The sequence below is a fragment of the Manis javanica genome, chromosome 7 (genome assembly GCF_040802235.1).
Source record: "Manis javanica isolate MJ-LG chromosome 7, MJ_LKY, whole genome shotgun sequence".
NCBI lineage: Eukaryota > Metazoa > Chordata > Mammalia > Pholidota > Manidae > Manis > Manis javanica.
In genome coordinates, this window is record NC_133162.1 from 106,453,225 (window position 1) to 106,518,923 (window position 65,699).

At 40.8% G+C, this 65,699-nt stretch overlaps 1 long non-coding RNA gene across 1 annotated transcript; it reads right to left on the minus strand.

Annotated features, from left to right (window-relative positions):
* Positions 1-33,040: 33,040 nt before the first annotated feature.
* On the minus strand, positions 33,041-41,562 carry LOC140850475 (uncharacterized). The gene is made up of 2 exons (XR_012133371.1): positions 41,280-41,562; positions 33,041-35,695 (listed from the first exon to the last, which is right to left on the minus strand). It is a non-coding gene; the product is annotated as an uncharacterized lncRNA (long non-coding RNA).
* Positions 41,563-65,699: the final 24,137 nt, after the last annotated feature.

Below are 65,699 nucleotides of genomic sequence, written 5' to 3' on the forward strand. Positions count from 1 at the left end.
CTCTCTGTCCTCCACAAATGGCTGGAATCTCAGTCTCTCCAAGTGTTCCACCTGTCTTAGTTTTTCAACCCCACTGATCTCCAAAGCACCATACAATGTAGGTTTGTGCTCCCAAAGCAGACCTCCAGGTCTAGGTGTTCACCAGTCCTAGGCTTTCACTCCCTCCCTGCTCCATTTCTCTCCCTCTCACTGGTGAGCTGGGGTGGGAGAAGGGCTTGGGCCCCTCCGGATCAAGGCTTTTATTTGTTATCCTGTTTCGTGAGGTCTGCTCTGTTATCCAGGTGTATGCAGTCTGGTGCAGCCTTCTTTCCTGTTGCTCTTTTAGGATTAGTTGTGTTAACTATGTTTTCATATTATATGTGGTTTTGGGAGGAGTTCTCTGTCTCACCTTTCATGCCACCATCTTTGATCTCCCCTAGAGCCCACTGGTTTTTGATGCCACACATTACTATCTGCTCTGTCTTTAATGAATAATGTCAATACTGCTAAACAAGCAAGCACTGGCCCAGGAGCTGGGTCTGTGTTCCAGCCATCAGGAGGGGACCAAGTGAGTGGGCGGGGGGGGAATAAGAAGAATGTGTGCCAGTGGCTCAATATGGGCCTTTGCACAGCTCTGTGTGCTTATCTTCATCTAGCCTGCAAGCCAGGTGAGCTTGTTCTCAAGGCATGCAGGGAACTGGGCCACAAGGTAGACCCCAGGGAAAATTATGCTTTGTCTTAACAAGTGTTAGGGAGTCTAGAAGAAAACTAAGACTGAAATACAGTGTGCTACTGAAATGCACACACTGGGTTTTACTGAGGAGCAGTATGATACAGAGGTTAAGGGAACAGACTTTGGATTCAGACTTCCTAGTTTCCAACCTATGCCTCAGTTTCCTTAATGATAAATGGGGATCTTAATCTTACCTCCCTCTTACAGTTGATGTGCAGGTTAAATGAGTGATACATGTAGAGAGCTTAGATATGGCCTGTGACAGCATAACCAGACTTTGTTTCCATTGGTGTCTGGCCCTTTAGCACAGTCTGGCCTAAATTCAACCCACTGGCATTCAGAACCACTCACTGAATGGCTCATAGGTGCCAGATCCTGGCCAGACACTAGAAACACAGTGATGAATATAACACTTTCTACCTCAAAGAAACTGAAGTCTAGTAGAGGAGACAGACATGCAAATGGTGATTCAATTCTTTGTGATGAATGGAATAATAGAGGCAGATATAAAGTTCCAGAGGTAGTAGAGTGGAGGGAGGCTTGGTTCTCATTTAGGAGGTTGTCGGAGATTCCAACTAGTGTTTTGGGTTTTGAGGTGTGCCTGGGAGCTGGATTGTCAGGTTGAGTGATGAAGGTTAGAGAGGAAGAGAGTTAAGGAAAGCAGGTATTGCATAAATAATAAGGGAATAAAAAGATGCTGTGTCCTTCATCTTTTCTGTTTCTTTAATTTGGCCATGAGATTTATAGTTCTGGAGTATTACCAGTTCTTGATCTAAGTTTGGAAAGAGCTGCATGCCTAATAGAAGCATCAAATTTGAGAATTCCCTCCTATTCTGGGAACTGGCATGCTGGTGTCCAGCTGCATATGCACTACCATTTATAGGCCACTGGCTTCCCTCCAAAGATAGAGTCTAGGCTTGGTGCATTATTGTGCTTCCGAGATGATCTGGCCAAACCAAATCAAGAAACTGCATTTCAAGTCCAAATTCTTAGTTCTGTTTGGGGCTTTATTCTTTTAGGAGAGATGGGATGGCAAAATTTGGAGGCACTATATGGATTTCAAAATATAACCATCTCTTTTGTGGGAGCGAGGCTGGAGGATGGGAGTAACAATTCTCGGTCACCTCTGTTTCTTCTGCCCTTTGTCCCTTGCCTGTCTTTCAACATACTATCCCAGTGAGAAATGGATTAAAAACACCACAGTTTCCAATTCATTAAAGTTAAATGTGTCACATCTTACAAGTGAAAATACAATTTTCAGATGGAAAATGAAAACATTTTCCCCCTATTTTGTCATTATTGTCCATGTAGTCTCAGAGTTGACAGTTCTAACTTAAAAAGGCGGTTTCACACCGATATGCACAGAATTGCTATTGGGAGCATCAGGGGGTGGGCAAGCGGGGAGACACACAGGGTCGTGTTGAGGGAGCTGAGGGTGTTGTTGCAAAGGACCTCTGAACTGACCCTGAGAACCACACCCTTTGTCTGGTGGTCTTACCTGGCTGAAGATCAGATCATTTATTTAAGCCACATCAACTGGTAACCAGGACATTCATAGATCCTTTTCCCAATGCTTTATATTTATAAAATGATGTGAATTGTTTCTAGGCTGGTCTTGTCCATGCTTCTACCTACTGGCAGAAGGAGAAACACAGAACTATCCATTTTCCTCCCTAAGTGTCCTCCTTTTCTTAGATTTCTAGTCTTAATGATGCCACCATCTTCTCTTGTGAGAAATCTGGGAGTCAGCTCAAAGTTCTCCTGTCTTACTGCCTTTCATCTCGTGAGTGAATTGGTCACTGTTATTTCCATCTCAGCTTTCTTTCCCCCCATCTCTCCCTTTCTTGTTCTCTTTGTGGTTGTGTGCCTAGATGGAGACCCTTAATCCAGAAAAAGCACCAGTTTTACATCCTGTTTCAAAACACCACTCATCTGGACTTCTGCCTATGTTTGGTCTCCTACTTCTGTCCCAGATTAAAACTGATCATGTTTTTACATTAGTGACTCTAAGACCAACTCTAAACTTTTAAGCATGGCACAGGAGGCCTTCTGTCATCTGGCCCCTTACTCCTTTCCAGTTTTCTGTTCTCTCACACACATCCTATGCATCAGGCCTACTTCACTATGAGTAAGTCATCGAACACACCTTCCTGTTTCTGTTCCTGCCTTTTCATATGTTCTTCCTGCTACTTGATTCCCCATTTCCTCTAATCTCCCTGTCAAACCCCTTCAACTCATCTCTCTGTGAATTCTTTCTGGAATCATCTGTGTCAGTCATCTTCTGGCAGGAAATAGCTCATTCAAAGCGGGCAGTTGAGGAGAGTTTAATAAAGAGAATATTTACAAGGATGCAGACAGTATGTGGGGGAATCACATAAGACAGAGTAGTAAGTTCCCTGAGGCTAACACAATGGCTGTCACCTGCCCCTCCTGGGGTGAGGGAGGTGTTACCTGAACCCAGAGGCAAAGCAATGGCGCCATCCCATAGTCTTCCTTTGCAGGAAGGGTGGTCAGGGAACAGATATCCTGACCTTACCCTTCCTCATTGCCCCACTTGGGTCTCCTGCCAGCAGTCCATCGGCTGAAACCAACAGGAGCAGGACAAGAGAGGGTGAGGGAACCTTTGACACAGATCATATTGGTTGGCCTCCTTGGGCACAGGGCAGGATGAAGACTGAGGAGTGGATCTGAAAAGACAAATGGAAGCTATCGGGCAGCCCACCCAAGTGAAAGTTGTCACTTTGTGGCACAAAGACCCGGTTCACACTTCTCCTATTGCTATTACAATGTCACTTTGCAATTACTTGTTTGCTATTTCTCCCCCCTACCCTATTACAGCCTTTCAGATAACAGGAGACAAGTGGTGGTTGGTTTTTGTTTTAAATCTTTGTGTTCCTGCTGCTTACCACAGTGCCTGGCATGCAGTAGCCACGCAGTAAACTTTTACCTAAATGGAACTAGCTTATCCAGAGAACTATGAAGAAAATGTAGCCCTGGAGGGGGCATGTGATGATAAAATTGAGGAGAGAAAGGAAAGATGCAATAAATCTCCAGTGCAGGTGTTCTAGCCTGGGAAGGGTGTTCTTGCTCTCTATCTCCTGTTCTTTTCCTGTGAGATACCTTCATGTATTTTATTGCAATTCTTTGTTTAATGTTGGTCTCTTCCACTAAACTATAAACCTAAGAGGGCAGGGACTTTGTCCTATTCATAACCTTAGAACTCAGTGCAGTGTCTGACCTGCAGTAGATGCTCAGTGATTGCTTGTGTGAAATAATGAATTCATACTATTTAAGAACATCTTTGTTCCAGTGGGAAGCTATTACTTTGTTTAATATTTGGAACCAAGTCTGTTGTGCTGGGTGTGCAGTGTGGCCATGGGAGGGAAGGTTCTTAAATTTCTTCTGACTTTCATGGAGGGATGGATAAGTATGCAAATTATTTTTGAATACCTGTATAAGAAGACCCAGGCAGATGAGATGATTATGTTGTCATCCACTTATTATGATTTGAAGGCTCTTGTGGTCTCAAAGTATCACCCCTTACTACATGGATTAGTCATTATCAACCTCTATCAGAATGAAAATGTGTATCATAGAGTAAAAGCATGGTGATCCATCAGAAGCTATGGACTCATTAATTCTAATATCAGATCAGCTGGAATAAAATGTGGTCCTGCGACACAGGATGGTTATGTTTGATAAAGGTGAGAGAGAAAGGAGAACCTTTATATATTGGTTCTCAGTGTAGGTTGAGTATAAAGAAAGGCAACTATGTGGGGACTGGAACCACGTGAGCCAGCCCCCTGAGTGGGCTGTCATGGCAGAGCAGGCCTGGGTGGAACATTTCAGGCCAACCACCTGGATAGCCAGGAGAAATCAGAATGTGGGGACATGTCTGCAAATATTTCATATTTTACCTGGCACTCTGCTGGGACGTTTATAAGACGGCCTAGACTATCTGGGTCTGCCTTTGACATTAGTGGTCCTAAAAACACACAGGCCCCACATAAACCCACATGGAAAACTGAGGCAAAAGCAAGCCTGTTGGCCAAAAAGGATTCAGTACAATTCAAAGTGATCATGAGCTCCTATTAAATATCTGCAAGACTATTTTGGATGATTGTGGGGCATACACAAGGCATGTAAGACACCATCCTTTCCCCCAGAGATCTCACACTATAGTTTTAAAGGCTTCATAACAGAATATCAAACCAAACACTTCTTTGCCTTGTATTTAAAACATATCAATCTTTGCTCAATCAATAACATAGACATCTGCCTTCCAGGCTCTTGTCAAAGAAAATAGCTCCAATTATCAGCAATCTGGCCCTTATCAGAGTCCAGTGTGAGTGAAGAGATATTTAAGGTAGATCATTTCTAAGGAGTGGTTTTCAAACTTTTTTTGGGCAATAGGTCTTTTACTGCAATTGATATCATTCCTAGAATCTCAGCATGGGAATTAGAGGAAAGTGGTGGTGCTCTGATAGAAGAGGGTGGGAAGCCCCTGAAAAACCTCAGCCCCTCTTTGCTCCCTGATGCCCTGCACATGGCCCAACTACCCCTAAGGAGTGTGGTTTGGAAGCCTTGGGTCTAGGAGAAATGTAAGATCTTTACCCTTCACAAATTCTGCCCTTCTAAACACACAGTATAGGATTCAGTTAAGCACATGCATAGCTGCCTTCTCTGAGTTATGCCCTTTGTCCACCCTAACATAAAGAGCAAATATGATCTTTGTATTTTTTTCTCTGCATATTTTTGAATTGACAGAACAGAATAATAAAGAAAGTGTGTTGCTTTTGTAGTTTAATAAAAGGCAAAAGAGAAAAGGATGTTGTGATAAAAACGGTACCTTAGGAAGTTGGATCTGGTAGTGAACTTAAAATAGGTTGAAAATACTAGAGACTAAGCAGAGAGAAGAGGTGGAAAGCTAGTGTTTTCAGCCAGGAATGACTCTATGTGGTGGGTGGTGGCAGGCACAAGGTGGAAATTGTTTGAGAACTCTTTACTGTGAGGGTAGATGGACAAGGGAATGCCAGACACAGCAGGAGAACTGACGGACAGAGGGGCCATGGCAAATGGCAGAGGGTGCCTGAAGGGAAATCCTGAGGGATTTGATCCATGGAGTTTGTGCTTTAGAAGTTGGTATCAGAGACAGCCACAATTAGAAGAATATGTTCCCTTGTGTCATGAGGGCAATAGTGGTGAAGGGGATGAGAATGTTTGCATAGTGATAGGATCAAATACCCACTAAGTATACTGGTTACTGACATAAGGTGTTTGCTGCTAAAACCCCTTCTGAGTTAGAGAGTTGCCTACCTCGAGATCCTTTTTGAATAATGCAGTTTAACCAGATCCTAGTGATTCAATAGAAATAATAATCATTTACATTCATGTACATTGTGGATGATGCATTTCTCCGAATGGACTTTGCATACATCCTCTTGTGTAGTCTTTTCAACAACTCTGTGAGTGAAGGAGAGCTAACAGTGCCTTGATTTTATGGAAAGAGATATAGACAGAAAGTTAAGTAACTCACTTGCAGGTAAGTGAAGAGTCAAGCCTGGAACCTGGTTTTGACTTGCAGCACTGAATGTGGTCTGCCCATCACACACGCTCGCCAGTAGGACTCTGCAACCCTCTCTGTCTACAGGTATGCAGCAAGAAGCATTCTTAATATCATTCTAAGTTTCTGCTCTGTTTGGTAGTCTGCACACATCACCTTTCCAAACTTTTCTGAATCAGATATTGATATTAGCCACTTGGCTCGAAGGGCCGTGTTTCATTTTTCTAATGTCTCAATTTTATTCATTTAGCTGGTATCTGGTCTCTCCTTATCCATATTTTATCTACATTAGCACCATCTCATGTGTCTAAGCTTTCATTTAATATGCACAGGCAGGTGTGGTCTGCATGTAGATGCCTTTGAAGATGTCTTCCTTGAAGCTTCCTGTCCTTCTTGTCTGGATTTTTTTGCCGGTCTTGTGGCCTGTCATTGGTTCTTGTCAGTAGGCTTAAAGAGATGTTCTATATACTTTGTATAAATGTAACCTTTGCAAGGTTGTGAAATTGGCCTCTTTTACACATATAATGCATGTATATAAGTGTGTATTGTGTACATGTGTATATATATTTACATACATGCATCTATTATTTATACAGTGTATATTTATGTGTGTGTATATATGTATGCATGTGTCTATCTACCTATCCGCACATACACACATATGTATATCACATCATATTTGGGACTGGGTCCTGAAGTCTAGCTGTGAGACAGCTCTAAGAGTGACCTTGGCTATGATGTGTCTGTGGAAGAACATGGTCAGTTTGGTTTGTTCAGTCCCCTGAAGGGGTTATTTATACAAAGAAGAACCTTAATTAGAAGCACTGAATTTTGGATATAGAAGTGATCTTAGAGGACATCAAGTTCAAACTCTCATTTTGAAGTTAAGAAGGTAAAAATGATGGAATTAGTTTAAAGTCACCCAACTCACTGACTCAGCTGGGATTAGAGCCTAGGAATTTCCTATCCCCATTTTAATTCCTGCCCTATTCCCCTTCATCTCTTCCCTACATGTATGTTTATCTCATGAAATATCATATTTTAGGAGAGAAATTAAAAATAGTTTAATGTTTTTCATGCCATAACCCTCTATTGTGGGTGTTGTTATGAATGACCCAAAATTCTTCTGGGACCACAGAGGGACCTAGAAAAGAGGCAAAGAATTAAGAGCCTTATAGGTGAAAAGGAAAATTTCTGGTGTGGTAAGCATAAATCAGGGGCTTGGGCAGCATCTAATCAGAGGTATCTCTTCCCTGGCCTTTGGTGAAGGGAAGACACACCATCACCTTCTCTCACCTTTCTATTTTTCCATCCCCCCTGCGTACTCTAGTCAGCCAGCAGTGGGCAGACACAGGCCACTCTGCCTCACATGTGTGTATAATCGCTTAAGGGTCTCTGGTCCCACCACCCTGAGGCTGTTTTTTTGTTGCCATCCCAGGTCAAGAGGAGGTTTTGATATTGGGTAGTTAGGTTTGCCTGATGTTGAAACAACACTTAACTTATGCAGTTTGGTCGGGCAACTGATTAAATCACTGACTAAAAGCCACTGACTATGAGCCTGGTTCCAGGCTCATAATTACTCAGTGTTTGAAACATCTGGCCATTTGAATCAGAACCCTCACACTGGCAGTTTGGGGCTGATAATATACATGCAGGGCACCAAACCAAGTATTGCCCTCATACAGTTTAGATGAAGTAATAAAGCCTATGTACAGACACCTGCGTAGACATTTTATAAGAGGATTCTTTCTAAATAAGCTTGCTGGAGGGGTTTTTCTACTCTAGAGAGGGAAAGTTGAGAGAGGAAATCTGTGTTGGGGCCAGGCCAGCATGGTGCTACCTATGCGCCTGGCTAGGGGTAAGGTAGGTGAGGGTCAGGCAGGTGACCCTTCACATGGCCAGCAGAGATTCAGACCATTTAGAACTTCTGACTACATGACCTGGTTCCAGGCTCATAATTACTCAGTGATTCATCAGTCCAGCTAAATGAGATGGACATAAGCATAACCAAGGCCCCCAATTTTTAATGTTTTGTGGACAGAACTGGTATAGATTTTGTTCCTGGCCTATGGCCTTGGGACCTAAAATACTTAAGTTGAAACTGGCATTATGTAAATTCAGTCTAGTTGTCCCTCTGACCAAGCAGCCATAAGGCCTTTAGTCTTTCTGCTTATTAATAATATTTGTTAATTCATGTATTCATTCATTTTTTAACTTTGATTCTGAAATTATTTTAGATTTACAGAAGAGGTATATTTTCTTTCTCCCTCCCTCCTTCAAATACTTCAGCATGCATTTCTTAAAAATAGGGACATTCTCTAACATAACCACAGTATACAATATAAATATCCTGTTTGTCATCAAAGTTTTACCCATTAGTTTTAGTATCCATTAGTGATTTTTGCTTTATTTTTGAATAAACAATTTACTGAATATCTGTTATGTTCCAACTATTGGATAGGACACAGAGATGAATATAACAGTCTCTAACTTCAGTCTGCTAGGATAAAAAGACATGCAAAATTATAGAGTGGCAGGTTCAATGAGAATAGTGAAAGGGTCATTTAGAAGAGCTCAGAATGAACTCTCTCTGGGGAGGGAGGTCAGGAGTACGTCACAGAAGAGGTAATTCCTGTAGGGGATGTCACCAATTAGAGCGGAGAGCATATTCTGGGTCCTATACATTATTATGGGGATATGAAGTCCTAGCGACTCTAAATTTAAGACATTCCTATTATCTGTATTTTTTAATCTCAGTATTTCTCAGTGTTTTCAAGCTTATTTTTTTTAAACTTTTATCCATGGTAAGAAATAGACTTTACATTGTAGCATGTGCGCACACACATATAAACCCACGTACATACACACACATACACACACACATTGACTCACAGAAATATAATCTCCAGGAACAATTCTTAACCTTACTACTTATGATGCATTTTTATATTTTCTATTCTGTTCTACTTTATTCTGGCTTTGAAAAAATGCACAATTGATACATCTAATATGTGGGAATGAAGACACAGAATCTACATTTCTGACAAGTTCTTGGTGTCATTCTGATGCTGACCCAGAGTTTTGGCCTAGGGAAAGGTGGAAGATATTCTAAGACAATGGGGAATGGCCCCAGGTGGTTCTGTTTAATAGATAAGTCAGTGGATCTCAAAACCGATGGAGAAATTCTGCTCTAGTTTACACATTAGCTCTATGTCATCAGAGGGTTTATTTGCTGACTTACAACTACTGGCACAGGGAAGGGAACCATGCCAAGACTTCTTAAAAGCTTGGGTCCATTTAGTTTGTGGGTGGATAGCACAAGCTGATGAGAACTTCAGAAAATATGTGAGAGTTTCCCATGAGAGAATGGGAAGGATGCAGTGGCAAAGTGATTCATTCTATTCTGCTAATGCCTCATCCATCCATATCACACTGTGATAGATGCTTAAATTGCTGTGTTGAAAGGGAGTTGGAACTGAGAAGAAAAGACTGTGCAATCCTAGGGTGCTTAAAAGGGATTTCTTGTGCCTATATAAGATGCTTAAAAATGTGGTCTTTGATCAAGTGTTGGCTTACCTTTGATAGGCAGATACTTTCTCACTCTGTAGCACATATGATCCTGAATAATAATGTCTTCCAAGTTTCTGTAAAGCAGGTTGTCCTTTATTTTAAGGACACAGGGCCCATAGTACCAGGATTACAGGAAAGGGGTAACTGAAGAGTTACACAGAAGTGCACCCAGCAATTAAGGAGGAGGATGAGGTGATCTAGAGAGAGCAGCATGTGAAAAAGGCAAGAGGTGGGGACACCAACTGGTGCTGGAGTTACAAGTTTTGGAAATTGTGACAGGAGGTGTTTCAGGGGATCATGGAGGTGCTTTAAAGTCTTGCCAAAGGTGTATTAAACTTAATCTTGTAGGGAGTATGCAGTTAGTTGAGGGTGTTAAGACAGATGACAGATGTAGTCATTCATTTATTCTTATATGGAAGAGAAGCTTCCAGACCTCCTTCAAAGAAGAAGGTACAAAGATGAAAAGATCAGTTAAGTGGTTGTTTTGGTGGCCTCAGTAGGAGGTGACAAAGAAGAGAAAGTGGGAGTGGCAGTTGGGATGACAGGTCTGTCTTCCAAGCATCTTCCTTCCACCTTTAAGCTACGTGAAGAAAGGGACTTGATTTTTCTCTTTTCTCAGTTTTCAGTGCATAGACAATTCCCTGGCATATAGCAAACAATGAAAATTTATTTAATGAATATCTGTAGAATTTCATCATTTCATTCAAACAGCCAATTAATTACATGGGTGCACATACCATCCAGAATAATCACTTGGCCCAAATTAGAGGTTCTTAATCCTGGCTGCTTATTAAGAATATTTAAGGTGTTCCACCAAAATGGAGTAGCCCATTCCTCCCAGGTTCTTCCCATTACAACTGAAAAATCATAGTAAGTCTCTAAAATATGGAGAAAAGACAAAGCAGTAAATTCCAGTGGTTTCTTTATTGCCTCCCATGAACTGAACTGAACTGCCAATAGGCAAAGGCTAAAAAACGCCAAGAGAAGCCAGGTCCCCAAAACAGCAGCAGACTCACAGACTCCAAGAAGAGACTAGCAGTTACCAAAGGGAAGGGGATGGGGAGGGAGGGAGAAGGAGATTAAGGGGCTGTAATTAGCACTCGCAATGTAGGTAGGACATGGGGAAGACAGCATAACACGGAGAAGACAAGTAATGACTCTATAGCATCGTACTATGCTGATAGATGTATGGGTGACTGTTGAAACCAGAATGTTGCTCCTGTGAAACCCTCATAAGATTGTATATCAATTATACCTTAATTTTTTAAAAAAAGGCCAGTTTCCAGAGCCAAAGAACCAATAGGAGGGGTGGCCTATCCAGAGAAAGTCTTTTTGGTAATGTTGCCTGCTCCATTTGAATATCACTGTTAAAACTGCACTACTACCACCCTTCCATGACTCCACCTGACTTAGGAAGAAGTTGATCTTCCATCCCACCAGTGGAAGCACAGGTGCATTAGATTCCTCCATTGAGTGATATCCCCATGGAACAGAAAACAAATTTTCCCTCCCCACTTGGCAGAAGGAGGCAGTGCTCTGATGTCCCTGCCAGATAGTGGTGGCAGGTTTTAGTCACAGGTTGAGCCTCCACCCAAAACAATGAGCAGAAGGAGGTGGGGAGAAATGGGCCAGCTGACAATCTGCTTCACTCCCCTCTCTATGCCAGAAGGAACCAGTGAGGAGCTGAGCCTCCATTTCCACTCTGTAGCGAAGTAGTGTGAGTCAGTCCTCTGCTTCCTGTCTCCATGGTGTCAGGACCAATTGAGGAGACAGCAGTGAAGTTTGAGTCAATGCCCTACTTTTGCTGGAATAGTGTCACAGGGGCCCAGTCAGAAGCTGAGCATACACACATACCTGTGCCTCAACTATACCTCAACAATGAACCATCTACTAAAAAATATTAAATAGGATCCAGAGTCTCATAATATAATACCTAAAATTTCCAGAATATAACTGAAAATTGTGCATCATGGGAGGAATCAAGAAAATCACAAGAAAGGAAAAAAAGACAACATGTACCAACACAGAGATGAATCAGACGTTGAAATTATCTGAGAAGGATTTTAAAGCAGCTATCATAAAAAATTTCAATAACAATGAAAAATTCTCTTAAAAAACAAACAAAAAACCCAATAGAAACCTGAGCAAAAAATAAAAATTATGAGAAGGAATTAAATGGAAATGATAGGATTGCAGAATTCAATTAAAATAAAAACCTAGCTTGATGGGCTCAGTAGTACAATGAAGATGACAGAGGATAGAATCCATAAACTTGAGGAAACATCAGTAAATTTACCAAATAACAGAGAGAACATATCCTGGAGGAAATAAAGGACAGCATCTTAGGGACCTGCGGGACAAGAATGAAATCACTAATATTTGATTATCAAGGTCCCAGAAGGAAAAGACAAAAATGGTGTGACCAAAAAGTTATTTGGAGAAATAATGGCTGGAAGTGCCTCAAATTTGGCAAAAAATATAAAACTCCAAATTCAAGAAGTCAAGCAAAGCCCAAATAAGATAAACCTAAGGAAATCCCTGTCAAGATACATTACAATTAAATCTTTGAAAACAAAAGACAAGGAAAAATATCTTGAAACTGGCCAGAGAGAAGTGATACACTGTTTACACTATCAGTTGGAATGACTGTGTATTTATCATCTCAAAGCCTAGAGGCCAAAATAAAGTGGGCACAACAGTTTCAAGTACTGAAAGGAAAGAACTGTCAGCTATAAATTCTATATACAACAAGATAGACTTTTGGAATTAAGGGTTTAAAGACATTTTCAGGGGAAGAAAAACTAAGAGAATTACTTGATAGCGTACCTACATTTAAAGAATGGCTCAAGGAAATTCTCTAAAAACAAAGGGAATTACAAGAAAAGCAAGCTTAGGAGAATAAGAATAGGTAAAAGAAGAATATAGGTGTAGGTTTTAAAAAAAAGAGTAGATGTATGTAATAGATCATTCTGTTCCCCATGAGTTTCTTAAATTGTATTTGAATTTTGAAGTAAAAATTGTTAACACCATCAGATGTGATACTCGATATATGTATAGAACATAATTTTGATAATTACATTGAAAAAGTGGGGAGCAAGTAAGATTTCTAGATTTCTACACTCAAGAGAGATAAAATGTTGATAACAGTAAAATGTGACAAATTACAAATGCATATTATAATACCCATAGCAATCTTTAAGAAAATTATATAAAGCTAAATACTAAAAAATTCTATAAGTAAATCAAGATTAATTTTTTTAATTAAAAAAATCCATATAAAGATGGCCAATATGATGAATGAAGAGAATATTACCACAGATCCTACAGCTATTAAAAGGATAATAGGGGAATACTATATAAATGACTTTACACTCATAAATTTGACAATTTAAAAGAAAACAATTCCTTAAAAACCATCAACTATCAAAATTCAACCAAGATAAAACAGACAACATGAATAGTTTCAAAACCATTACAAATTTTAATTTGTAAAAGTTCCTGAGAAAAATATCTAGGCCTGTATTTTTTCGCTGGAGAATTCTACAAAATATTTAAAAAATTGACATCAATTTTATACAGACTTTCCAGAAAATGTAAGAAGGAACATTTCCCGATTCATTTTGTAAGACTAGTATCCTGATATCAAAACTAGGCAGAGAATAAAGAAATACAGATCAATAATCAACCATGAGCTTAGAAAAACCCTTGACAAAGTTCTAGTAAATTGAATCTAAAAATGTATAGAAAGAATTATATATCATGACCAAGTGAGATTTATTCTAGGCATGAAAGACTGGTTTAACAATGAAAAATCAATCATCAGAATCTATTAACTGGCTAAAGAAGAAGTATCAATTGATATATCAATTGGCATAGAAAAATCAGTTGGCACTCTACAAAATCAAATACCCAATCATGATTAAAAACTATACTCTCAAAAGATACAGCAAGAGAGGGAAACTTTCTCATATTTCCTGTGAGTAGAGATCATCTGCTAAAATCTCCTGCAAGCATCATATTTAACATTAAAAAACTGAAGGATTTCTCTAAGATTGAGACAAGGCAAATATATCTACTCTCATCACTCTTAATTGAACATAGTACTGGAAGCATGATCCATACAAGGAAACATAGATGAACTGGACTTGATAAAAATTAAAAACTTTTGCTCTATGAAAAACCCAGTTCAGAAGATGAAAAAGATTATCTTCAAACTGGAAAAAAAATATTTGCAAACCACATATACAACAAAGGTCTGGTCACTAGAATATATAAAAAACTTTCTAAATTCAACATTTGAAAAATTAACAATCCGATAAGACAATGGGCAAAGGACTGAAGAGGATATGCAGATAGCACATAAGCACATGTAAAGATATCCAACCTCATTAGTCATCAGATAATGCAAATTCTAACAATAAGATATTACTATATACAGAGTAGCTAAAATAAAAAATAGTGACAATAACAAATACCAGGAAGGATGCAGAGGAACTGGCTCACTCATACATAGCTGGTAGGAATATAAAATAGTACATCCACTCTGGAAAACATCTTGACAGTTTCTTATAAAGTTAAACATGTAAATATCATATGACCCAGAAAATACACTCTTGGGCATATATCCCAAAGACATGAAAACTTATTTTCACACAAAAATCTACACAGAAATGTTTGTAGGTGCTTTATTTGTAATAATCTAAAACAGAGAACAACTAAGATATCCTTTAAAAGGAAAGTTGTTGTGGAAAGCCACAACTATTTGGATGAATTTCAAGGGAATTATACAGAATGAAAAGAAAATCCCAAACAGTGACATACTGTATGTTGTCATTTGCATAGCATCCTTGAAATGGCAAAACTATAATAATGGAGAACAGATTAGTTGTTTGGTTGCCAGGGGTTAAGGATGGAGTAGAGGTGGGAAAGAAATGGGTGTGGCTAGGAGGGATCCTTGTGGTGATGGAATTGTTTTGTATATTGAATGTATCCATGTCAGTATTCTGATTGTGACATTGTACTATACTTTTATAAGATGTTATTAGGAGAAACTGGGTAAAGGGTATACAAAGATCTCGCTCTGTATTATCTTACAGCTGCATGTGAATTTATAGTTAACTCAAAATAAAAATTTAATAATAAAAAATACCCAAGAAGCTTAGGAAATACTGTTGCTTAGCTCTCTCAACACATACCTGCTACCAAATTCAGATATCGTTGATTTGGCATAGGGCCCATCCAACTGTATTTTTTAATGTTTCCCATAAGATTTTGATATGTAGAGAGGGTTGAGAACCTATGGTCTGAATATGCATTGGTTCCATCAACACAGTTGGGGAAGCAGCCTCACCTAGCCACAAATGTACGTCCTTTCTTCCTCAACAGTGTCAGTTGACTTCAATAAGTTTTCCAAGTGCAGGTGTGAGTTTCCAAGTGTGTTTGTAAATCACTGGTACAGGATCTAGTTTTCTCAGAGAGGCACTTATTCTACTGGTTCTGAGGATGATAGTGACACTGCTGTTGGTGGTGGTGGGTAAGGGAGTGACAATGAAATCATTGACCTAATTGTGCTTCTGTTACTTACTGAAGTAGACTGAAGAACGAAATGATACAATTTCCATGACTATATTCATACTGGATCTGCAGGGAATCTGGACATAGGAAAAGGTTAAGTAGGCATACTGCCTTCTCCTCGTGCATAAATTATAGCTACTGGCTTATGCATTCTGAACATATGTTTGGTAACAGTTATGTATTGAGCATATGTTGTTTTAGGAGATTATTTAAATCTTACTCTAAATCCAAAGGAATCTTGTCTGAATATAAAGAGGCTGGCACAGCACTCTGAGCAACCAGGGGTGGTGTCATGAATTCTAGCCAGTTTTTTCCCCAATTGCATTGAACCATGTTCAGGTTTTCAGACTGTAATTTTGGTCATCTTTATTGGTCCAGGGCTCTGATGAGAAGCTATTTCACTGAAATGGGTGGCTATTACTTTTACTTCTTAGTAATTTGTTTTTAATTTGGATATTAGTTTCATTATAAATCAAAATTTATAGTTGTTAAGAATAGATAAAGGTTGTTGTAGCAGCACTGACTAGGCCCAGGACTCAAACAGCAAACATTTGATGAGTGCCTGGCATAGGCTAGCCACTTTTCTAGGCACAGAGTTGCGAAGATAAATAGCTAACAGGCTCCTGGAAATGCTATAGGTTTCTAATAAGTGAGAACAAATATTTCTTAATCAAAATTAATATCATCCCTGGTCATAATGAGTATTTTCTGGCATGTTGGGTTGACTGGTTTTAGTCTCTCCTTAGAAGTTATAGCTTGTTTTATTTTTCTTCTCATTTAAATCTGGAACAGAGTACCCACACTGGCTCTATTTTCAAAACCCCTAACAGTGCTTCCCATGTATACACAAGGCCTCTTCCCCCTCCAATCCCACCCTCTCACCTGCAGACAGAATGTCCATCTGTGCACTTCCTTCCCACCAGGAGCAGTGGAAGAACTCTTTGACCTCCTGTCCACAGCTCATCCTGTCGAGTGAACTAACTCCATCGTGTTCTGTCTTCCCTGTGATTTTGCTTCATTAATGTTTGCCCCTCTCTCTCCTAACTCTCTCCTTTTCTAAATGGAATTTTGGGGCCTCTTTAATGCTCCCTTTAGTTATTAACTCATTTCTCTTCTTCAAAGTTTCTCAAAAAAGTTGTCATAAACTCCTGTCCTTACTTCATTATCTCTATTTGCTTCTCAACCCATTGCAGTCTGGCTTCTCCCTGAATCTGCTACATCTGACTTCTGTCCAGGCTGATGCTTCTGCCTGTGGTGCAGTTTCCTTGAAGGTCTCCCTGGTGAAGCTTTCTCTCAGCCTCCCTGCTGGGTTGGGTGCCCCTCTTGGGGCCTCCCTCAGCATACATCTCTCAGCAAGATCACTGCTCTTTAATCCTGTCGTGAAACTCTAAGACTGTTGAAGGCATCTTTGTATGTCTAATTCCTATTCTGGTGTCTAATAAGGTAGATGCTCTATAAATGTTTCATGAATGAATCAATAAATGAATGCATGTAAACTCCCAAATCTGCATCTACAGCCTAGTTATTTTTCATGTATTCCTGAAATATACAGCCAACCATGTACTGAATGTCTGGATGTTTTATCAGATGTTCAAACTCAATGTATCCTATTCTAAACTTATCTTAACCTGAAAACTGAAGTTCTGAATCTTACTGAATAACACCATCAATTTTATTAGACAGGAAAAAAACCCTAGATTCTTCATTTTCCCTCATCTCCTTACTTGAATCAGTCACTAAGACACACCAATTTATCCTTCTAAATATATTTCAAAATCATACCCTCTCCTTTATTCTCACTGCTATTGCTTTAGCTTAAAAATGCATCATCTCACAGCTCAACAATTTTAATAACCTAACAGGTCGCTCAGCAGCCATTATCTTCCCCTCCAATTCATTACTGCACTTACTTGGCAATACTCATTTTAGAACTCAAATCTTATTCATTTATTCAATAACTATTTATTGAGTACCTACTAAATTCCAGATGTTATCTAAGGCACTAAGGACATAGTAGTAAACAAAACAAACTCTGCCCTTATAGAGTCAACACTACTAAGATATGATCATATTGCTTCCCTAATTATGACCCTTCATCAGTTTCCAATTGTTTGGTAAAATAAAATAAATAAATTTTAAAATAATACATGGAACACCTTCACCATCCACCTGGATAGCTCTCAACTGGCTGTGTGCATTCAAATCACCTGAGTTCTTGTTAAAAATATGTCTTTAGGGGCCTCTTCTTAAGAGATTCTGATTGCAGGTCTGGGATGGAGCCCCCAAAACTGCATTTTTAATTAGAATTCCAAGGGATTTGAATACAGATGGTTCATGGGACACTTTCAGATACACTAATCTTTTCTTTGCCTATCTTTCTAGTTCACCTCCTGCCACTTCTCCCTGTTTGTTTCATGTTTTAACAGTATAAACTATTTTAGTTCCTTAACCATGATGTGATATTTCTTACTTCCATGCATTTGGTTATGCTCATTGTATCTGTCTGTTTAATGAGTTAACACCAGCTGCTGTAACAATAAAATCACAGTAACTGAATACAATGAAATTTATTTCTCTTTTACTCAAAGTTCAATGTAGCTATTCCTGAAAAGATACCTTTTCTAGATGGCCCTCTTAGAAGTGGTTTCTGAGGCTCCTTCAAGTGGACGTGGGCTTCTCCTGTCTGAAGTGCTGCTGATTTTTGATCTCTAAGGTACCTGTATAAAGGACAAACAATGGGAGGAAGGAAGGCACACTGAAAACAGACTGGAAGAAACACACAGCATTTCCATTCAGTCCACTGGTCACATGGTACCACTTAGATGCAAAAGGGCCTGGGGAATATAGTCCTGGCTGGGCAGCTGCTCCGTAGCTGAAACTCCACTCACAAACAGAAAGGCATCCCTGCTACCCTTTGGCCCTCTGGTCAGTAAATATCTGTGTGCATCTTTATGTCTGTACAAAGCACATACTCTGTTCCCTACCCTCAGGACTGGCTCAAAGCCCTACCCAGTCACTGCATCCAGCCCACAGCCCATATCTGAGTGATGCATAGTCCTCCCCATCAGATTCAGAGGTGGCTTCTCTTGGCTCAGCATCTAAGAAATAAAAGGACAAGTCTTCCTTCCTGCTCCCACATATCCACTAAGCCACGGTAATCAGGGACTGGATAACATCAGGACAAACTCTCATTTGGGAAACAGAAACATACAGGACAGCTCAGCTACTGGTCCTTAGCAGTTATGGAACTGCAAGCATTTTGAAGGCAGTCTACCTTGATGGTGAGCAGTGAGATTTTCTGTTTAGGTCCTGTTACTGGTCTCTGGGGATGGCTTTCCTATCCACTGCTCTTCTTTGTCCCTGGGTCTGTCTTATGGGCCATGTTTTAATTCTTCCATCTTGTGCGCATCTTCCTTAGCCACATCTGAAGGAAGTGTTGCGGCTCATGCCATCCTTGGGAGCTACATAACTCTTATACCCTTCTTCCCATTCATGCAAACTAGAGGATCCAAAGATTATCATATCACAGGAATAGTTAAAGACTTGTTTGGCAGTAATATTTCTTCAAAACTTGGTCCTCTTCTGATTTGTTTGCTTCTAGTCACTTCCAGGTGCCTGTGAGCATGCTCAAAGATTACTGAATATAATAATTGATACTGATTTATTTCATTGCTTCTACTCCTCCACGCCCCTTCTATTCCAACCTATTAATCACCACTTCAAGGATTCCCTGAAACTATCTGTGTGACAGGTATAACCTTAATATGATCTTTACACTGAACCACTTTAATCAAAGGGGGTTTTAAATGTTTGTGATTCAGGACTGTTGCTGTTTTTTTAAATTCCCATTTCTTAATGTTTGGAGTCTTGAAGTAGTGAGCTTTTCAACCATGCAAAGCCTTACATATTTGCTCTCTATCCTCTTTCATTTCTGCTGGCAAGTCAGCCAGTTCTTTCCAAACCATCACATATTACTAACACTCTGTTTAGTAGCCTCTTCTCTTGGAGTTGTGGATGAATAGGCATGTCTGCCTCCCTGTTCACCAGATGAGAGAGTTTGACAACTGCTTTCTTCTGCATATTGTACCACCATCTTTCCAACCTCTAATAACAGTTTTCTTGCCACATCAGAGCCAAGCCAGTGTCACATTACCCCATTTTCCTCTTCAATAAATAGATAATTCCAACTGACCCAGACCTTACCAGCCTGCAGGTTCTGATGGCATTCCATTAATATTAACTGTAATGACACTGGGTCATGTTCACAGTCCTGCATAAAGGATCTGCAGAGCCCTGGAAGGTCTTACCCATTCTTACAGGAATCATAATGGATTTTCAAATAGGTTGACTTTTATTAGACTGATTCTTACCTTCTGCCAGTATCCTCTGGGCACAGCTTCCATTGTTTCCTGCTAGACACCTACTGGGTATTTCCATGTCCACTGGGCATCTGCTCTGTCTTGCTGAGCAGCTCAGTTTCTGCTAGTGTTCTTCTAACTAGCCCTTTCACAGTGAACTCAATTTCTCAGTGCCAAAGAAGTGCTATATTTTGCACTGATTAGTCTCTTATACTTGGTGTTATACTTTGGTGTTATTCATAGTGCACGTGCACTATGTTCCAAAATTCCTTCATGTACTTTTTACTTCTACAGCCTGTTTCTGCAGGCACTCTGTTTCATAGAGCTTTGATCACACTATCGAGCCTATCCTTGGGCCAGATGGTGCCTCCTACGCAGTACTGGCTTTCTCATCTCTGTCTCCAGGCACAGTCACAAAACTTTCTCCTTGTGGGTCTTTTTCTACTAGATAAACCAACTTTCTCAACTGATTCCTGAGGATCCCTGGGCTCACACCTTTAAGTGTTTTAAAACCTAAGACTAGACTCTCCTATGACCCCTCCTACATATACATTGTATCATGTGAGCAGATAAATGTGCTCTCTTCCTAGATTATCCCTTTAGCAGTAGAACTCCTGTTCAGTTTTGAAAATCTTAGTTCAAGGATGACCTTCTTGGTGAATCATCTCAACCATTTCCACCCTGTACCTGAGAACCTCTTCCTGCTCTGTGCAAACACAGTTTATAGCTTATTAGACTGATAAGTGAATATTAACTCAGTGCTATAGTGTGACCCTTAAGTATCTTCTGTGTCTGGTATGTAGAAGTTATTTGGTCAATGTTAACTGAGTTCAGTTTCACTGAATTGCCTTTGTTAAAGCACATCTCATCTTCACAGGTGGTGAAGCCTTTCCAACCTAACCTTCCTCTGTCACAGACTAATGGATTAACTGGCTTGTGGAGGGTTGGGAAATGAATGAGGCACTAGGTGATTCCGAGAGGCATGTAGCAAATAAAGATGCCCCTTCTCACCCCTTGTTATCTGAGTAGTTGCCTACCCTTGTTATGTCAAGTTTTATCTGTTCCTGGTATTTCCAAAGTTCTGAGATGATCAGTTTATAGAGCTATATGTGGCAGGGAACATTTTGTTTTACACCATTGCTCAAGTTGTAACACAAGGCTCCTTGACCTAATTCATGAGAAAACATGATACCATTTTGATCTGAAACCTGCTATAGAAAGTAATTGTCCTCTAAAACACATCTCAGACAATGCAGATACCAACTTAATTTTTCTCTTTCACTACTTAGATTTATGAGGCAGAGGCTAGGGGAAAAGAGATGTTTTCAGATGAAAGGTGAAATATTCTATTGTGGAGTATGTTTTATGAGAAAGAGAAAGAGATATATAATTTCTGACTCTAGGTTTGCATAGGCTCCAGATCTTTTAAGTTACTATCTCAACACATTATTTAAGGCTCTGTTCAATGGAATCTTGATCCTAGTTTATTTTTTATATAAAGTCCTATCATTTACAGGGTAAACTCTCCCCTAACAATCACCAAGCCAAGGGCATTTTTTCCCCATGCATCTTCAAGGTTAAAAGGGTTCCAGTTACTCAGAATATATTTAATGAATATATCTTATCATAAAATATACTTTTAATGATATTTGGCTTATAATGTGTTACTTTCCACTGATTTCTTCATTAATGGTGCCCTTCTGTGTTGTGGTTTGGACACTGGAGTAGGGACCATGAGCAAAATGGGGGATTTAAGAACAAGACTGAGGCCTTACATGGGGGAAGCATGTTCATGGAATTCTCCCAATAAACGTGACTCTAGTCCTGAATGGTCATGGACACTGGTCCCAAACTCTGCCCCCAAATCCAACATTGAGACAATTGCTGTAAGGATGGCAGCACAAGCAGGGTTGTTTCGGCAATGGAGAAGTTCTGTGGATAAGGAAGGTCCCTTTCTCTCTGTGTCTGTCCTCCTAAATGAGATGAGTCCTGAACTCACTCAGAGAAACCAAGGGTGTGGGCAAGCACATGCTGGGAAGGATGTGAACACAGAGAGAGTTTCAAACAGACTGGTGAACATAGAATGGAGAGAAGTGGGGCATGGAGGAAGGGAAAGGGGGAAAGTGACAGAAATGACAGAGGATGGCTTTATAAGGTGACATTTTCTTGTGGAACCCCTCTGGGAAACAGCATATGTGGCTATGAGACAGGGGCTTGAGATCCCAGGAGTGGGCCTACAAAGGACACTGCCAGACCCCATTCTCAAGGCTACATAGCTATCAGGCATGGCTTTGAAGCCTTCTCTTACCTCTAATGCTCAGACCCCTAACCAAAAGCTGACATTACCTGGAGCAACAGGAAGCCAATGGCCCTTTCAGTATCCCGAGTGCCAACTGCAAGGGTGGTTGGTTCTGTCTGAGAGAGGACTGTAAAAACTTCTTTCCCTCTAGTGCACACTTCTTCAGCTTGGCACTACTGACATTGTGGGCTGCATAATTCTTGTTAGGGAGCGTTTGCCTTGTGCTTTGTAGGATGTTTAGCAGCATCCTTGGTGTCTACCAATGTCCCCTGAGGGGCAAAAGTGCCCCCATTTGAAAACTATCACTTTAGGCCAACATGGACACAAAAATCACACAGCCCTAATCCCTTGTTTCACTCAGAACATTCTAGAATATGACCCAGTACCTTGGCTTATTCTCCTAGATCTCACTCTTGTTTTCTCCAAACAACATACTTTCAACCTGAATGATGACTCTAATACAATATAAGGTTATTATTGCTTGCTGAGTAGACTTACCTTCAGCTCCACTACTTGGACTCCCATGTATAGGACTATTTTTTTTTCTGTAAGTGGAAATTTATTTGTGAACTATGCACAGAGCAGATGATGTGGGGTATTTGAGATGAGTTGATATGAGGAATTGATTTTGAATAGCTGTGTGACTTTGAACAACTTACTTAATCTCTTTGGGCCTGTGTTTTGTTTATTTTTGTTTATCATGATTTTATAAATATAATCCTCACCACATTGCAGTGAGGCATTGAAGAAAGTTAACATATATACAGTTATTTATACATAGCAGGTTTACAATGAACAAATAGCAATAATCAGTATGGTCATATCACTGAGCAAGAGGATATATTTGGGGTGGTACTTAAGGTTGATAAGAGCACAGACAGACTTCAGACATGAACCAGAGAAGAGGGGCTTATGGCTGTATCATTGTTCCAGTTTAATATAAAAAATATTATTGTAGGCCCAACTTCTTATCGGGAATATGTGCAAGGGGCGGGATCCAAAGAAACATGAGCCCAGGCTCTGCTTTCCAGGAGCATCAGAAAACCAAGTGTCTGTGCCAAGTGAACAGGACAGGTTTACCTTGGGTCTTAGAAAGTGAGATTTGAGCTGTGCTTTGAATCCTTTGGTTCAGCATTGAAGAGCAGACAAAGAAAGGTACCCCAGGTGCCAAGAAGGTAAGTCTCAGGTGTCTTTGGGGAAGGCAGGACCAGCAAGCACTTCTGTTTGGCTGAGCCAGAGGAAGCAGCAGCACAGGATGTCTGGATAATGCTGGGCTCATGGTGGACTGTAGTTCATGGCCAACGTGAGCGAGTCTGCCTGGGGGAATGAGACACAGGGAGCACTGGTTCAAGAAAAAAAGCTCAGGTTCAGAGAAGTACCAGAAGCTGCACAGCCAGGTAGAGGTATGAGGACAGTGAGAGGCCTGCATATATACAATCACTTTTCAAATTACAGAGGCTTAAAAACTCAGTTTTATCTGATGACTAAGTATGGATAAGGTACTAGAAGAGTGAATTGCTGAAACATTACTAAATTTTTAAACTACCTTGCTCTTTTCTCATTTCATCTTAGCCAATATTTTCTTACATGATCTTCATTTTCTTTTTAATCGCAGTGTAGGCTTATTGAGAATATACCATCTTGAGACCTTTTCATTTTATAGCATAGAAAATGCAACCTCATTTCTTTCATAATATATTTTTAAAGAGCAATAATGAGTCTCTTGGAGTTTTTAACTGGCTATTTAATGGTAGACTTACCTTCAGCTCTAAACTCTTCTAGACAATCAATAATTGTTCTATAAAATTGGAGGAATATTTATTATTGCTGATAACTCTCATCCTCCCAGCTGCATGATCCAATTTGTTTAAACTGTTACTCCTCCTACTTATGAAGCTGGGAATAAATAGGACAAGAAAGTTCTAAATTAATGATCATCTCATTTCAAGACAGATTCTTCAGAGTCTTTTATTTTCCTCAATATGTTTTTGAGATTGCTTAAAAGCACTGATTCCCATGTGACTGGTAAGAGATAAGCATAGGAAGATAGACTTCAGAAGCTAACAGGAAGATTTGCCCTGCACGGCCAGGAGAGAGGGTGTGTATGTCTTGTGTGTGTGTGTGTACATGCATGTGTGTGCACATGTGTGCATGTGGGATGGATCTATGGAGGAAGAGAGGAGCCAGGGACTAGGGACCAGATTTGGACCAGAAGGCAAGCTAAGGAGCTATTATTGACATTGATTGATAAAGGAAAAAGTCCTTTCTCAGGCCCAATAAAGATTAAGGCAGTAGCTTGGTCACTGGAATCAACCCCAGGGAGTCAGATTTTCAAGAACCTGTTCAAAAATATGTTTAGAATGTGTTATGTGTCAGGCAGTATTCTAGGTACTGAGGATATGGTAGTAAACAAAACAGACAAGGTTCTGTCCTCTTGAAGCTTATGTTCAAAAAGAGGACCGATTTTATATACCCACAACTACATAAACAAGATGATTCTAGAATGACAAGTGCTGTGAAGAAAATGAAATAGGGTAATGTGGTATGAGTAGTAGGTGAGCCTCAAGTTCTCAGGGTGAAGAATGGAGAAAAATCCCCTTATGATTCTGGTAGGGAGAGGGAAAAGTATCATTTTGAGATACACTTGGAATGTTCTGTTCTGCTAAAAGTTCTGCCCTCAAGGAAATCTGCTTTACCAGAGTGTAAACAATGTGGGGTTTTATCAGAGCCTAACTGACATGTGGTAAGAGAAACATGCACCATCAGCCTCTTTTAGTCTTCCTGCCTTGCCTGCAGTAGGGTTAGGGTAGGAGTTGGGAGGGTGTTAATAAGCACTTGGAAGGTGCAGAGTCCCCTAAAAGACTGAGACTTAATCATAGGATTATAGAATGCTTCCCTTCTCCCCACACCTCCCCACACCTCACCAATAAGGCTTCTTTCTGTATTATAATGGGATTACAGTAGAAAGAGTTGCAAAGCTCAGACTCTTGGGAAACCCAAGGATCACAGAGGAGACAAAAACAAGGCCCACAGAGAATAAAATTTAGCTACTAATTCCTACAGGTACAGCAAACAGTAAACACTTCCCCACTCCTAACTAGGTAAATATAAAACCTTACACTAAAGTTCTACTTACTGCAGTTTCTTTTACCCAATAATTATGTCTGACTTTCAACAAAAAATTACAGGGCATGTATGTATGATATTGTGATATAATAAGATACATATATTTGGTCTTCCTTCCTGGTTCCTGACACAGAATTCCTAAAACTTTGGAAATACATGGAAATATAGGAGCATCTTCTGTATGCTGCTAATGAGATGACTGGTGGCTGGAGGCCCCTAGGTAGCTACGGGACCGGGACTGGCCACCAGAAAGATCAGAGCATGTTTAGAGAGCTAGAGAGCTGGAACTTTCAGGCCCATCCCCAAACCATGCACCCCTCCCTCCATATTCTGTCCTATGTATCTCCTTCATTTGGCTGTTCTTTATAATAATGCAATAAGTGTAAGTAAAACACTTTCTTGACTTCTGTGAGTCATTCTGGCAAATTATGGAACCTGAGGAGGGGGTTGCAGAACCCCTGATTTACACCTGTTCCATCAGAAGTATAAGAGGCTTGGGACTTGTGACTGGCACCCAGAGTCAAGCAATAGTCTTGTGGGACCTGGCCCTTAGCCCACAGGATCTGGTTAACTCTGGATAGAATGAGAATTGAATTGTAGAATACCCCGTTGGTGTCTGGAGAGTTGGAAAAAGGGTGGATGAGGGGCAAAAAAAACCTAACATATTTGGTGTCAGAAGTGTTAGGAGAAAAAATGACTCGTAGCATGGGAAAAGGCAGTGGGGCTTGAGCAGATGCCATGGCCCTGGAGAGTTTCTCCAGGAAGGTGGGCCTGAGCTGAGGCCTGAAAGTGAGGGCCATTCACAGTCAGAGGGAGAGTAACTCAGACATCAACAAGCACAGGCAAGGTGCAGAGGTGGACCTGAACTCTGCTCAAACAGGAAACAAGGTAGCTGGTGGGGAGCGAGTCAAGTGGAAGTTGGCAGGAGTTGAGGTCAGAGAGGTGGGCAGGGGCCACATTATGTTTCATCTGGTAGACTGTGGTTAGAAGGTGGATTTTTATTTACTACTCTAATCAAGGTATTACCAAATATTCCTTTCCCATTAATGAAGCATCACGGCTGCAGGAAAGACATGGCATAAGTTTCTAAGGTGTTTCTGACAGGACCAGATTCTGTCCTCTTTCCCTTTCCCATTCTACAAAAGGCCAGGCTACTCAGGACAAGTATTTTCTGCCTGTGGAAGGACTGCCAAATAAAATTCTGACCAGTCCCATTACAAGTAGCCATTGGCAGCAAATCTCCATTGCCTCAACTTACCTGGCAGCTCACTGCACCGCTAGCCTCCTGTGTCCCTGCCTGTGGCCTCATGACCAAGCACTTGCCTGTTCTGCCCTGGACAGAAGCTCCCAGTGAAGGGGTCCTTGACCATGGTCTTCTTCCTGCCAACCTATGTGAGCCCCAGCCTGGCCCTTAAGTCCTTCTTATTTCTTTATGACCCATTTCTTAATAAGGAAGATTGGTATCTGTACTGTAGGGTCTGGTCCTATTCTGGGCTGTGTCCTTTGCCCACAGCTGTCTTCTGTGGCCTTCTGGGACAGGGAGGAAGAAGCATATCTACAGTTGTGTACCATCCAGACTGACCTTCAGCCAGTCACAAGTGCTGCCCCATTGGGGCCTGAGGCAGGCCTGGACCTTCCTTCCACCCCAACACCTTGACTCCTTGCAGTTGGTTAGGAGAACCCTTGAAGCCTATCTTAGGTATGGCTGTGACAGATGGTAGAGATACAGATAGACAAAGAGACCAAATAAAATAATCATTAGGCTTCCTTCATTTTTGGATTCTTTATTTTATTGATTGATTTCCATAGAAGAGAGCTATTCTTTAATATAGTGCATTTATCTGAATATCCCAGCTGACAGATAATCATGGGCCCCATAAACCAAGAGGAGGCACATTTATGCTCATAAGTGTAGCAGATATTTAGCTATTTATTCTGCTTTACATTTATTCTTTATGAGCTATCTTTCCTTTTGTAGTAAGTTAAAGATCTCTCTCAAATATTTATCAGCCTCTTCCCCATCTTCCACAGCTATTATTATTAATAATAACCAGGATCATAACAACCACCATTGAGCCTCTTCTACATGCAAGCGTAAATGCCACCCGTCACACCCATCCCACCCTTCTACACACAATCTCACATGCACACACACACACACACACACACACACACACATTCCTTACAGCAAGGCTGCAATGCACAGACTTTCATCCCATTTTTCAGATTAGGAAATTGATGCTTCTAGATGTTAGGCAATTTGCTTAAAGTCGCAGCTTAAAATTGTCAAGTGTCAGAATTCAAACCTTGGCCTTTCAGAGTAAAAAACTAATGTCCTCAGGTATTCTCAGGCTCCTGAGATCATCCCAAGAGGTTCATGGAGTTGGGGGAGGGTCAAGGTTTAACCATGCCCACAATTGAAACATTTAGATAAAAAATACTTTATTTGAAGGAGCCATGGACATACAATGGGGAAATGATAGCCTCTTCAACTGGTAAGAGAATGAAACTGGATCACTGTCTAACCCCATACACAAAAATAAATTCAAAATGGATCAAAGACCTGAATGTAAGTCATGAAATCATAAAACTCTTAGAAAATAACATAGGCAAAAATCTCTTGGACATAAACATGAGTGACTTCTTCATGAACATATCTCCCCAGGCAAGGGAAACAAAAGCAAAGATGAACAAGTGGGACTATATCAAGCTGAAAAGCCTCTGTACAGCAAAGGACACCACCAATAGAACAAAAAGGCATCCTACAGTATGGGAGAATATATTTGTAAATGACAGGTCCGATAAAGGGTTGACATCCAAAATATATAAAGAACTTATGCACCTCAACAAACAAAAAGCAAATAATCCAATAAAAAAATGGTCAGATGAGCTGAACAGGCAGTTCGCCAAAGAAGAAATTCAGATGGCCAACAGACACATGAAAAGATGCTCCACATTGCTAGTCATTAGAGAAATGCAAATTAAAACCACAATGAGATATCACCTCACACTAGTAAGGATCGTCACCATCCAAAAGACAAACAACAACAAATGTTGGCAAGGTTGTGGAGAAAGGGGAACCTTCCTACACTGCTGGTGGGAATGTAAATTAGTTCAACCATTGTGGAAAGCAGTATGGAGATTCCTCAAAATGCTCAAAATAGACTTACCATTTGACCCAGGAATTCCACTCCTAGGAATTTACCCTAAGAATGCAGCAGCCCAGTTTGAAAAAGACAGATGCCCCTATGTTTATTGCAGCACTATTTACATTAGCCAAGAATTGGAAGGAACCTAAGTGTCCATCAGTAGATGAATGGATAAAGAAGATGTATTACATATACACAATGGAATATTATTCAGCCATAAGAAGAAAACAAATCCTACCATTCGCAACAACATGGATGGAGCTAGAGGGTATTATGCTCAGTGAAATAAGCCAGGCGGAGAAAGACAAGTATCAAAGGATTTCACTCATCTGTGGAGTATAAGAACAAAGAAAAAAACTGAAGGAGCAAAACAGCAGCGGACTCACAGAACCCAAGAATGGACCAACAGTTACCAAAGAGAAAGGGACTGGGGAGGATGGGTGGGAAGGGATTGATAAGGGTGGGGGAAAGAAAGAGGGCATTATGATTAGCATGTATAATGAGGGGGGGATGGGGAGGGCTGTGCAGCACAGAGAAGACAAGTAGTGACTCTATAGCATCTTACTACTCTGATGGACAGAGACTGTAATGGGGAATGTTGGGGGGGGGACTTGGTAATGAGGGGAGTCTAGTAAGCATAATGTTCCTTATGTGATTGTAGATCAATGATACCAAAAAAAATATTCCATCAAAAAAACCCAAAACTTTATTTGGTGTATGTAAGGTAGAAAAATGAATTTATTTTACAACAAATAAACATATTGGTGTATTTAACTAGTTATGTGGGAATATCTCATGCCACACTCCTGTCTGGCATGCTGTACTTAATTTTCTGTATCAGAGTGTCTGAGTATTCTCATCTGGGAACTTTTCTAGGACATTCATCATGCCTTACCCATCCTTGATGAGTAAGGTATTTGGTGCAGAGTCAGCATTCTGAAGGAATGACTCATCTGTCATCATACTCAGTGGTGTTCTCTCTACTGCACATTAATCCTGGATCACTCCCTGCTCAGTCCCCACCCCCACCCCAGGACCAGCTCCCCCTTCATTTCATATTTACAGATTTACAGAAAACCACACTGTACTTTTCAGCCAGCTGGCATCATTTGATTTTTATAAGAAAATTTCGTTAAATAATATTGAGTTATTTGTTAATGGGAATTCTTACATACACACAGTATAAGGTTCAAAAGTTTACAGAGAGTATATGGTTATAAGTAATTCTAACTTCTGCTGTTTTTCTGGTATCCTCATGTTTCTCTGCCGTTGCAGAGATAGTCTGTGCATATATAAGCAAATGTGTTTTTGTGTACAATTTAAACATAAAGTTTAAATTACCCCTTCTGAAAATTGTATGTGAAATGTGCTATCAGGTATGTAAAAATGTTCCATTTAAATTGTGTTAAAAAATGAAATTTGTCCAAGTGAATTTGAAGATCTAATTGACTTTATTAAGTGATTCATGAATAGGGCAGCATGTCCCCCACCAAAGTAAAGATGTGGGGAGTTATACAAAGTGGGAGGTTTTTATAGAGGGGGGAGGGGAGTTTTAGCAAAAAATGAAGAGTTTGTTTCAGGAAGGTAGCTTTCTTTTGGGAGGAAAACAGGGGGTCTTATAATGCAGATGACCTCATCTTCTTTAGGGAAGATGGAAAAGCTCCTGTGACAGATTAATTTACTGATGATGCTCAACAGAAAGTTCCAGACTGACTACATTTCTAGGGGAGGTTGAAACTGTTATCAGGTTTAGGTGTTTAGCCTTGGTTTGGTGACTTGGCAGCAGAAATGACCCCATGCTGGGCCTGTATCTTTCTTTTTAACAATTGTTTCTAATGTCAAAATACCCCCATACATTTGCTAAAATTATATTGTATTATTCGATGTAGTGCCCTCAAACTAACACTATAATTTCTACTTTGGCTGGACTGGATACAAAAATCTTATGCAGTAGAATTGCTGAATGGCCTCCTGGTGACTCCAGAGGGCTGTTGTATCTTCCAAATGTGTCTTCACAGAGTAAGCCCCAGCAAGACTGTTCTGTGACGCTGCCCAGCAGACAGAGGAATTCAAGTGGCCTCAGGCAATCCCTGCTCCCTGGTAGCAGTTCTGGCTTTTCTAATGCCCTTGCTTATCAGAAGAGCTACTGAGCTAGTCTGTAAGACACAGGAAAGCAATGGCAAATGGTCAACTACTTAGGCAGCGTCAACCTACTGAAAAGTTTAGATTCCCCGAATGAAAAAATAATAAAGAGAAATATGAAGAGTTTGATTTAAGGAATCTAATTAGGAATTTTAATTCCTTGCCTCTCTCCTTTCTCATGCTTATCTGGTCTTAAACTGGTGCCCTAATGTATGAAAATGTTCCTGAAGTAGTTTGTTTTTATATGGTGGTGGATCTGAAACATTTTGTTTTGGTAATTTGGGGGACGAGGTTCGTTTCAAAAGTCAAAGGAGAGGAAACCTATACTCAACAATGAGGGGAAAAGGTTCAGGGGTTGTGGGGTTTTTTTTTCTTCTTCTTTATGTCAGGTTCTATAACTTCATGAAGGATTTCTCCAAATACTCTCCTCAAACTGTCTCTAAAAGTGAGTCTGCTTCTGGTAAAAGAGCAGCCCTGTGCTTAGCCTTTGATCCCTGCAGGACCTGCCTTCCAAAAGCCCCTGGGAAGAGAGCAAGGGTCTGTCTCCATGCAGCGGCAGAGGGCTGCATCAGGTGCAAATGGTAGCTGTGCCCATATTACCTGTTTGATTTTTTTCCCTTTATGTACTACAGTTGATCCGTTTTTATTTGTAGTCTCTCATCCTATTATAGGAGAACTTATTTTTCATTATTACCAGAACAAAAAGCACTCTAGCTCTTCGTGCTGTATTGTAGCCTGGGGCAACTGTGAAACCCAGCACCTCTGCCTGGCTCCTTAAGGCTGTGATTCCTCCTGCAGAAGCAGGGAGAGAGTTCCCCTGGAACCATCCTGATGTGACCTAGAGCCTTACTTTCCTCTTTCCCCACAGGATTAAAGGGAGTTTGATACTTAATGCTGTGAAGCCTGGAAAGGCAGTTGGCTTTAGTCAGAGGAAAAGGAAGGCAATAGAGTGAGTTTAAGCCTAAACCAGATTGCGCTATGGCTATAAACTGTTGGCTAAGGACCTCCAGGGTTTGTTTACAACTGAGTTATTTATGTGGCTAGATGTGACTCTGGGAAAAAGAAATCCCAGGGCAAAATACCTTTAAAACTGAAATCAGTCAAAAGGAGAAATAAAGTTTTAAACCTGTTTATTGCTTACAAACTGCAGTCTGTTTATTGCTTACAAACTGTAGTCCAGGGGCTGTTTCTCTCTCTTGCTCCAGCAGAAGCAAGCAAGACCTCTCCCTAATAAAATCTGGGTGACAGATAAGTTCTGTCACCCAGGTAATTACCCATTGATATGGAGATGTACTACCTTTATCTGCCCCTGAGCAATGCCTGTTGATATGCAGATGCACTAAAGCCAGGTGAGATATTCTGGAAATATTACAATTTTACCCACAATAGACAAAAAGTTTCCTTTTGGATACTCTCCTGATGGAGGGAGGACTAGGGTTGGAGGAAGTGCTCTATGAATATTAATTTTCCTCCTTGCTCTTTCCCTGTGTGTCAAGTCTCTTGTTGCTTCCATAACCCTTGGTAACAGCTGCAACCACGTTGAGATATTTCAGATGTGTGTAGGTATTTTCCCCTAAACCAGATAACAGTTTCATTCTCTGAGACCCAAACTGGGTCTGTGGAGCTCTGTCTGGAAAAGAATCCTCAAGGGGACTGAATTGCCCTTGGAGAAGGAAGATGCAGAAGGAAACTAAAGCTGTTTCTGCAAGCCAAGTGGCCTAACCTTGTTGAGCAGGAGACAGAGAGGATACATCCTTCTCATTTTCTGTATGGAATATAGAATGGCCCTGGCCCAGTGGCCACTCCAAGGATTCTGATTCCTTTGGCACCCTACAACTCATGCCTTGGAAAGCATGGAAAGGGCACCCACTGGGTACAAATGTCACCAGTCTTCAGTGGGTGCCAGCATTTGTAAAGCTCTGAGTTTGGAAATTTGCAAAAGGGGTCAGAGTATTTTTGGAGAATCCCTGTAAGATCCCCTGGGGAATTTACAGGTACCCAGAATGAGTATATTACAAGTGGTTATATATTAAACAGGTGAGAAAAGAACAAGAGAAATCAGGGCTTTTGCCTTTAACATGACCCCATATCAATGTCCTGCTGTGTGATTTGTGAAATCAGTACTAGCTACCTAAAGCAAGTTCTCCATCCTGTTGTTCCACATGTAGCCACTGGCAAATAATGATGTGAAATTAGACATCAGGGGGTATTATGCAGAAAGCATGCCCACTGAAAGGAAGCAGGAAACAAATGAGAATTGTACTCTTACTCTGATATTCAACATTCACTGAATGTGTATAATGTACCACCTGTTCTAAGCATTTCCCATAAATTATCTCATTAAATCCTCCCAACAACCCAATGAGGTGGTACTACTATCCTTAGTGTAGAGATAAGGAAATTGAGATTTAGAGACATTAAGTAACTTTCCCAGAGTAACATAATTAATAATTTGTAGATCTTAGATGTGAAGATGTCCCGTCCAGCGGGACTTAGTTATTTGTGGGGACGAGGGGGATCCGACCTGAAAGAAAATGGGGGCGAGAGAAGAGCGAAGGCAAGACAGTATTCTGATCAAGCCTTCAAATTTTATTGTAAGACGGGGGTAGATATACACCAGTGTTCAGGGGCAGAGTGGGCCATAGGATACTTGTAGGCAGGGGATTGGCTGCATAGCAGGGGTGGCGCAGCGAGTTACATTCTGATTGGTATACGATAATGGGGAAGGAGGGGGAGAAGAGTATCTCTTGGCGCGCGCGGGCTTCCTTGTTGGCGCGCGCGGGCTCGTAGCTAATCTCCAAGAAGTGAAGCAGGAACCTCATGAACTGTGGCCATCTTGTTGTCTTTGTGTGGCTCCCAACATCTCCTCTCTTTCTATTTATTTTAGAAAGGTGGGCCTTAATCGAGTGAGGGAATAGAGGCCTGGCTCCTCCAGCAGGGTAACATCCTGCAAATGCTCTCGGTATCTTTTAGGGAGGAGAGGCAGAGCTGAAAGCCAAATTGACTTTAATATATCAAGGCTTTATGTACATATGGATACCAACCTCTATGCAAGCCAGGCGTATTCTCAGGGAGGACCAGAGAGGTTCTAGGAAGAACCCTCCCTTGCGGTACTTCGTCTCGCACTCATCTCGATGCCCATACCCTCATAGTTAGGGGTATGTCTGGCTCTGGCTGACCAGCATATAGGCCACATTAAGTACGGTGCCAGAATCGATGGTACCATGGTTGAGGCGCCTGTAAAGTTGAAAACCGGAGACCGGGAGCATTGGTTGGCTCGGTGTAAGACTCTTCATCACAGGCTGTAAGTCTGTGATAATGAACAGCAACCGCTGGCTTGACGAGCTGGTCAACTTGCTCTCGAATAAAAACTGTCAGTTTTCTTAAGGCCCAAGGGCCAAGAGACACTAAAAGGAAGAATCCTGCCAAGGGTCCAAGGATGGTGGGGATCAGAGTAGTTAACCAAGGGGTGGCAGAGGTCCAGTTTTTATACCAGGCCTCATCCTTTTCTCTTTGTTTTTGCCTGGCTTCTAGGTTTTTCTTAACTTTATCAATGCTATCTTGCACTAACCCTGTTTTGTCTTTATAGAAGCAACATTCTTCTTTAAGAGCAGCGCAGAGACCTCCTTCTTTCAGGAAAAGGAGGTCTAACCCTCGGCGATTTTGGAGCACTACCTCAGAGAGAGAGACAACAGATTCTTTCAGGCTGTCTAAACCCTCTTGCAGATTTTGTATGTCTTTATCAATAGCCTGACTAAGAGCATAATATTGTTGTTTAGAAGTAATTATGGAGGCAATGCCTGTTCCAGCCCCAGCTGCTCCTAATCCTAATAATACAGATAAGGTAATGGCGGTTACTGGCTCACGCTTAGTGCGAGTAGAGCCCGAGTAATATGGAAGGAGGTCTTCGGTGGGATGTATGGAAATCTTGGGCATGAGCATGACTAAAACACAATATTCATTGTTAGATATTAATAAGCGCGGGTTAACGGAGGGCGTTATGCCAAAGGAGCAAGCAAAATAAGTACCGTTGGGCGCGACAAGGAATTCATAGGACAGCGGGGGTGAGAAGGAGCTGTTACAAATGGGTACTAGCTGAGGGGGTAGACGCAAGAGGGGGCTATGTATACAGAGGCCTATTCCCGAAAGCTGCGTCAATGTGAGACCCGGAGAGGTCTCTGAAAAACGGGAGGGGTCTGACCAGCGAGTCTTGCTGGAGTCATTGGTAAGTATGAGGTCTGCTGAGGTGTTTACTAAAACTGCTATCCCTTCGTAAAACGGGGGAACGGGGGAGAAACATAACCAGCACTCGCTATATCCAGTGGGGTTAAGGGATTTTGCAGTCACATTAGCCAGGCCTTTAAGGATTTCGCCTGTGGAGGGTAAAACCGGGGGGAGCAAGGCCTGGAAAACAGTACTAGTAGACAGGGGAGAAGGGTTAGAAGGTCTTGGGTCTCTTGCCTTAGGGGCAATAGGGCCAAGGACAACGTGCTTGTTGGCGTTTGGAATGGATCGAATTAATTTGATTTTAAAAGTGAGCCCAGGGTCTTTTCCTGAAACATAAAGCCTTAGCCCCCATTCATGTCCCCTGAGCCATCCATCAATAGGGGCCCTTTTTCCCTTGTCAGTAAAGGTAATGGAGAGCGGTGTACATCGCCCCCTTGTAGATTGGGTGCTTTGACATTCTGGGGTAACAGTTGAGTTAGGCTTGGGATTCCAAGCCCTACTTACAGTTATATAATCCCAGGTGGAGCTAGGCTTCCAACTAGCATCTCCCGTAGTCTCACACCCCCAGGAGTCACAGAAATAGGAGTCTCTATATCCACATTTATAGTTAAGGGCTCGATCTCTATGAGCTCCCGGGCAGACATAAAATTCTGTTTCTCTGAGGTAGGTTCTCCTAGGGGTGTTGTTACACCCAGGAGAGGTGGTAGATTGTCCCTCAGGGTAGGTCTCAGGGGAGGTGGAAAAAGGAAAGTAAATGTCTGGGGTCCCCCAGGCCGCAGAAGCTCCAGCGGCCAAGTCACAGAGATCAGGGGCAAGAACAGGCCATGGGGGGGTACTTGCTAAGGTGGAAGAACTGAAAACGACGTCTCCTGCTTCATTGGTGACTGTCCAGGTGAAATTGGAAATCTGATGGGTCCAAACGGGGCGAAAGGTCATGACGAGGGTCAATAGTGTACATATCTTCATTTTTGCCTCCTGAAAATAAACAGAAAGGGAAGGCTTCTCAGGGGTTAATATGCCCTGGACTGGAATTATTATTGTTTCTGCCTCTATTTGTGTCTAGGAGTTTAATGAGCCTATCTGGGAGCCATCGGGCATTTTGTGCCTTGGCATCATATATACAAGCATGTCCTTTCCCCCATATGAGCACAGGGTCAGGCCCGTGCCATGTATTGGTCATCGGATCTCTCCACATAGCTTGTGCATAATTATCTGCCGTGGAGGGATGCCAAAGGCGATCAGCAGCGGTTTTACCCGCGGAGTCATAAGTAAGGAAATTGAGAACAAACAGTGCATGATTTAGGAGTGTCTTTGCATTACCTGTTCTCGGATAGAATACTTCTCCCCCCGACTGAAGTTTGAATAACATGTTTTTAAGGGTTAAGTGGGCTCTTTCAACAATGCCTTGGCCTTGGGGATTATAGGGAATTCCTGTTACGTGCTTAATATCTAACTGCGCACAGAACTGTTTAAAGCTAGAGCTGGCGTATCCAGGCCCATTGTCAGTTTTTAAGATTTTAGGTTGTGGTAGATACGCCAGGCATGAGAGAACATGGGTAATAACATTTTTAGTTGCCTCTCCCGTTTGCAAGGATGCACATAGGAAACCACTACATGTGTCAATAGACACATGGATATATTTTAATTTACCAAAGGGAGGGTAATGAGTGACATCCATTTGCCATATCTCTCCTGGAACTAACCCCCGGGGGTTGATTCCGTTATGAGGCTCTGGGAGGAGAGTTAGACATCCTTGACATTGTCGAACTATTTGGCGGGCCTGTTCTCGGGTGATTGAAAATTTGAGTCTAAGAGTGTGAGCATTGAGATGATGTAGTTCATGAGCCCGTTGGGCTGCAGCCAAGGGTGAGTCTGGCGTGACAGAGGCTACTAATTGAGTCGCTAGATCAACCCTGTCATTGCCTTTGGCAAGCGGCCCTGGAAGGCCAGTGTGAGCGCGTATGTGCCCGATGAAAAAAGGGGCATCGCGGCTTAAAATTAATTTTTGCAGTTTTGCGAATAGGGGGGAAGCATTTGTAGAGGGACGTATGTAAGGCACTGTCTCTAATAGGGGAACAGAGGTTGCTACATAGGCACTATCAGTGTAAAGGTTAAAGGGGGCATCTATTAAAAGCTCAAAAACCTTGATTATTGCAGTTAGTTCAACAAGTTGTGCAGAAGAGAGGTCTGTCTGTATTCGAGTAACTTGCCCATTAATACTGAAAGCGGCTATACCGGAGGAGGACCCATCAGAGAACACCATGACAGCCCCAGCAATTGGCGTGGTTTTAGTCCTTTTGGGAAAGACAACCGGGGTCTTTTGAAGGAACTGGACTAATCTGTCTGCAGGGTAATGATTGTCTATTGTCCCCTGGAAGGAGGTGCAGCTAATCGCCCAATCATCATCATGTTGAATAAGCCATTGTAATTGAGATGTATTGTATGGGAGGGTTATAACTTCAGGGTCTCTCCCAAACAACTTGAGAGCTGCCTCTCGGCCTAAACGTAAGAGGGCAGCAACTAATTGAGGATAGGTAGCTAAGACCCTAGGGGGGGAGGCTGGTAAATGAACCCAAAATAGTGGATGGTTCTGCCAAAGGACTCCTGTAGGGGAGAAGGGGGTAGGGAAAATGAGCAGCCACAAACTTAGATGTGGAGAGAAGTAGCTAATGGTCTGTTCAGAAATAGCCCGCTCTACAATGGTTAATGCCCTTTGTGCTTCTGATGAAAGCGAGCGGGGGGAGGAAGGATCAGGGTCTCCACGTAGGACATCAAACAAAGGCTTTAACTCTCCGGTGGTCAGCTTTAAATAAGGCCTGAGCCAGTTGATGTCTCCTAGCAGACGCTGAAAATCATTAAGAGTGTTTAAGGAGCTTCTCTTTAACTGAATTTTTTGAGTGAGGATTTTATTAGAAAATAATTCAAAGCCTAAAAATAGTTGGGGGGGGTGGACCTGGACCTTTTCTGGGGAAATTTGTAGTCCTCGATCTCGGAGGGCAATGACTAGCTGTTGACTGGCCGCATAGAGCTGTTGCTGGTCAGGACCGGCAAGAAGAATATCGTCCATATAATGGATAATATACAAAGTGGGGAAGAGCAACCTAAAGGGGTCTATAGTCTGGGCTACAAACTTTTGGCAGAGAGTGGGGCTGTTGGCCATTCCTTGTGGGAGAACTCTCCACTGAAACCGGGGAGAAGGCCCTACACAATTGGTAATGGGTATACTAAAGGCAAAACGTTTGCAATCATCAGGATGCAAAGGTATGGAGAAAAAGCAATCTTTTAGATCAATTACTAATTTGACATACCCTTTAGGAATGGCTATTGGAGAGGGAATTCCCGGTTGTAATGCGCCCATAGGGACCATGGTCTTATTAACCGCCCTGAGGTCTTGTAGGAGCCTCCACTTGCCTGATTTCTTTTGGATTACAAAGATTGGGGTGTTCCAAGGGGATGTAGAAGGTTCAATATGTCCAGCAGCCAGCTGTTCCTGCACTAACTCTATGGCTGCATTTAATTTTGTAGTGGTAAGGGGCCATTGATCGATCCAGACAGGAACATCACTTTTCCAAGTAATCTTGTCTGCCTGGAGTGCAGGAGGAGCAACGGCCCTTACGAAAAATGTTTTTCAAACCCTAAACCTGAGCGGTCTATCTTAGGCGTGGCCAGTATCGGGTTGGGATCTCCCTGTTTTAGTTTGCCCAACCCCTGACCAGGGAGGTAACCCTGTGAAAGCATCTGCTGTGTTACAACTTCATTAGGGCTACACATGATGACTTTCATTTGAGAAAGGATATCTCTTCCCCAAAGATTTACTGGCAACCCAGGAACTACGAAGGGTTGAATGAATCCGGTATTTCCTTCTTCGTCTTCCCAGTTTAGTAACTGTGAGCTCTGTAAGGTGTTTCTTGACTGTCCAATTCCTTGTAGATGGGTCAAGGAAGCGTGTAAGGGCCAGCTGGAGGGCCATGAAGCCTGAGATATGACCGTAGAGTCGGCCCCCGAATCTAAAATTCCTTCAAATACTTTTCCTTGGATCTTAAGCTTAAGAGTGGGGCGTTCTTTAGTAATGGCTTGGATCCAATATAAGTCTGAGGAACCTGGGGTAGAGGAGCCTCGCTTCTTATGAATAGCAGGGTGAGATGTACTTAAAGGGAGGGGGAGTGCCTGCGCAAGGCGCTGACCTTTCATAATGCTGACAGGGCACCGGGGAGCACTAGCAAGAATTTTTATTTCTCCAGTATAGTCATTGTCAACTAAGGAAGGGTGGACAATAAGGCCGTTTATTGTGGTGGAAGCTCGCCCTAAAATTAGAAAATAAGTATCTTTGGGAGGTGGGCCATAAATTCCTGTGGAAATAATTGTAACTCCCTCTTCAGGCGTTAATATTGTTGAGGAGGAGGCACAGAGGTCAAGTCCTGCACTCCCGGGTGTGGCCCGATAGAGGGCGGGAGTGCTACAGCTAGGCTGTTCCCCGAGGCCGGCTGAAATGGAATTGGCTGGGGGGCCCGGGGCTGGCCCCTCAGCCCGTTTCCCTGAAAAGGGGGGGTGAAAGGATTTGTGGTACTGTAAAAAGGATTTGTTGGATTGTTACGGCACTCTTTGGCCCAGTGCCGCCCCTTATGGCAGCGAGGGCAAATACCGGGGACTGACCCAACTCTAGGAGGAGGAGCTGTGGTAGGGCATTGGCGAGCGAAATGGCCTGGCTGTCCACATTTAAAGCAGTTACGCATAGGCGGTGCGCCCCTGGGGAAGGAAGGAGGATAAGAAGCCGGGGGAGTCTGAACAGCGGCACCTACAGCTAAAAGGGCTTGGACTTTGGATGTAAAAGGATCGACATCTCTACACATTCTCAGCATTTCATCAAGAGTTTTGTCTCGAGTCTTACCGCGGAGGACGGCTCGACATGCCGAATTGGCGTTTTCATAGGCTAGCTGTTTTACAATCTTATCATTGGCAGCCGCGGAACCAAGGGTCCTTTCGGCGGCCTCTAACAGTCTGCTAACAAATTCGCTATAGTCTTCTTGCGAGCTTTGAGTGATCTTAGTTAGAGGAGTGTTAGCAGTCCCGGAAGCAGGGAGTGATATCCAAGCGCCCAAAGCGGCATCTTTCACTTGAGATAAAAGACTAAGGGGAAGGCGCTGCTGCCTGGTTTCAGAGATATATCTGCCCTGTCCCGTAAGCTTATCAAACGTCCAGGACGCTGTTGGGGAATGAGGGTCTTTTACATTGGCAGCAGCGATGGTCTGACAGCGGTCAGCAAAATCTGCCTTCCAAGTTAGAAACTGACCACGGGTAAGCACAGCCTGGACTATACGCAGCCATTCACCTGGGAGTAAATGTCCTCCTCGAGACAACGAATCAAGAACAGAAAGGGTAAAAGGGGCATTGGGGCCATAAGCTTTAACGGCCGCGTTCAGCTCTTTTAAGCTTTTGAAATGGATTTTGTGAAATTCTCTAGGGCCATCGGCAGGCTCGGCCGGCTCTGGCTCAGCCTGCTCTTCCCCCTCACTTTCTAATTCCTGAGCAGCAGGGGCGTCTTCACCATCGCTTTCAAGATCGCCCTCTTCCGGGCTACGTGTTGTGGAGGTGGGGCCAGAGCGGGCGGAGGCCCGGGTAAGAACAGGAAAGAGCAGTTTTTTAGGTTTTGTGGCTGTAAGCGGTTTCTTAGAGAGGCTCCTTTGCGAAGATAATGAGGGACGAACTGGTTGGGAGACAACCAATTTTTGGAGATGGCAAGTTATTCTTTGTTCTACTATCTGTGCTATTAGGTCTTCAGTGCTGGTAGGGGGGCTAACAGGACCGGGAGCCGGAGGGGGTAGCGGAGGGGCCGACGGGGGCAAAAAGGCCGAGGCGCAAACATTGGGAGGCTGAATAGGGGGAGTGTAAGAAGGGGGGTTAAGCGACGGGGCGGCAAGGGGCCAATCTGGGTTGTGATACCTGGCCGCCTCGTCTTCTAGTTCGGCCGCGTCTCCCGGATCTAAAGGTTCGCTATTTTGGCTCTTAGTCACGACCGGAAAAACCTTTTGTGTATCGACAAAGTCCGAATCTCGAGGGAGAGGCGGATAAATGCAACATTTGGGAGGGGTATCGTGGAGGGCACCGAGCAAAGATGGTGTTAGGCTAGGGGAGGGGGATTTAGCTGATTTTGGAGCAGGGGGATCACTCGAAAGAGACGATTTTGAGGCCGCCCGAGATAGGGGGCGGAGGCAATATTCTGCCACTGACAAGAGTTGACGTTTATCAGGGTCAGTATTTTCAACAATATCTCTGATAAGACTCCAATAGGAAAATACTGAAACAGGAACAGAGTCAGGGCCGTTTTTGATAAGATAATCATTTAAATCTCTACCTACTTTCTGCCATTTTTTAGGATGAATTTCGGGGCCATTAACAATAAACCACGGACAGACTTCATCAACAAAAATAAAAAACTTTACCAAGTCTTTCTTTTTAACTCGAACTCCTCTCTCCCTAAGCGAACTTTTTAGGTCTCTTATGAAGACCGCTTCTTTACTTAATCTAGTTCCCATTTTCTTATAAGGCGGCCGGTACTCACCAGGGACGACGACCTCCGTGAGCGGCGAAAGGCGTCTCCTATTGTTTCATCAAGAAGGGGTCTGGCCAGACGATATCTTACTCGGGGGTCCGCCTGCGAAGGATCCGCGCCTCTGGCCCCACGTTGGGCGCCACTTGTCCCGTCCAGCGGGACTTAGTTATTTGTGGGGACGAGGGGGATCCGACCTGAAAGAAAATGGGGGCGAGAGAAGAGCGAAGGCAAGACAGTATTCTGATCAAGCCTTCAAATTTTATTGTAAGACGGGGGTAGATATACACCAGTGTTCAGGGGCAGAGTGGGCCATAGGATACTTGTAGGCAGGGGATTGGCTGCATAGCAGGGGTGGCGCAGCGAGTTACATTCTGATTGGTATACGATAATGGGGAAGGAGGGGGAGAAGAGTATCTCTTGGCGCGCGCAGGCTTCCTTGTTGGCGCGCGCGGGCTCGTAGCTAATCTCCAAGAAGTGAAGCAGGAACCTCATGAACTGTGGCCATCTTGTTGTCTTTGTGTGGCTCCCAACATGAAGACAACTGTGTCTGGTTCCAAAGACTAAGCTTTCAATCATCAGACTAGGTTGCCTCCCTTGTGAATTATCTAAAATTGTGTAATTCCCTAAAATGGATGGAAAAGAAAGAGCTAGTTGCACATTATCCAGGCAGGATTGCTTACTCCAGGTTGGAGAACACTCAACATTCTTAAGTCATTGCACCTAATGGGTATGTGGTTTAAGGTGTGAATAACTATATAGCCTGTGGTTTTTTCCTTCTATTTTTCAGGGAAGGGAAGGAAGTGGGGAAACTATGTCTTCTTTTAAGGAAGGAGAGAGATGATAGCAGTTATTTACTGAATAGGTATTATGTCCAGGCACTGGGTTGGGCACTAAACATGTTGAATTACTTCTGGCTTTCTGGTGAATAGGGATAGTCAGTCAGTGCAGGTCTGGTTTTGTTGGATCTCCAAGTTCTCCACCAATGAATATAATGCAGTATAAGTGCTAGATTCGTGGCTCTTGAGGAATTTAGAAGTATGTTAAGATATCAATTTGTAATTCTTTAATTCTATATATTATATAACTATAATAATTCAATTATAATGCATATATTATTTACTACCTATATATGTGTGAATATGTAGAATCATTACATCATATTATTATAGTACTTTAGTTCTGTAACTCTATAAACTGGTGGAGGAAAATAAAAGAAAATGGAAACATGTGCTAAACTGCATGCAGCAGAACTAACAATGCAGCAGAAGTTTACAGATGGGAGAGAATCACAGAGATCAGAGAAGGGAACACTCTTACAGGAGGCTGGACTTGAGCTTGACTTTTGCTGGTAAGAAACTAGCGGGTTCTGGCAGACTAGTTTTCATCAGATCAACCCACCAACCAATACCACTAGAAGAATTGGGTTTAAAACTATTGTTTAAAGGCATAGAAAAGCTTCTAAAGCAGCACACTTGGATTCTGGAGAAAAGGAGAGCTCAAAGACTCAAGTGTTATATTTGGCACTGCCTTCTCTCCCATGATACTTGCAAATTCTAAAGTAGCATCTGAGAGGGGTTTGATATTCTCATGGGGCTGAGGGAACAATACAATTAAGCATCTGCCAAGGAAGAAAAGCCCTCACATGCACTTGAGGCTTTTAGCTGGGGCCCTTAAAGAGCTACGTTCTGGAAGTAAGGACACCTGGAAATAGGCCAACCCTCTCAGAAACCGAAACTTCATTTCAGTCACCTCAGTCTGAGGTGAGATGATCTGCTCTTTCACTTTAATAGCCTGCCACGAGCAAAAGTGAAACCTCTCTAGAGGAAATAAACATAGAGCCTCAAGGCAATGATTGCTCTTCAAAAAACAAAAAACAGGCAAACAAAACACTCTGAAGAAACTAGGCATGCAAAAATACAAGAATTAACCAAAAAGTCAAGAGGATAAAAGTCTTCAGAAATTCATGTATAGGCTACCCACATATTGAAGTAAGCAAAATCAAGTAACTATTATTACTGTGTTTAAGGAATTAACAAAATGAAGGATTTCAGAGAAATAAGCATTATAAAATAGTGTCAAATAGAAATTTTGAAACTGGAAACTTTAGTAACTGATTTAAGAACTTAACTGTGGTTTTAATAGAAGATTAAACACAATTTAAAAGCAAAAAAATATCAGACTGAAGCATAGGAAGAAAAAATAATACACAAAAGAGCGTATGGTATGTGGGGAAAAAGTCTAGTATTTATATTATTGGAGTCCAGAAAGTTAGGGGAGAGAGTCGGTGAAGTGCAATATTTGAAGAGCCATTGCTAAGATTTTTTCAAAACTTACAAAACTTCCAGCCAAAAGATTTAAGAACCACTTCAAATCCAGAGCAGGATAAATATAAGATGCCCATGCTAAGCACATCATGGTAAAACTGTTGAAAACTAAACACAAAGAAATAATGGAAGCCAGAAGACTGTGATTATCAAGTTTAGTATGGGGATGGGGTCTGGGGGAATCACTGTTAACTTAGAATTCTATACCCAGTGAAAATATTCTCAAAAAAAAGAAAGAAAATTTCAGGCTAACAAAAAAGAGAATTTATTACCAGTAGACCCACACTAAAAGAAATAATAAAGACTCTTTTTCAAGTAGAAGGAAAAAGTAGACAGAAGCTTGTAAATATAGGAAGAAATAAAGAACAATGGAAAGAATAAAACATGAGTAAATCCAAATGAATATTCTCTGTATAAAACAAGTATACTAACATTATCAGCAGGTTTAAAGTATATTTAAAATATGACAATAAAATCTCAAAGGAAGAAGGAATAGATGGAGTTAAAATGGCTAAGGTCATATATACATGTGTGTGTGTAAATATATGTATTTACATATTACTTTATACTAGGTTTTAATAAATTAACAATCTTGTGATCTATTTAAGGGCAACCACTTAAAGAGTAATGGATAGAGATGCAAAATGTTAAACTTCACCCAGAAGCAGTTCCTGGGACATGGGCTTAAATAAATGCGAGTAGTTTATTTGGGAGATGACCCCAGCAAAAGCAGAAGAGTGAGGGGGGTGGACCAGGATGGGAAGGAGAGCAATGAAGCATGCACTACCAAGAAGGTTACCTGTGGGAGCCCTTGGAGCTTTCTACTAGGCAATGTTGGGAGCCAGGATAAAACAAGCACCTTAGAGTCATCTCAGCCAATGGGCAGCCCCCATAATTCCTCATCCCAGGTTGGTAATTCCCTGGCACATCTGGGTAGCTTACTGTGTAGGCAGAGAGGACTCCGGTGGTCAGAGTGACCCTTTAAGTGTACAGTCACAACGTGGGCAGTTGGAAGTTGGGCCAGAGTGCCAAGAAATGACAATCTCCAGAGGTGGATGGGATAACAACAGATGCGACATGCGTGTGTGAACCAAAGACTTCTGGGAGAATATACATAGTGGCATTAGGGTGTAATGTAATGGCCCCAAACTGAAACAGTGCAGATTTCCCAATAGTCGAATGAATAAATGTTAATATATTCATACAATGCTGTATTATACCGTAATGAAAGCAAACTACATCTATAAACAAGAACATGGCTGTGTCGTATAAACGCAATAGTGAATGAAAGAAGTCAGATGGTACAGAACGCATCCTGAAGGCTCCACTTACATAAAGCTCAAAAATCCACAAAACAAATCTGTGGTGTGGGGATGATGGATAACTTAGGGGAGGAGAGGCTTTTTAACTGAGTGAAGGATAAGACAGGGGCTTTCTGAGGGTATTGATGTTCTATTTCTTGATTTCAGAGGGGGCTACAGGAGCTTCCTCCCTTTGTGATAATTCACAGAACTGTACATTTATGATGTGTACTTTTCTGTATGTTGAATTTCAACTTTAAAAGTTTATTAAAATGAAGAACCAGCTGGGTGGTGAGGCAGGTGAAGTGCAGCTGCCTACACCCATGACCTCATATCTGAACGGGCTCTCTGACCACATGAGGAATAATAAATGGTCAGTGATAGGAAGATGAGGATGAACAAGATGTGTGAGAATGAGCAAAGAACTCTAGAGAGGGTGGTCTGCGAGAACTGGAAAACCCATTCTACATGCTACTGGGACTATCAGGCTCAATTAGTGAGTTAAAACCAGTTATGAGAAACCAAGGAATCTGTCCTTGACATCACAGGTAATATAAAGTTAGTGTTGCATGTGAAATTCCAAGCTCTGTTCCAGTAACCATCTCCTGCTCTTCACACATAACCCTATACTTAGAGAGTAGAAATAATTCTACTTTGCTATGTTGGTAAAGTGCTTAACACAGGTAGGAACTTAATGGATAAGGATGAAATTAAATCTGGCACTGACGGGGAACTTTAGTGTGCTTAAGTCAAAATGTGGACAATATTACATACCTCATTTGATGGTTGTGAAAATAGTCATTTGTGAATTACAATAATTTATCTTGAAGGCACTAAACTAGATACCAGGAGCACAAAGATGGGTTCAGCAGTGTGAACTTGTCTGATCCAAAGTATGAGTGAGATGGAATTCAGTATCTGTGATTGACTATAAGAGAGTGAGTACAGAGGCAAGTGCAAAGTAATTTAGTCTAACTTCTGGAGGGAAGTGTTTCGGATACAAATATGAACAGATTGACTGATATATGTTTGGGGGCCAAAGCAACATATATTTAAGGAGATACTGTTATTATGACAGAGATTTCTTATGAAGAGAGTATTTTCTTATCTGTCTCCCACTTTGTCTTTTTTCCTGTTAACACAAAAGTCAAGTGAAAGTTAAAATAGAAACTTCCAGAGGGGGCAAGTAATGAGTATTCTAAGAATAATGATTCTTTTCAAGACATGGGTTTAACACAATCTCCCTTCAGATCCCATTAGGTCTAGAACAGCTATGCCTGAAAATGTGGTGATGGTGTTTCATGCCAAGCCTTCCCTGTCAGCCCTGACCCAAGCAAAGGAGAAAGGGAAGTTCCTCTCTGGTTAGATGGTGACTTATCTTTGGAAATTGACTTCCTCACTGTAAGGATGACATAATGGATGCACCAGTGACAATGAACATTTGCCTGTGAGGCCTTGTGTACTGGAGAGCTGAAGGCAGCCTTCTTTCTTTAGCTGGAAGGCAGGGCAGATAATGCAATTCATGTGCACATTCTGGAGTTGGAGAAATTAGAGGTTGCTCCAGTTTCTGAAGAATATGAAGAAGGTAGTAAAATGGAAGAATGATTACTTTTTCATAATAGAAATCCATATACATTTAATGGTGATTACATGTTTATTGACTATTCTTGTTGCAAGAACAGTTCACCTCCCTGTAAACAAAATACTGCCTTCAAATTCCAATCACTTCAGCTAACACTGTCAGCAGAAAGGTCTAGACTTCAACTGACTACTACAACTAGCTCCATGTTTTAGGTTATTGCTTCCAAACCTAAGGCCAGGTCTGCTCTGTATTTGTTTTGCAAAAGCCAGGTGGTCCCAGCCAGCCTCTGGAAGGGAGAGGGCCGTGAACCCCTACTGCCTGGCATCCTGGGCTCCCTTACCATCTTGGCAGGATTCCATATTCAGCCTCCAAGGCTTCTGACAGTGTCTGTGCTGGAAAGCAGACAAGCTCTGTCAGAGAGCACAATTCAAACAGCTGTGGGATGCTACCTGCTAACTGAGACAAAGTAGCCCTCAACACAGCACTGGCATGTGGAAAGTGGGCATGAAATTACCCCATGCTCAGGCTTGAATGCTGCAGGCTTTTTCTGTTGAGCACAGAGTGCTGGGTGGCTACAAGCTCCTCTTTGCGCCAGCTGGGAAAAGGTTGCCTAAGTTGTCTTTGTCTGATAAAACATTACTAATGTTGGACAAAATTTTCTATCCTCCTTCTCACTCTTCTATTTTTTTTTGGCCCTCAAGTTGTAGTTTACTGCCTAGATTCCCAGGCAAAATGTGTGTGCAGTATGTGTGTATTATAATTTATATGTATATATAATATACATGTATATTTTATATGTACACACACACAAAATAAATGAATAAACTCAAAGAGCTCCTTCTTAAAGTTCTCTGTTTTGGTGAACTGCTTAGTTCTCCTTAAGAGAGAGATACCTTCCTTTATGGTTGGCCACGCAATACCATTGTTCCAGGCAGAAACTGTAATCCAAGGAAATGCAATTTCATCTTCAGAGAACTTGTGCTTTAAAGAAGGATCTCCTGTGCTTTAAAGAAATTCAGCAGAGGACCTTCTGCCCAGATACTAATCCCCACTGGATGTGGGAATCAACAGTGACATTCTACCCTCAGGGACCCTGAAAGACATAAACATTGAGTCACTGAGCAGGAAGGTGAAAAGTAGCAAAGGTTGGGGGGAGGGTATTTGGAGGTACATGTGGGTCAGGAGATGGGGATTGACCTGAATGGAAATCTAGTGTTCTTTAATCCTGATTTGCAAGTCACCAGTAGGGTCAAAAGGAAACACTGCTGCCATCTATTGAATGTCTTAATCAAGAATTCTGCCCCCAGATGGCAGAGACAACAGCTGGTTGTCCCACTTAAATTGGTAACAAGTGGAACAATTTTTAGCTGTACACTTTATAGCAGCAACTAAGCACATATCCGTATGGCAGTAATGCAGGCAGGTCAACTCATGCTTCCTCCTTTTGGCAGTGTGTCTTCCGAGTGTTCAAGCTGATGGCAAATGAGTATTTGGTGAAGAATAATAGCTTGTCCTATGAATGCCTTTGCACTTGAGTCATCTCCTCAATTCTGGAGGGTGAAAAGCTAGTGTCAGGGAAAGCTCTGTGCTGACTTTTCAGGCACAAGGACTTGGGGACAGTTTGAACACTGGAAGCGGGTGCTGGTACCTTGGGTGATGCTCAGAGCCACTGATGGCTGCTGAAGGGTCCTCTCCCATGGCTTCACATTCTCTTTTGAAGCAGTCAAGGCATGAACTCTTCTTTCTTGCCTCATTTCAGCTTTCATTGTACAGTAGTTACAGAACTGAGAGTGAGCCAGTAAAAGCTGGGTCAGCACTTCCAGATTTTCAGTTTCAGATTGTAATAACCCAACTACAAATATTCACTTGAGGAAAGAAATGAAATACATGATGTATGGCAAGAGAAGATGGCTTTCCTTTTTAATTGTCTCACTGAAGATAAAAGAGAGTTATGTTGCTCCCTCATGTCCTATGAGCTTTTCCAATAATAATGACAATGATGATATGATGAAAACTTCCCTTCCTCAAGTTTTAGGTGAAACATTTTTGCTTTCTTGAATCCACAATGTTAATAAAATTTTAAAGTTAACTCTTTGAAGATACTTGTGACCCAGATGAAAAGAAGACCCACTAAATATTCAACTTACTGAAATAAATTCTGCTCTGATTTCTCTTATCCAATCATTTATCCAGCATTTACTTACTCTGCTAGGCATTGAGGATCACCATGGATGAGACAAGTCTTTGTTTTCAAGAATAACAGATAATCACAACACACTGGTTCAAACCGTGATAGAGGCAGTCACTAGATGACATGGTATTATGGAGAAGACAGGCTTATACTAGAGTGGTAGGTAGATTGGTCTCAGAGAAGAACCTTTGTAGGAAATGCCCCCTGAGCTAAATTTTTAAGACTAGAACTTAGCCATGTGGAGTGTTGTCAGACACTCCAGGTAGAACAACATGGTCAAGGGCATGGAGGGATTGTGAACAGGTTAGTATTGGTGGGATGCAGGCATAGGAGAGGGGTGAGGTGAAGAGATTATCAGGAGATAGATCCCAGAAGACTTTATAAGCTAGACTGGAGGCCAGGCTACTGTTGTGAAGCTATTACTGATTCCCATGTTAAAGCTGAAAGTCTGAGCTAGGGTAGTATTAGAACTATGATGAAGGAAAACAAGGATTGAAAACATTTTCAGGAGATAAACCCAGCAGAGTTTGGTGAGGGATGAGGGAATGAGAAAAGTCTAGGATGCCTCCCAGGTTTCTAGCCTGGATATCTGTCTAGTTGTTGCTTTGCATGTAGGGGATATGACGCTGCTGTATATAGTTTAAGGTTGGCTGGATCTGAGGTGCCTATGAATATCCAGGTCAGCACAGAAAATTGGATTGAGTCTGAAATGGGAGAGAAGAGCTGACCTGGAGATGAAACACTGGAAGCCATCCACATCTAAATGGTGATTAAAATTACCAGTGTAAGCAGATTGCATTATCCACAGGAAAGTGACAGGAGTGAAAACAGTACACGGAATACAAAACCATGAGGAAGACCTTCTTTTAAGGGTTGGATGGAGGGGAAAGAATGCATGAAGAAGGCAACAGGAATTGCCAAAGAAGTATTGACAAAGCAAGGTAAGCACATTTTCATAGGAGCTAAGAGATCAGATTACAAATAAGGATTAGCAACAGAGAAGCCTAAGGAAAATAAAACCTGAAATACATCCAGAGGATTTAACCCATCTTAGTTTTCCAAGTCCCAACATCTCCTTCTCCTAAAGCCAGTTTAGCTTTGCCAGAAATGTTAGTAAGTGGGAACCAGTGGGAACCAGTTGCATGCATGTGTGATAACTGTTCTTTTGTCTGCTTCATGCTGTGTCTTGCGCTTAAGACCACGCTCCCCACAAGGCTGCCATCATAGATAGTGTGTGGATCTGTGCACAGTTCCCACCACATCAGGGTTCACTGTGATCTAAGCAGGTGGTGTAGCAATTCCAGTTACCTGATGCAAAATACTTAGAGGTTCCACCTAAGTTTATTTTATGGATGCTTAAAGATTACTCAAATCAAGCTCCCATGATTCAACATCATTGCTATCATGTTTACTGAGTTGGTTTGACATGTGCAGATACCTAGCCCTACCCCAGAGTGCTCCAGACCACTGCCATGTTTAAATGGTTAAGCTTGTTTTCTTGCTTTACATCATGTTTAAGATTTCCGGTCGCTAGTTTGGTAGGAGCCATCCTAGATCTGGCTCCAACAGCTTCTCTCCTGCTCCTAATTTAAGGCCTTGCATATGTTGTGGGTATGAAAAAGAGTACATGGCAGGAGTACTCTTTTATGTGGCTGTTACCTCAGTTCTGGAAGATTCTAGCTACCTTATTTTTAGAATGACCTGCAAAGACAGGGATGACCCCAAAATGTAGGTAGTTCCCTAAGTGAGAGATGATTTGCTCATATATGCAATAATATCTGCCCATATTTATTCATTTTGAGAATATACCATTAAGATGGCTCATTTGTGTTGCCATATGCCTACCCTGAATTGCCACTTCTCCACATGGTTTCCATGGCAGACATTGACAATGCATCACAGATTCATTACAGCTCTCCAGTTCAGTCTCAGGATCCTTGGCCACAGAGTTCTCTGGTAGCCACTGGGAATTAATAAAAGTTTTTGCTGGCTGTGGCCTACTATATTCTAGTGCTGAATCAAGAATTACAGATACTATGAAAAATCAAGCACATTTCTTTCTCAGGTTGTTTTAATTGAATGGAAGAATCAAAATATATCTGAATAACTGAAGGTGTATTCAAATGTGTCCTGTCTGCAGGGAAGGACAATCAGAATCACTGTATTTGGTTCTTTACTCTCAAGTTCAAGTACTGGCTGGAGGATTGGGGAGCTGCCACTGAAGGGCTCTTGCAACCTTGGAAGCTATTGTTGTATCAGGGACCTAGCTGCTCCTAATGCAGTAGCTATCAACATTAATACGTAGGAGAATCATGTGAACAGCTCCATTAAAATGTAGACTTCCTGGGTCCTACCCCAGGATTCAGCCAGTATGGATTTAAGCTCAGGAATCTAAATTTTCATAAGAAAACTGCAGATTCTGATATAGATGGCCTAAGGACTCTAGTTTGAGAAATGCTGTGAAGAAGAGCAATACCAAAGCAGGGTTCACACACCCCTGCTATAGGGAACAACCCTTTGGGTAGGAGAAAAAAATTTAGAACTTTTACTTATGTTTATCTTTAAAAAAGTAAATTGTTAAACTCTGCTGCTGATTAACACTGGTGCCCTCACTGAACCTGTGTGCTGATGCTCTGGACAGAACAGGCAGGATGAGCTGAGTGGGGCTACCTGAGTTTGCTTATTGTGATGTAGTAAGATCCATACTGCCTTGGTAAGTGGATTTAAGGGTCAGTGTGATCTGGGTTAGCTAACCTACTCCTCGCAACATGGCTTGAATAGATTTCTACAAAGAACCTGTGATTTGATAATAATGCTAGAGGAACATCTACAAGGAAGCAAAAGAAAATGGCCATGCTAGCAGTTATCCTGATTACTCGAAGCTCCTGGTCAGCTACATCAAAGGGTAAAGAGCAATGACAATTTAATCAGATATGATTACCAAGAAGACTATTTGAAATAGGAATTTACAGTCACTATCATTAATGGTGAACCTCTCCCAAAGTGCACACCACATCTTGAGAGATTAACTATTGCCTGACTGATCAGAAAAGTAGCATAACAATTAGAAGAGAAGTATTAGAAGAACTAGAAGAATACAGTGCAGGTGGTAGAATTCAGATGCTAGAGCCAGACTACCAGGTTAGAAATCAAGTTCTGGTGCATACAGCTGTGTGACCTAGGATGACACAGTTTCCCCATCTGTAAAAATGGGGATTAATAATACCTATTGGAGAGTTATTATGAGTATTAAATGAGTTAATATGTGCCCTGACATATTTACATTAGTTTACATAGAATATATAATATATATTCCATATTCAAATGGAAATACCATTTGACCCAGTAATTCCACTTCTAGGAATTTACCCGAAGAAAATAAAGTCCCTGATTTGAAAAGATATGTGCACCCCTATGTTTATCACTTCATTATTTTTATTAGCCAAGATATGGAAACAACCTAAGTGTCTATATAAAACACACATAACATTAGTTTATATAGGCTATCCCATTTCACATTTTCCTTTATAGATTTCTATTTTTTATATTATTATATGGATATTTTTTATTAAGATTTATAAATAAATATAGTGACATTGGAGGTGCATGTTCAAATATTATAGCTGATAGGAATGACTGAGTAAAAAAATATCTATAGTCTGCCTTCTAGCAGACATCTCCTGAAAGTTTTCCAGGTCTCTGGGAGTATAAGCAGCTACTGTCATCACCCACTTCACTGGGCCCAGGGTTGGGCATATGCTGTTGGAAGGTGGGGGGTGGGTGTAAAAGCACAAAGTGTATTTTGAGAATCTTCTGTACACATCGCTTCTGTGTATTAAATATTCTGACTTCATTGTCACTTTATTCTGTTTCCTTTCATACCGTTTTACTCTAGTTCTCACATATATCATTCCAGGATGCTACCTGAATAAGTGTTTTGAAATGTGCTAGTTTGCAATAATGAGCTTCCAAGGGGCTCTCCTGCTCCCCTACCCCTTAGTTTCCACCTGACACCTAACCCTCTGCCCCAGGGCCGTCAATGCTCCCCTGAACCAGGCACACTCAGGCCATGTGGAGAAACGTGCATGTAAAAACACTTCTTTACTTTTCCATTCAGTACAGCAAGGTGAGACTGGAGTTTTATCTAAAAACAACATTACTGAGAACAAAAAAGGGAAGAAATAAAGAAAGCACCAGACCATTGAAGCAAATGGAAATGTCCAATATTTCCTTCCAGTCATCATTTACTGAACATTGCTTCATCTGTCTCTTCTCTTAGTGTACTTCAGCAAACTCCCACACAAGTGGCTTCGGGTTGGATCCTCTGTGTCTCCCGAAAGCCTATTTTTTTTCACATTCAATTTTTTTTAAGAACTATCATGATGCACAATCTTATATTGGTTTCAAGTATATAGCACAGTGGTATAACAGTTATCCATATTATTAAATCCTCACTACCACTAGTGCAGTTACTATCTGTCCACATAGAAAGATGTTACAGAATCATTGACTATATTCTCCAGGAATTTACCCAAAGAAAACAAAATCCCTGATTTGAAAAGATATATGCACCCCTATGTTTATAATTTCATTATTTATATTAGCCAAGATATGAAAACAACTTAAGTGTCCATCAGTACATGAATGGATAAAGTAGAGGAGGTGCATATACACAATGGAATACTACATTGTCATACACAATGGAATACAATATTAATTGTCAAAACTGCTGTACTACCATCTCCATGGCCAGCTTATATTATGATTGAGAATTTTTATGCCTCATTATCCCCCTCCTCCTCCCCACCCACCCACCCATCCCAAACTGTCCCCCATGGTAACAACTAGTTACTTCTCAATGTCTATGAGTGTACTGCTGTTTTGTTCATATTGTTTTGTCTTGAGATTCCACAAATAAGTGAAATCATATGGTATTTGTCTTTCTTCACCTGGCTTATTTCACTGAGCATAATACCCTCTAGATCTAGCCATGCTGTTGCAAATAGCAGGATTTCTTTTTTCTTATGGCTGAATAATATTCCATTGCTAATGTAAATAATGAAATTATAAACATAGGGGTGCATATATCTTTTCAAATCAGGGATTTTGTTTTCTTTGGGCAAATTCCTAGAAGTGGGATTACTGGGTCAAATGGTATTTCTATTTTTGGTTTTTTGAGGAACCTCCATACTGTTTTCCACAGTGGCTGTACCAAATGACACTCCCACCAACGGTGTAGGAGGGTTCCCATTTCTTCACATCTTTTCCAACACTTGTTATTTCTTGTCTTTTGGGTAGTGGCCATTCTGACTGGAGTGAGGTGAATATCTCATTGTGTTTTTTATTCGCATTCCCTGATGATAAGTGATGTGGAGCATTTTTTCATGTGACTGTTGGCCATCTGTATTTCTTCTTTGGATAAATGTCTGTTCAGATCCTCCACTCAGTTTTTAATCAGGTTATTTGATTTTGGAGTGTTGAGGCATATGAGTTCTTTACATATTTTGGATGTTAATCCTTGATCAGATGAATCGTTTACAAATATATTCTCCCATAATGTAGGTTGCCTTTTTGTTCTGCTGATGGTGTCCTTTGCTGTATAGAAGATTTTTAGTTAGATGTTGTCCCACTTGTTCATTTCTTATTTTGTTTCACTTGCCTGAGGAGACATGTCCAGGAAAAAATTGCTCTTACTTGTGTTTAAGATTTTTGCCTGTTTTTTCTAAGAGTTTAATAGTTTTATGTCTTACATTCAGGTCTTTAATCCATCTGGAATTTACTTTTGTGCATAGAGTTAGACAGTAATCCAGTTTCATTCTCTTGCATGCAGCTGTCCAGTTTTCCCAACACCATTTATTGAAGAGGCTGTCTTTTCCATACTGTATATTCATGGCTCCTTTATCATATATTAATTGACCATACATGTGTGGGTTTATGTCTGGACCCTATTCTATTCTATTGACTTATGGGTCTGTTCTTGCACCAGTACCATACTGTTTTGATTACTGTAGCTTTGTAGTAGAGCTTGAAGTCAGGGAGTGTAATCCTCCCAGCTTTGTTCTTCTTTCTCAGGATTGCTTTGGCTATTTGGGGTCTTTTGTGGTTCCATATGAATTTTAGAACTATTTGTTCTAGTTCATTGAAGAATTCTATTTGTATTATGATATGGATTGCACTGAGTCTCTAAATTGCTTTAGGCAGGATGGCCATTTTGACAATATTAATTCTTCCTATCCATGAGCATGGGATAGATTGCCATTTATTTGTGTCTTCTTTAATTTCTCTTAAAGTGTCTTGTTTTCAGAGTACGGATCCTTGATATCCTTGGCTGGTTTATCCCTAGGTATTTTATTCTTCTTGATGTAATTGTACATGGAGTTGCTTTCCTGATTTCTGTTTCTGCTAGTTCATTGTTAGCATATAGTAATGCAACAGATTTCTGCATATTAATTTTGTATCCTGAAACTTTGCTGAATTCAGTTATTAGTTCTAATAGTTTTTTGCTGAAGCCTTTGGGATTTTCTATGTATAATATCATGTCATCTGTAGATAATAACAGTTTAATTTCTTCCTTACCAATTTGGATGCCTTTTATCTCTGATTGCTGTAACTAAGACCTCCAGCACTTGTTGAATAAAATTGATGAAAGTGGACACTTTATATCTTGTTTCTGATCTTACAGGAAGAGCTTTCAGCTTTTCACCATTAAATATGATATTAGTTGTGTGCTGGTCATATACGGCCTTTATTATTTTGAGATACATACCCTCTATGCACATTTTGTTGAGAGTTTTTATCATGAATGGATGTTGAATTTGTCAAAGCTCTCAGCATCTGTTGAGATGATCATATAGTTTTATCCTTCTTTTTGTTAATGTAGTATATGATATTGATTTAAAAATACTGTACCATCCTTGCATCCCTGGAATAAATCCTACTTGGTTTTGATGGATGATCCTTTTGACATATTTTTGATTTTGGTTTGATGATTTTTATTGATTAATATTTTGTTGAGGATTTTTTCATCTATGTTAATCAAGGATATTGGTCTGTAAGTTTCTTTTTTGTGTTGTGTCTTTGCCTGGTTTTGGTATTAGGGTGATGCTGGCCTCATAGAATGAGTTTGGGAGTATTCCCTTCTTCTCTACTTTTTGGAATACTCTAAGAAGGATATAGGCATTAGCTCTTCTTTAAATGTTTGGTGGAATTCAGCTATGAAGTCTTCTGGCATTGGAATTTTGTTTATTGGGAGTTTTTTGATTACCAATTCAATTTCATTGCTGGTAGGTGGTCTGTTCAAATTTTCTGCTTCTTCCTGGGTCAGTCTTGGAAGGTTGTATTTTTTCTAGGAGGTTGTCCATTTCTTCTAGGTTGTCTAATTTATTGGTATATAATTTTTATAACATTCTCTAATAATTCTTTGTATTTCTGTGGTATCCATTGTGGCTATTCCTTTTTTGTTGTGAGTTTGTTTACTTATGTACTCTTTTTTTCCTTGAAAGTCTGGCTAGTGGTCTACCTATTTTGTTTATTTTCTCAAAGAACTAGCTCTTGGTTTCACTGATTTTTTTCTGTTGTTTTATTATTCTCTATTTTATTTGTTTCTACTCTGACTTTATTATATCCCTCCTGCTACTAACTTTGCATTTCAGTTGTTCTTTTTCTCGTTTCTTTAATTGAGAATTTAGACTGTTTATTTGGGATTGTTCTTGTTTCTTGAGGTAGGCCTGTATTGTTATGTACTTCACTCTTAGAATGGCCTTTGTGGTGTCTCACAAATTTTGGACTGTTTTGTTTTCATTTGTCTCCATGTATATCTTTATTTCTGTTTTAATTTGGTCATTGATCCATTGATTGTTTAGAAGAATGCTGTTTAGCATCCAGACAGAATTTCCAGAATCTCCCACCTAGTCTTAGTTCATTTACATATCAGTAGGTGTTTACCACTGCAGAGCTTCCTGTCTATCTGGGGCAAGGGGTGGAGAGGAAACAGCCATTCTCTCCTCTGACTCCGTTCCTGGTATGAAATTGGTCTGGCATTTGCCCATTAGCAAGGACCTGCCAATGGAGTTCCTCCTGAAAGGGGTGGGCAGAAAGTAGGGAGTGTGCCATGGTGACAAGTGCAGTGGGGGATGGTGCTGGGCCTTGCTAGCAAATTTAAGCAAGCTGTGAGCAATAAAAATGGTTTCTTCAAACCCACCCTTTCCTTTGCCTTGTTTCGGTTTCACTGTTCTCATAAGGGATTCACCCGCACTGGGAACACCCTTCTCTCTGGAACTACAGTAGAGTTTTTTGTTTTCTTTGTATAATTTATTTCTAGTTTCATACCATTGTGGTCTGAGAAGTTACTTGATACAATTTCAATCTTTTTAACTTATTGAGGCTCTTTTAGTGGCCTAGAATGTTCCATGTGCACTAGAGAAAAATATGTATCCTGCTGCTTTTGGGTGGAATGTTCTGTAGATATCTGTTAAGTCCAACTGCTCTAATATATTGCTCAGTGTCTCTGTTTTCTTATTCATTTTCTGTCTAGTTGATGTATTGATATGAGAGGTATGCTAAAGTCTCCTGAAATGAATGTATTTGTTTTATATACATAGGTCCCGGAGCCTATTTTTCAGTTACCTCTGCCTCCAGGTTAGCGTCCAGCCTCTGTGAACTGTCACTTAGTTTCCTCCATATTTTGACTATAACTTAAGGGTCATGTAGAGGATTACTCTAGAAGACCTTAAATATCCACTCATGTCCTCTTCCTAAAGTCTTCTCCCACCCAGCTGGTGCAAATCCTATCCAGCTTCTTAAGACCCCTCAATTCTCTCCTTTTTTGAAGGACTCTTATAGACCAGGGACACATGCAACCTTTGGTGCTTCTCAAATCATACACCAGAGCTGGCTGTGTATTTTGACTGTAATATGGCATTGTATTCATCTATGCTGGGCTACTTGGGCAGAGCCTTCAGGGGACATTTTTAAGGAGACTTTCTTTGTAGTACAGTTCAGAAATATCCAGACCATCCTTAATGTTACCATGTCTTATGTATCACTGAACCATTGCATCTCAAGTTGGGAAAAGAATCTACCTCTTACCTCCCCACAATGTGTGCATCCCCTCTAAACACCCCAGCACATATGTCCATATGCAAGAGCATCACATTTGGTGGTGACCTTGCTACCTCTCTAGCCACCTCATTCCCCAAATCCAAGTATCTTCCTTTTATTTTATAGTTGATGTCATGGAACATAGTCTGAATTTCTAGACAACACAACAAAGAGTAAAAAAAAAAGAAATTAAGTTTAGCAATGAATTGGGAATATGATCAGACTGTTTGGATAGTCGGGAAACATATTGAATAAAGCCAGATTACTGTGGTTTAACATTTGTTTAATATGCATGCTTGGCTGCTTTCTCCTTAAGAGAATATTGAAAAAGTAATATCCTTTGAAACAGATGGGCTTATGTTGGAAAACATGTAGTGTTCTAAGATGTCTAAAGGCCAGAGGGCAGAGAACTCTGGTTCTTTGAGATCTCAACTTCTTTTCTAGGCACTGTAAGAGAGTAAGTGTAAGCTGGTAGAATTTATTGGTGCAGTATTGGTAATAGGCTTGTTGATGTGTAAAATACAAACATGTATTAGCTGTGCCTTTGGGACTTACATGGTACATGAGGAATGCTTGTTGACAAAATTGATTAGATTTTTTAAATACATGGGTATTTGTGCTTTTCTTTACTGTTTTTCATTGCTTTTATGTTTTCATCTGTATTATCATGTCTTGGTCTTAAGGGAATCCTATTAGTCAGATATCCTTCAAAGGCCAGTATCATCCTTGTTCTTCAGTTTCCACTTGCAGCATTTTCTCATGTAAGTTGCTCTGCTGACCTGATCTGCCAGCACCAATCCTTTCTGTATTTTTCTTGTGCAGTGGCTAATGATATTAAGAACACATTCAAGCCCCTAACACAGTCCCTAGACATTAACATACATTTTATTAACTGCTTTGAGTAAGCAAAAAATGAAAGAGAAAAGTAGATGAAACTATGTTAATTTTGTTGTTGAATGTCTTTCATTAGTCAAACAGTAACAATTGAAGGTAGGAGAAATTATCAAATTCTTTGTGGTAGGCAGAAGAATGCCCCTCCCCCACTCTGCAAAATACCCTTTCCTAAACCCACAAATATTCAACTATGTAAATTCACATTGAAAATGTAATCAAAATTACAGATTTTGAGTTGTAGAGATTACCTCAGATTATTCAGATGGGCTCAGACTAATAATATAACTGTTTAAAATGGAGAAACTTTCCCAGCAGTGGTCAGAGGGCAGTGTTACTATTAAATAAGAGTCAGGGAGATTCAGCTTGCTGGCTTTGAAGATGGAGAGAGGGGACTACAGGTCAAGGAATTTGGATGGCCTCTAGAAATTAGAAAAGACAAGAAAACATATTCTTCCTAAGAACTTTCAGAAAGGAATGCAGGCTTGTGGATGGCCTTGGTTATAGTCCAGTGAGGCCTGATGTGGATTTCTGAAGTATTGTAAAAAGTGAATTTGTGTTGTTTAAGCCACTAGCTTTGTGGTAATTTGTTACAGCAACAATAGAAAGCAAATGTACTATATTTTAGATAAATCACTAAAAGTAAATATATTTTTCATATTATTGGGAATATGGTCATTCTGTTCTGTACCTTGAAGGACTTGCAGCAAACTCAGATACAGCCTACCCATATAAAATTGCGGGTCTCTGGGAGATGTGAATGTCTAAATGCTCTGGTTGCTATTTATTTTGGAATCATCCAGAGGTGGGATGACTGACACCTCTTCTATGAAGTCTTAGAACTCTGGCAATCTAGCAATTAAATTGTTTTTTTTTTTCATCTACAAATGACCTTTCTGAAATGTTAACTGGATGACATTACTCTTAAATCCTTTAGATGCTCTTCTTTACCAACAATAAATCCAAGCTTCTTACCATGTTCTATAAGGCTCTTCAAGAAATAGCCCCTGCCTAGTTTTCTATCCTTCCTTTACTACGTCTGTTCCAGCCATGCCATTTCTTGCCGTTCTCTGAAAGCAGATTCTCACCTTCATGCTTTCGTAGATGCTGCTGAAGCCTCTTTCACCCCATGGCTTGCTCCCGTTTATACGTGACTCAGCCTAGGCATGGTCTTCTCTAGGAATATCTCTCCAGCCATCCCCAACACCCTTCAATCCTTATTACTCCCATCCAACACTCCTTAACACCTGTATTGGCATCTATCATACTGTATGATGATGCATTACTTGTCTATGGTTTTTATGAGCTTTTTATAGCCCAGTAGAGCATGTTTCATCTCTAATCTTAATGACTCTGCTGGCACTTGGCTGGCACCTAGGAGGCACTTGCTGAATGAAAAAATGCACCATTCTCTTGTTGTCTGTGAAAGCTCTGCAGCTTGATTAGGACTCAAGAATTTGGCTCAGGTATCTGGAAGGTTTATAGTGCTTTCTTTTAATGCCTTAGAGGTGGTCAAAGTTTCCTGAATCTTCTTTCTTTTTCTTCCCTCACAGTATATTTCCCCTAGTTTGAGCTGTGTAAGAGGTACAGAAAAAAAGAGCAAAATTTGGAGTATGGATTTTTAGGCTGGAACACAAGGACCCCCTAGAAATTCCATGAATGGGCTTCATGGGGCCTGGTGGACCACCTGAAATATACACAACTTGTTTATATGTTTCTGGGAGAAAATCAGAGATTTGCTCATATTCTTAAACAAAAGTTATCCAGGGCTTCTGTTATCGTAAAGTACAGTGCAGCTGTGGAAACATATACTGAAATAAACCTTCCTTTGACTTCAGGTTATTCCTGTTCAACTGCAAGCTTCTCCCATTTGGAAGTACTTATTACCACATTTGCACCCACAGGAAAAAATGCTTTCTGTTCCTGCTTAATAGGTAGTTGAAGGAGGAAGCCTCCATAGAATGGTAATCCAGGCTGATATTTCATCCCTATCAGCAGTGGGGTATGATTCTGACACTTCTAGTAAACTAGTGGGATATCAGGACAGGGTAGCTTAAGCACAATCATTTACATGGGATTTCACATTGTTTTAGGACTGAGAGGGGATTTTGAAATGTCACTTAGCTTCACCACCTGCTTTGAAGACAAATTTCAAATAAACTGTATAAATTGGACTAAATTCTGTCCCATTCGTAAGTATGCTTCTCATCCCACCCCCACCCCTACCTCCTGTCCTCCTCAAGGTGGTTGCCTAGTCCTACCTGGGGCTCTCTACTACCTAGGGCTCTCTCTGGGGCTCTGGAGAAAACCAGAGATCAGCTGCTTGGAAGATATTCTGTTCCTTGCCTTTTCCATCAAGCATGAAGAAGTGGTGAGAGACAAAATACAACTGAGGATTTAGATCCTTTGCTCAAACGGTGTGCGGTCTTCCAGAGCTGGGCACACAATGCATTCTCTAAACAGACAGCACACCCACACACAGAAGCTCTTCTGCAAATAAACCATGATGTTGCAGACTTTGAAGTGCACAGCATTTGAATAAGAGCAAGTAGAGAAAAAATATCCCCTCAAGGTCAACATCTGTGTCTTATGTGAACATCTGTGAACTTATTTTGGGGGCCTATCTTGATAACTGGGGACTTTTTCTTTTGAGAAGGCTTGTTTCCTGATTGCTACACCTAAAGCTCACCCAACATTGTCAAAGGTGTGAGACAAGGGCAGGGAGAAGCTGGCCATTCTGCCTTGGCTAGGGATCTGCTGCACTGACTGCCACATTAATGACTTGGGGCTGTGTATGAATCAGGATGAAAGAGTCAATACAGCAAATCTGAATCCATTGCATTCATTCATTCATTAATCTGTCAGTTATTTAGAGCATCTACTGTGAAGCAAGCATTATGCTAGGCCCTGAGACTCTCCAGATATATCTGGCTACAAGGAGCCCAGTTATTTTAGTAGAACAAGCCAATGATTGCCTCTTAGTTTTGTTTATTCCACTGAATATTAATTAACCCATCTGCATTCATCAGATTCACACTAATTCTCTTCTGCCATGTGCAGAGCTATGAGAGAGGTATTGGCAGAGATACAGAGATGGAGATGACAGGGTTCCATCCTTAAGGAGTTTACTGTCTACTGTTTCCTTTCCTTTAAGCCCCCTTTTAGAAACAGCAAGTGATACACTATAAAGAAAACTTATTTCCTCTCTCCTGCCTCCCCTTTCCTTCTGGAGGAAGTGCTGGAGTGTAAGAGTTCTGTTTGTATCATTTGCAAGTGGCAAGGCAAGCTCCATTTGCCCGTTAGGGGTTGGTGGTCTCTTGCACTAACTAGGGCTAACTCTGCCTGAATTCAGGCTCACCAAAAGTTGTCAGGCTTCATAAAATCATGGAATTAGCAACCAGAGAACAAGAGGTTATATTCCCTCTTTTTTTTCTCTACATAGAAGCCTTTCTCAACTAGCTCAACTTGGAACAGAATTTAATTTACTCCATTATTTTTTGCTTAGATGGTACACATTTTGAATTGCCCATTTATTTCTGAAGCCCACTCTCCTTCTGCCTCCTAGCATCCTTTACTCTTTGATCTGTGGATTCACACTGACTCCTGTATTTTATCAGAGCTAGGACTTTTCCCTTGAACTACAATGAAGTCTACTAAAACTTGCTTCTCCTTCTGTTTGACAATCCTATACAAAACTTCTTTGCTGCCATTGACTAATATTGGCTCTCTCTTGACGTAAACGTAACTTTAATAAGACCAGTGGTGACTACCTCCTTTCCATTACTGTAGTTAACATAACATATATGTGATTAACTACACATAGAGCATTATCACCTCTCGGGTTCTTCTCTTTTCCTCATTTTATGCTATCTTTGTCCTTACGTATACTCCTGTGAGGCAAAAAACAAATCAGAACAATTTTCAGTGAATATTTAACTCTATAGAGGGTCACCAGACCTGATGATCATTATTGAACTGGGCATCTGCTACTTAATTAGGAAATAAAGGATTTTAACAGAATGTAAATAACGCATTTTGATGTTGGGTTTGAGGAAATTTCCCTAGTAAAAAAAGGCCTTACTTAAAATCCCTTGTAAATTATAACTACACTAATAAATCAAGAAAATGAAAGAAGAACTATGCAAATGTTTTGGGTTGTTTCAGTGCCATTTTAAAAATGCTCATATGCTATGTATTTAGGAGAAAATATTTACTGATTGACTGATTATCTCTATTTATAATGAGGAAAAGGATTAGAGAATGTAAGGGTTAATAATTCCCTACTGCTACCTTTGTATGGCAGAAGTTTGATACTTCTAATTCCAGATGACAAATGAAGTGGCTCTTTTCTGGGCTAGCATAGCACCTAATGCTTACATTTATCACACTGCATTATAATTACTAATTCCTTGTTTGTTTAACTATAATCTTCTTGATGACAGTGAATATATTTTATTTTGTTGCTTGACTGGTTGGAATATCTTTTATCTGCAAAAGAATGGAAGCCAACTCAGACCAGCTTAAATATAAAAGGCAGTTCATCAGGTGAAATATTGAAAGGGTCCAGGCTCTAGTCAGGCCTAGATTCAGAGAGTCAAATGATTTTTATCAGCATTCACTTTTTTTTGCTAACTTCCTCTCAAGCAGATTGTATGTTAATGGCATTTCCTCTCTTGGAAGAAGGCTTCCTCCATATAACCAAAGAAGATGGATAGCTTCATGCAGTTGTTGCATACTTGGAGTATTTAGCTTGTGATGGGAAAGTCAGTATTTTTTAATTTCTCTGAAAGAATACTTCCAGAAAGGACTCTAATCAGTTTATCTCAGGCCCCATTCATATCCTATTGTGGCCAAGGGAATGGAGGACTTCATTGTCAATGCTTAATCATGTGTCTACTCCTGAGGCAGATGAATGTGGTCAGTCCCAGTTAAACCACAGGAAATGGAGGATAAATGATTCCCCGAAGAATGGAATATTGAGGAAATAGTCATCCTGTTAAGTAATATAGTTTTTGGCATCTAAAAGATATCTGGTAAATGCTGAATAAAGAGGTGAAAAGACTATTAAATCTTGTCTTTCTCCAAAGCCTAGCTTGAATCCATGTTCCAGAAACCCTCTCACCTCATTGCAACCATGATCTATCTGCTTTTACACCATTGGATTTGTAGTTGATTTTTTTGTGTGTGGCCACTAATTTGAGAATGGGGCATTGTCTTGAAGCCTTTCTATATTGTCTTGCTTTGATATCTGACTCCAATATTACCATTTAACTTTTGATGTACCTATCAGACTTCATTAAATACTTACAGTTATGATTTCCTAGAAAGGACTATATGACATGACAAGTCTGCATATGGTCCTCCTTTAATCTTAACCTTTAAAATTTGGGGATGAATGCACTCTGTCAGTGTGGAATCTCTTCTCCACAGTGGTAGAAGCATGGTGGTATGAATCTAGCTGACTGTCTCCTTCTTGTTGGTTAGTAAGGAAATAATTCGTCTTCTTTCCTTCTGTTTCCCCACATATAAAATATAGATAACAGAACCTTCCATTCCAGGCTTTTGTGATAATAAATTAAATCACATTTAACTGCCGTCACTATTATTACTGCATTTTGTCAATAAGGGGAGGTGGTTGCTGTCCAGAGTGCTGAATAAAGCCCCTTGGTTTTAGCAGCAAGGGAGTGTTACGTCGGGAATAGGGAATCTTAATTTCTAATAGGCACCCCATGTAGGTCTAATATAAAACTAAACGTATCATAAAATATTAGACTATACATGTATATATGTACATATCTACACATATGTGTGTATAAATATATATATATATATATAATCTGAAGGTGATTTTTGACTCTCATTTGCCTCATACTTAAAATAATTTCTATTATTTAATAATTCCCTCCTTCATTTATTCAGTTAAAGAAGTAAGATAAGCTTCCTGGCTTACTACTTTACTAGAGTGGCTTGAGATTACAGACAATGTTTCTGAAACTGTATGAATAAGATTCACATGGTGAGTTTGTTAATATGTGAATTATAGGATCCCATTCCTAGATAGTCTGGCTCAGTAGGTCTGGTGTGAGATCCTCTAAACCTCCATTTGTTCATACCCCAGGTGGCCTGTGGAACATGCTTTCAAAGCCATTGTCCTGATATATGTGAAAATCTTCTGAAGTGTAATTATTACTCTGAGGAGGTAATGAGGATACTCTGATTTCACTACAGGCACTGGATTAGCGGACTTAGGGAAGAAACTTGCCACCCAACAGTAGCTAAGCCACTTCATGATGGGTTAGAAAAATGTCCAAATATGCCATGCAGGAACCTAATGCCCTTGGAAAAAAGGATTCACAGACCAAAATTATAAGACTTGGCTGATATCAGTAATTTTATTGCCAAGTGGAAATAATAGAGAGGGAATCCTTGAGTCTTTTCTATTGAGTTTCCTAATTCCTTTCACAAGAATTTAGACTTGTAGATGAGTTGAACCTTTATCCCTCCAGTTGCTGGGAGATGTAAGGTCTAATAGGAAGTATTTCCTGACTCTAGATATCGATTCTGCAAAAACCCTTATCGGTTATCAGATGCACTTTGAGGGACCTTCAATTAATGTGTTGTTTTCCAGTGTTCCTAGCAGTCTTGAAAGCTACATTTTTGAGGGGGGTGACTTTTAAATTTACCCTAAATTTTAAAAAGTCACTTCAGATGCACATGGCATAATAGATCATACCAACCATTTTTCCAGATCAGCTGCCCTTTCTCAGCAATCTCTGTGTTGGAGGTGTTCCTCCTGATGGCTGCCTAACTTCTGGGCCCTGAATGTCTGAAAAGTATTCTTCCTTCTGTCCGTCAGGAGATAGCACCGTTCTCATAATTTTTCTAAGGTTTCTTCATTCTAGATGTACTTGCCTAAAACAAACAAGCAAAAGTTAGGATTGAATTTTTCTTTTTGTAAGGCAAAGAGCATCAAGTTGCATTTCAGTTGTAGAAATAATTGAATAATGGCTATTTTTGTGGAAAAAATACCAAACACTATGA